Source organism: Lepisma saccharinum, chromosome 23 (genome assembly GCF_977018435.1).
Source record: "Lepisma saccharinum chromosome 23, izLepSacc3.1, whole genome shotgun sequence".
NCBI lineage: Eukaryota > Metazoa > Arthropoda > Insecta > Zygentoma > Lepismatidae > Lepisma > Lepisma saccharinum.
In genome coordinates, this window is record NC_139251.1 from 6,523,798 (window position 1) to 6,595,886 (window position 72,089).

Here is a 72,089-nt window from a genome sequence, read left to right on the forward strand (position 1 = left end):
GTTCAAAGACAAAAATGGTAATCTGGGATCGTTTTAAGCGGACTTTCCATCTTGCTTTTCCCGAGTTCTTTACTTCTTTCTTCTGAAAATTTTGATTTTCGGTGAGGGCGGGATCCCGATCAGCCACCCCCTGCGTACGTCAGTGTGTACAGATGAAAAATTCAAATCGCGATGTATCATTTTCTTAATTGGATTCAGAATCGATTTGCTCTCAGAGCTTTTATCTGGCCTTTTTTTTACTCCTGTTTACATAAGAGATTTGGCCTCTTGGGTGGTCAAGTGCTGGTCTCCCAATCTTGCCGTCAAAGATTCTAGTTCAGGCCTGGACATGGCTGTTTCAAATTCAAATTCAAATTTTATTTATTGAAGGACCAGGTTCAGCCTGTGGCTATTCTCCCATCTAACCCAGTTTATACATTTAACTGGTGTACAAAAAACAAAAAACAAAAAGAGAAAAATAGTTACAAAGATATGAACAAAGACAAAATAAGGAAAATAAAAATGAAGAAGACAGCAAAAAAGAAAACAAGAATAACAAACCTTTATACACAAGCACACACACACACGCACATACATACTAAACATGTCTTAGCAGGAGATTCACGCAAGGATATTGAGATTGATGTTCATAATTATGCTAGTTTTGTAAGGTAAGATAGAACAATGCATAGGGAAATATTACAATTTTAAGATTTGTGATGGATTGGCGAAGCTCATATGTACTGTAGGGTGTATTGTGTAGTGCTATTCGTGGGAGCTTCAACAGGGATATTGCTCATCTAACAGTAGAGTCTTTAGCTCATTCTTAAATTTGTTAGGATTGGGGAGGTAGGTTATGGGGGGGAGTGCATTCCATGTTTTTGCAGCTGAAAGTGTAAAAGACGATTTGAAAATTTCCTTGAAAGTGTTAATAAATTTCAACTATTCACCACTCCCCAAGGTCGTGCTTAGCCAAAACAAGTAGAAGGCTAACTTAAAGAAAAATAAAATCGTACCAGATTTCTAAAATGTACGGCAATTTACGTTACCCGGATCACTCTGCCAAACAAAGTAGAACCATTTCAATTCTATCTTTTTTTGTCTTTTCACCACTTATTTATAGCTTTACCCACGATGCGAATTAAGCTCTTTGCTTTGGGGGTGATGGGAGGGGTGCCAAATCAGTGGTGTATCTGTGATTTCAATTTGGGAGGTACTTTTTTTTTCGATTATGGAAATTTGTATACATGTTATCGGTCAGTAAACTGAACATTGCCTTGCGGCTCTAAGTAGGCCTACCTTAGAACATGGGCTCTAGACAAGATCATGAAATCTTATGATAACATTTACACTTAATTTACAAACACTTACTAAATTAACATTCTAAGATAACAAAAACTCGTACACAAGAACAACAATCGAACTACTAACACACAACACTTAACCAAATTTCTATTCTAAGTTCAAACTTAACGTCCATCTAACCTATCTACATGTTTCTTGTGTAAAATATCAGCACTAACTATGCCATGAACAATTAGGTAGAAAACAGCCTGCTGTTATATCTCAGCTCGGTGAGATTGGCCAGATGTAGAACGGTTATTTTTAAATTCACAAGGCTGCATATCTTTCTTCAGGGAAATTTTTGATGACTGGATCAATAATGGACGCGAATGATTTTTCAATTGTGTTTGTTGCACAGTTGACAAATGGTATACTAATGCTTTCCATTCCATTTTTTTTGAAGGGGATAAAAACATCCCTGGCAAGGACAAAAATAATTTTCTTTTGCTGGGAATATTTTTAAGGGGGGCTGAATTCGTGGCATCACCCCATTAGTTCCCACCCTGGGTTTACAGGTTCACTGCATGACTTTAGTTCCAATGTGAGTACACAAGAAGTACGCACAACAAAATATCAAAGTTGTTAAAGAACAAACTTACCAATGCTTTTGGGTGCATATTGTTCTCCTCAGACACTCAAAACAGCTTAAGCACCAACTGTGGAACTCCCTATAAATGCATCAGAATATATATGTCACAGTTCAGGAAGGAGAAATGCTCTTTTATACAGATTTCATTCTCGAAGCCAGTTAACATCGTAAAATACGGTTTCCACGCGTGCAATGAAAATTACCTGCTATAATAACCATTGCTCAGTAATGAAATTCTCAACACGCGTAGGAAGCCGACTTTACATGTGAATCGCTTACATTTGTTTCGCATGCTTAATGCGACTTGTTGAAACTATCGCACGATACTGCATGAATGACACATGAGATTCAGGCAGTGAGAACGTACACACTGCCTGCTGTAACACGTGGTGAAGTCGAAACAAAACTGAAAGTAAAACATTGTAATTTAACGCGTTATCGCCCAGATTGAAAAGAAAAAGGAAACGAAGGCAGTAACGCTAATGATAAGGTAAAGTTTCCCGTGTGTATAGCACCATGCCATGAAGGCACACTTAAGAGATGTGGGAGTAGGGCGCTACACATTCTCGATTTCGGCCATTTTGGAGGCTCCGGCGGCCTTTATCCCCCAGGGGTGATCGTTGATTTGAGGCTGGGTGAGCCCCAGAGCCGCTTGATGCGGGGAAAAGACCGGGAAAATGTCGAACATATATCACCAACCCCAGGAATCGAACCCGGGTCTCAAACGCCCTACCGTCGAGACCATCGCAAGAATTCCTAAAGGAAAAAAATACTAAAAATAAAACAAATCCCTACACGTAGTTTACAATGTGATCCTTATGTGTTTCTCAGACAGTAGAAAACAATTTAGGAGAGCTAACTAGTGTCATGTAATGTATATTTTGTTATCCAGGGTGTCACTCTATATTTTCGATTTGCGAGAAACAGGTAATGATTTAAATCAGATCATTTTGTGTTTTAGTCACTGATTTAAATCACTTCAAAGAAATAATTTATAGAATAATGTACATAAGTAATTTGTAGATATCAGAATCACTTTTGGTGAAAGTACATTAATCTTGTAATCACTTAATAGTGTTTATTGTGCTCTAAGAAAGGAAAAGAAAGTAAACATAATATATGTACTGATGGGGTGAAGCTTATATGAAAGGAAAATGTAATATAATGTAAACTCAGAACACACTTAAATTTCTCTTGAATTTAAATAGTCAAAATTAGCAATATTTTTTTGTAGCATAATATACAAAGTAGCAATCATGTTGAACCGTAAATAGTGTCATTATCATTAAGCTCTAAATAAACATGACATCTGATATTTTGCAAACTATCGTAAAAAGCGCCAAAATTCAGATACAAAAACTATAATAAATATTTTTAGCAACGGCGGCGATTGGGTTCCAAAACTGAGGGTAGGGGCAAGAACAGTTTACTTTCGCTTGATACATAAGGTTTAGCATAGTGCGGGAGCAAAAGTGGCATAAAGGGGGGGGGGGGGCAACTGCACCCTCTTGCTCCCCACCTAATCGCCACCACTGATTTTAAGTTAACAATTATATAGCACAGACTGTCTTATTTTCACTGGAGGAAATGTTACTGGAATTATTATAGTTCATTAACACACTCAACAAACTTTCGATGTGGCCTTTAGCCACGTCTTGTAAGCTCCCATTCGTGACCTTCGGCCACGTTGTGGACACAATCACGTTTTAGATGAGGTTCCTTAATGATCTTAATGACTTTGAAAATAATTTTATGTGTGTACTCTAATATTGTAGAAATATTCAACACATTATTGTCTATTTTCATAATAATGAACTGGGTAAATATTGTCCGTTTCAAAATAGTTAGATATTTCATGCAAACGAACTGAATAGTGACACTATATTGGAAAAGCAGTATTTACGTTTTTAGTCATTTTCACATTTTTTAAACGTAATGTAAAGGTAATTGTTTTCCGTCATTTCGTTCGCTCGTCGACGTTGTTCGCTTATTTGGAAAGTTTTGGACGTAACTTGTGTGTGTACGGGCTCTAATATGGTACAAATATACAAAATATTCAAAATTGTCTAAGTTGGATCTTTTGCATAAACAAATTCAATAGCGACTAATTTACGTCTTTTGACATTTTCATATTTTCTTAACGTAATTGGATAATAACTGTTTTCCATCATTCCCCTTAAATTCCTACCTTGCCTCAGTAATAAATTCTGATGCTTGTATTTTGAAATTTGAAAAGTCTAGCATAATTCCCTTACAGTAGTTTTCGGGGTGAAAATAAACTTTCTTTAAGTTCCCTAGCAACGTCCGTTTCCATAGATAACAACAAGCACGGCAAGCTCTAAACAATAGTTTGTTCTCATGCCTCGAAACATTTAGTTGAAACAAGCACAATGTAGATATTTTCGCATTGAGTATAACAATATACATAATTGTATCTGGGGTGAATCTTCTTCTTCTCTAGTTGTCACCCTTTTTTGAGACACCTTTTCAAAACCAGGAATTCATTAATCTGTGTGTAATCTGTGAGAAATATAATGTAGCTAGACAATTATGAAATAAAGCAAACAATGTGTACTGCAAAATATGCCCGTGGCAACGGTTGCTAATGACGTGAAAAAGGACATTTTCACATTTAAAAAAGGGCAAGGTGAGCGATTTCTGAATTTTCTCGGCTTTTTGGGACAATTTCATGGGTGGTCGTAATCGGTCATTTTTCGCCTCCGGGGCTTCCTTCATGGAGAACATTTATGTCAGTGAGTGAGTGAGTTGTGGGATTGGGGCTATATATATATATATATTTAAAAAAGAAAAATGCATATTTTATGGACCCGCATGAGCATCTATGGGGCATTTGATTACAGGTGGTGTGCGACGCGGATTTTCTCGGAGTACACAAGCTGTTTCAAGTAACACCTTAGAAAAATACCAGAGGAGTGATGTCGGGAGATCTTGGTGGCCATTCAACGGGAGCGCGCTGGCCAACAAACAGAACTTTCAGTGTCAATAACTTTGTATCGTTACAGCTATCGCAAAACTAATTACAGCATTGCATTTTTTTGGAAAATGCTAATGTGGTTTGATACACCACACGAGTTCCTTGCCATTTGAAAATTTGACCTCGATCAAAAATGACGGACATGTCCTGAACCCTCACACATGGGTGTACCCAGGTGAAGTTGGATATTACCGAATCCGTTTCAGAGAAAAAAGGGTATCCTGGGACTTTTGAACCACCCTGTGTGTATATATATATATATATGTGTGGGGGGGGGGGTGTAAGTGAATTATTTCATGCGTTACTCCTCAATGTCATTCCCGCAGTCGCCTACTTGCGGATGGGATATCCGGAATTTTAGTAACGTGTTCCGTGAGCATAATGTTCAGTCCAATCAAAGTTTACTGTATTTTTTTTATTGCGGACACACAAGTGAAAGAAAAATTAAAACTTTATTGTTTTCACTGTTCAATTTTTTTTTTCAGAGCTGATTGTTAGCAGGATCGGAGTCAACAGTATAAGGTAAGTAGTTAAAGGTAAGACTTCTTGTACATATTGATAACGATAAATGCACTTATTTCTTGTAAACAATTTCGAAAGATAACATGACATAAACAGGGAGGCATCCTAAGAAAAGTTGAGCATTTCTGTGACATGATGATAATGCCTATTCCATAGCCCACAATGTTATATAATTCTACCTCTAGTACTCTCAGAACAATGAACAAGGCCTCCCCGGTGGTGTTCTGGTTATGTCTTGCAATCAAGCGGTCTCGCGTTCGACCGGTCCTAATCAACAGTTTAACCCTCCGGAGGGTGCGTTGGGGAACTTTGTTAACCCCCACAACCGTGTTTCCTTGTGGTCTTTAGATATTACTGGTGCCACCCTACCGTCCGCTCTGCTATTCTTCCCTTCGAGTTTCTGCTACCGTTCTTCCGTCCACCTTTGTCTACATACCAGAGCACTGTTTCTATTTGTTTGCATTCTTGGTATAACTGAGTATCCCCACGCAACTTCTCATGTAAGTAAAATTTAATTTTTGTTACTATTTTCTTGGTTGCTTTTGTCATTATTATTAGTTTTTTCAACTGACCGCTATTATAGCAATGAAGTTTGATTTTTATTTAATATTTCTATCTATTCATTATGCCATTTATCGAATAAACAACAATTTATTATCGCATGAGTGAATTGAAATAAAAACTAAACATTTGTAAACTCAAAGACACAAATAAAATATTGGGTGTAAGGGGTGCTCCTTCCACGTAGTGCACCCAATAGTCAACCTCACTTCCACGTAGTACATCCTGGACTGCAGACTAACGAGGCTCTGGCGACTGGCCCCATGGCCAGTATAATTTTGTTTGTGTTGTCCTGTGTTTTGTCCTTACTTGTGCAGAGTGCTCCTTTACAGCCTCAGCTTTTAACGAAAGTCAGAAGATTTTAATATTTTATGATTTTAGTTCTGCAACGTTACAAAGTTTGTAACGATAAGGGGCTGGACCCTGTATAATGTGAAGGGTGCAAAATAGCCTTAGTGCTGCCGCACCCACAATTTTGAATTCAAAATTCAAATTACAAATAAAATATACAAGAACATGTCTAAATAAAGGTATTCAATTATAAATTTAAAACAGCCGTTGTTTTTAACGAAAAACGGCTTGGGTAAGAAAGTCCCCCACGCACCCGCTCATGTTAAAACAAATTATGCCCCCTGGGTTAAGCTGGGTCCAGTGCCGATTAGCCTTTCTGGTTTTGTATTTGAGTACCAACCTGTGCGTGACTGTTATTTCTGAGTGTCTCTTCATCAATATCATCTCCTCAAGCTTAGCACAAAAGTAGCAGAAAGCGAAGTGAAATAAATCAAATAAATATACTGGGTTAATCACAAAGCAGGAGCAGGTTTGAAAATATTATTTCCAACAAACAATACATGCCAGGAACGTAATCCACTTATAACACCATTAAATTAAGCCTTCTTTCCATGATATGAAAATCTCAATATGCTGACCAAGGCAGAAATTTATTTTATTATAAAACATAAACTAAACGTAAAGTTTCAACCTTGTAGCAAGGTCTTCTTCAGACTATGTACCAAGTACAAATGTAACAAGGTACAAGAACAGGACGATATATATATACACAAAAATACTCCCCTCCAGACTATTAGAAATTTACATTCTAGCAGGTGGCTTTCCCTTGTCAACTTTACTTTCACCTGAAAGTGAATGTGATTGGACTCTTTATCTCACGCTCTTTTTCCTTCATTCTTCTTCCTTCTTCTCTCCTCTTTCTCTCTTGTCTTTTCCACTCTTTCTAACACCTTCTTCCATTCTTTGTCTATTATCAGTCCCCTATTCCAGTTATTTATGTCTTCTTCACCTTTCTTCTCTATTTCCTTGGCCTCTTTCCATTATCTCACTAGCATTCTCTTCTCCCTTCCTTCTGCTTAGCCTCATCCCACTCTATGTCATGTCCTATTTCTCTCGTGTGTTTAAATATCGCATTTCTCTCTCTCTTAAGTCGTACATCATCCCTATGTTGTTTCAACCTGTCTTTCAGCCTCTTTTTCGTTTCTCCTATGTACACACTCTGACATTCCACTTCGTAGCTAATCCCTTCCTCTTCCTCTTCTCTGTTTTCCTTTTTCTTGTTTACATTCTTCGCTATTCTTAACATGTTTCTCCCTCTCTTCCTGTAGGTTTTAATGCCCGCTTTTCTAAGCACCTTGCATATCTTTTATGCAGTCTTCCCCATACTCCTTATTCCAAACCTCCTCTCTTTTTCTTTCTCTTCCAAATCTCCTCTGCCACTTTTCTTCCTTCTTCTGTTTATGTCCAGTCTATCCTCCTTCTCATAGCCATATTTTTCCAGCTGTTTCCATAGGCTATTTATTTTGCCATCTTTTTCACATTATTTTGTGCATATTTTCTTGATTCTGTCCTCCATATTCTTTATAAAATTTGTTTTTGTTACCTCAGTTACATCAATTCTTTTGTGGAAAAGAATGGCTATGAGGAGGAGGAGTGTACATAGGAGAAACGAAAAACAGGCTGAAAGACAAGTTGAAAGAACATAGGGATGATGTACGACTTAAAAGAGAGAGAAATGCAATATTTAAACACACGAGAGAAACAGGACATGATATAGAGTGGGATGAGGCTAAGCAGATAGAAAGGGAGAAGAGAATGCTAGTGAGAAAATGGAAAGAGGCCAAGGAAATAGAGAAGAAAGGTGAAGAAGACACAGTGAACTGGAATGGGGGACTGATGATAAACAAAGAATGGAAGAAGGTGTTAGAAAGAGTGGAAAGGACAAGAGAGAAAGAGGAGAGAAGAAGAATGAAGGAAATAGAGCGTGAGATACAGAGTCCAACCACATTCTCTTTCAGGTGAAAGTAAAGTTGACAAGGGAAATCCACCTGCTAGAATGTTCCACTACAACTTTCTAATAGTCTGGAGGGGAGTATTTTTGTGTATATATATCGTCCTGTTCTTGTACCTTGTTACATTTGTACTTGGTACATAGTCTGAAGAAGACCTTGCTACAAGGTTGAAACGTTACGTTTAGTTTATGTTTTATAATAAAATAAATTTCTGCCTTGGTCAGCATATTCAGTTTTTCTTTAAGTAGTCCACATTTTATTGGATAGACTAAGGTTCAAGTTTTCTTGTAGGACAATGGGTTTCGTTCGTGAACTAACAATGACGTTTCGTGTGCTACAATTTGCGAAGTGTGAATCCATTGTGCAAGTGCAACGCAAAATTCGAACCTTGTGTCAGGGTCGTCAGGGTGCAATGCCTGCATTTACTGCAACTTGTACGGCTGCATTGCCACAACACCCGTAAGCCTAGATCTGTTTCAGATCTTGAAGAGTAGCAGGGATAATGTTATTTGAGGAATGATCAGATATTCTAGGGCTCTCGGACACGCTTGACATTTTCGTCGGACGTCCGTGGGGGACCAGTAGTTCCCCCTTTGCATATGCAACCACCTTCCACGAATTTCTTATGCCACACGTAAATTTACTTATGACGTTGTTGAATCTACGGCGGAATTCACGTTGTACTTGCATAATAGATTCACACTTCACAAATTGTAACATACAAAAAGACATTTCATGTGGCATCGTCATTTACCTGCAACGAGAAAAAAAGCGTCATTGTTAGTGCATAAACGAAACCAATTGTCCTACAACAAAACTTTGAACCTTAATCTATCCAATGATGTGCGGATTACGTATCTGCCGTTGCAAATGGCATTTTGAAATCTGCTCCTTCTTATTCACTAACCGTCTCACCCTTACCATAGCAATCAGCCAACAATTCCTGGAAAGAGCCAGTTATAAAAATACGAATGTAAATTAACACTAAACTGATATCGAATGATTCGATTGTTGACATGAACAAACAAATGGAGGAAGCGTTCTGGAGAATTGTGTAGAATTAATTGGATTTTTTAAATGTCGGTACATGAAATTATATGTTTGTAGTTATATTCTGTTTCTGAGACTTGATAAACCAATTCGTAAGTTTTGATTGTTTGAGTTCCATGGAAAAATTGTTACGTTAGTGTTTGATGACTAGAGAACGGATTTAAAGGGAAATATTTTACTCCAAAAAGAGACAGAAAAGGGAAAATTATTGCACAAAAATTAAAAAGGACTACAGTTTATATTTGCACTCCACTAAACATATTATTTTAAATGAAAGCACAATATATACCATACATGTATAAAAATGGATACATTAAATTTCGTATGAAGTAAAGTAAAAAATGCATGAAATTTAATGTATCCCTTTTTATATATAAATGGTATATATTGTGTTTTCATTTAAAATAACATTTTTAATGGAGTGCAAAAATAAGCTGTAGTACTTTTTTTTATAGTAAAGTGCCTACAGCGAATAATCTTGCTATCCTTTTCGATGAAATCTTCCTTGAAACAGCTTACCGCATTTCATAGCTGGCTGCCACTTGTACAGTCACGGACATGTACCTGGCTTCGCCATTTCACTGACACTCTATACTGTCGTCACTGTCACGCAGTAAAGTTTAAACAATTTTAAAAAACTTCACAATAAAAGTCTAAATCTAGCATATCGCTGCAACGTACTCCCAAGTCCCAACACTCATGGAGTAGGTAGAAGGCGCTTGTTCTTTCTTTGCTCTGAGATGCACTATTGAATGTTTTGTTTAGGGAAGATACAGCGGTACAAAATATTTGATATCTTGTCAATAAAGGGACCAAGGAAGATATTTTTAAAAATGAAAAAAATGCAATGTAGGCTGAAAAACGGATAAAGGGAAGTCAAAACCATGTAATCTTGTTGGTGAAAGATTGTAACGACCCTGCGTGGTCGCTATATTCTCTTTTTAATTTCGGATAAAAGAGTTAAGCGGAATGTCCCTGCGAGGCATACACGTTTAGTTTAAATGTATTCTGTAAATGTTAACGGATCCACCTCTAAGGTTATTAGTTTCACTTATTATTAGACCATGCGTGGTCGCTGTATTCTGTAAACGTTATAAATTATTGTCATTTACACTGTTCGACTCTTTGTTTAGTATTGCAGAGTCCTGCGTGGCTCACTATTAATTGTATTGTCTGAATGCACACAGTTTTAGTTTATTATGACACGTACATCTCGTGATTTTCCAACTAGTGATTTTTTAATGTCGTAACCTTGATAGTTCTCAGTACGAAGTTTGCAATAGGTAAAAAAATGAGTTAGCAACGCGTACTTGTAGTTAAACTTTTCACCACCCATGCGCCACCGCAAGTACAAAGCAAGCGCAGCGAGGCCAGGAGCTCAGTTGGCTCCCTGAAGTCAACGGGAAAACTTCCAGGGTTAATCGGCCTCCCAGCCTGAGGACTAGAAGCCATCCCAGAAGGAAAGGAGGAAGAAGAAGAGCCTAGCAGCAACCTACCTACTTGATCCGATCGCTTCGGCTGATAGGTGCTCAGGGACTACCTGCCCGGCTTGTCTGGGAGTACCCGGACCTTCCTTTCTAACCTGCCGTCCCTGGATAGGAGACACCGGCTGGGTCGCCAATTCCCCGCTAACGCAGAGGGGTGTCGCGGCATCCTTAAATCCTTTTACCCAACGTCCGCTATTCGGGGGTACCAATTGGTTTCGGCCAATTCCCGGCTGTGGTTGGGGGTACTACGTGCAACCTACTCTCTTTTACAGGGGAACCCGTGATGTCAGCGGCGACCAAGGCCCTAAATAAAATTAGGTCCCCATACTCCCCCTGGCGCCTCACTGCGAGGAATGATCCCTGCTCCCCTTTATCTCTTAGAGACCAAAAGTGGTGCACGTAAATACAGGTGAGTGGTACCGGTCAATGCACGTAAGGGTTACAGTTAAAGACACGTGTGTAAGTGTGCTAACGGACATCCTTGTGTTATAATTATCATAAACAATATATATATATATATATATATATATATATATATATATATAATGTATATGTGTATCATATATATATATATATAAACCTGGTTCAACCTTTCTTTACACCCAGCAAGCCCTGAGATAATTCTTAGTCCTTGTTCTACGACTAATAAGTAGTTAGCACGTATGAGTAAACATTTGCCACCCACCTAATTGCAGGGTTTAGTGTGTTGAACGCCGCCAGTGCCTGTACTCCTGTGCTGTGTTGCTGCGGGCGTGGGTGAACGTTGCAAGATATTTATCAACATTGTCCATGATCCTATTGAAAAATAAAAAAAGGAATGAAAAAAGGAATACCCTTTAAAATCCTGTCTCTATTGATCACTGTTTCTATCTATTGAATTTTGCTTTTCCACCTTTATTAGTTTGTGAGAAATCAATATGTATTGACCAGGGACGGCGCCAGAAATTTTCAACTTGTGGTCAGAAGCTATATATTGAAAACTTAGGGTGGGCACTGAAAATGTAAAACCTTATATAAGTTTTGCATGTACCCCCCAATATGTTTTTATATACGAGGTGTGCTAAAACAATTTCAACACAGGCCTCCTCGATGGCGCAGAGGTATCGTCGTCACCTTCTAATCAAGGGGTACCGGGTTCGATATCCGATGGAGGCTCATAGTGGTTCGGATCACACTTTAAACTGTAGGTCCAGTCCCAATTAGCCTTCCTGTGCATAAAGTGGACTTAAAACACCAAATCAATCAACAACGGTTGGGTGCTACACTCAGTTCCTGTTATAACTTTTTGGCCAAGTTATGTCAGACAGTTGATTATATTTCTATATTTTTGCCACATTTCAAGTATCCATTTCTTATCATTTAAAAAAATGATGTAGCGTCCCGGCGAAGGCCAGGAATTTCAGCCCTCAAGCCCATAATCCTGATCAAATTTTGATCATAGTCTGTAAAGTATTGCAGCTTCCACCAAGCCTCCTGAGCTACAGGCTGCTTAAGCATACGAGGGAGCATTAGATCCCAGTTCTTGTTTCAAGAGCTTCGGAAATTCCTTTCGCTTTCCAATGATAAACTTAAGGAAGTTGAATGAAAAGCTTAAATTAATTCCATTCAAAATATTTCTACTCTGAATTAGTAAACTTATTCAATAGATCAGTGTTTCGCCAAAGACAGCAAAGCTTTTTATGGAATGAAAATGCGTGAACGTTTCTATAATATTCATAAGTAAATTATGCATGGAGTGAACGCCTTAACACACGTATTTATTGAACCATTCACATTAACCCCAATTGTATATATTTATTAAATTTAATTGGGTGGGCAATCGGCTGGGCACAGAAATTTTTGGGTTGTCAAATGCCCACCTGCGCCCAACCCTCTCGCCGTTCGTGGTATTGACTGCTTAAACTGTTGACTATCGAACACTCTCAGTTCTCCCAACTCCACAAGTTTCTTATTAAGAACTGAAATGCATGCCGAAATTTGCAGCATTAAAAATGTATCCAATGTTGACTTCAATTGTTTCATCCTGATAGATAGCCAATCAAATTAATTTGTCACCTTAAATTACCATTTGCTAAGTCTTAGAATGTGTAGAAATTTAGATCATCATCTTTAAATTTCTGGATATTGATACTTGACGGAATGACAGTCAGACAGATGGATAAAGTTAGTTTATGAGCTTGGTCAGCTGAAGAATGGTGTCTGTCCTTTAATCCACAAGGTTGCAGACTTTTCGGCAGGGAAATCTTTCATGGCTGGACCAATAATGAACAAAAGGATAGTTCAATTGTGTTTGTTACATACTTAAGAAATTGTATAATACATGCTTTCAATTCCATTTTCTTTGTGGGGGATAAAAACATCCCTGGGAGGGATAAAAATAATTTTAATTTATTCGGGGATAAAATTTGTATGGGGGAGGGGGATCCTCGGTATCCCTCCGTTAATACGGACACTGGAGATAACATCTACTTGTTTTCTTTCTTCTAAGCTAGTTGCTACGTCATGATTTATGAGAGATAGATTAGTAACAGTGGATTTGCAGGGACAAAGCCATATTGGTTTGGAGATATTACTGGGATATGTTTTGACAATAATATATGATAAATTATATAGTGAAAACGTGTGCAAAACCTTTTACAACATAGGGCGGAATGCCGTCAGGGCCACAGGACTTTAATTTTTTATTGCCCTTCATCTTCAATGCTGACGTCGATCAGTACAAATATTTTATCTCCGTCTATGTTGCCGTACTCTTCAATTAAAGTGCAACCGTAAATCTCGGACTGGTCTTGTGTATTGAAAGGAAATGCTGAACGAAAGAATGTGCAATAGCCTCGTCATCGTACAATGTAATATGATTGTACAGGACATGGACATGTCTTTCCTTCCTCGTTATGGACGAAAGCCCAGAAGTGTTGAAAATTGAGTTTCAAATAATTTTCTGTTTCCGATAAATAATTCCTGTAAGGTATTTCAATTTGCCTTTTCGTTATTTTGAGAGAGTTTCAAACTGTACGAGATTGAAGTCAATATGAACTACGTCATTCGTCAGTTGTGCTATTATTGTGCTTTTGCAGTACTCATAGTGTTGTCAATATCTCAATTTTTATTTTTTCAATTCCTCCATATTTTGTGTAAGCTTTAATGTTATTTGTCGATTTCGGTATTATTATATTTTTTAGCACTTGCATTATTTCTACGTATTTTTATTGACACGTCTTTAATATTTAATGTAATATGTAGGAAACTGCATGGGCATTTTCCTGTAATGTCATGATTAAAAATTGAATAAGAGAATGGTACGTACCATCGTCGCGTTTAGAGTTTTTCATAGATCGTAAACAACAATTTCTATCTTTATATTTTGTTCATCAAATTACTTTAATTACAATAATTATTGTCTTCATTTTGTTAATGTTTAATATTCTAGGAAATGGCTAACTGGAAATCAGTTGTTGTGGTTCTTCTCGTGTGTTGCAGCGCAGTCCTAGCGAGGAAGTCCTTCAAAGGACGTGGTGGTAAGTTTCATTTGTCACTCTAGCTATGCAGAATTGCTACCCCATACACACAGACGATCCATCTTCAATAATAGCTCCAGTATTGCTATGAGATACCACCACCATACCTTTTCTCCACTTAACCGATAGTAGCGGAAGTAAAAAATTATCCGCACTTTCACCATAACTTTCTTTAGGTTCGTGACATTGCCTTCAACTCTCGCGTGCTGAAAGGTGGTTCTCTTGTGGCTACGTGGTCGAGGTTTTATCTTAACCTTTCCATTCTTCTTTCATTTATAAGAGAGTAAACATGGCCGCTTCACTGTCAGTGTGCACCAAGGAAAAACAGAGATGAGTGATCCGAAGCTTGTCGTAAATGATTTCACTCACAGAACTGTGACAAACAATGGCGTGCCCAGAATTTTCGAAAGGGGAGGGGGTTGCAAACACTTTTCTTAGTAGTCGGTCCTCATTTTGCCATCTTATCCTGCCTTTGACGTCCTTTTTGTTTAGGAATACCGGGCCAAAGGAGGAGGGGATATAACCCCCATCAAACTGCACCCTTGGGCACGCCACTGATGACTAATTAGCAGGAAATATGCTAGCGCAACGACTGTGGCTCGTCGGTTTTTCAGAATCACGATCGCCTCTTGAGCTTGATGAATCTTCTCGTCAGTGGAGGAGGTTAAAAGCGTCCTGCTACCTCTTCGTACTTCCCGCTTGTCCGCTCATTTTTTAACCTCTCGATCCACTCATACACACTTCTACTCTGTAGGGTACTGTCCCTGTATTGTACTGAAAGCCTGCGATGAATTTCAGCCCCTGACACACCTTCAGACCAGAGAAACGGATCACTGATCTCTGTGCTTCCTTGGTGCACACTGTCAGCAGAGCGGCCCTGTTTACTTTGTAACAAAAGAAAGAAAATGAAGCGATTAGAATGAAACCTCAGTCACGTAACCACAATAGTACCACCTTTCAACACGTGAGCGCTGAAGACAGTGTGACCAATCTAAAGAAAGTTATGTTGAGAGTGCGGATTATTTTTTACTTCCTCTCGTGTGATAGAGGATGTTCATAGTTATATACTTGTGCAAGATTCGCCCCGCTCAAGCTCCGGTCAAATTTTCTTTCCAATGGACCATATTAATGTGACGTTATGCGTCCAAACAAAGCTAACACGCGTTTTTTCTCCTATCGAAATCAATTGGATTTTCAATCAAGAGGTGTAGCTTTAATTGTTGTGGCAGTATAAAGATGAACCGAAATGTGAGTGCACAATTTCACTGCATCTCCTCCAATTGGGGAATTTTTCTCTGAGCACGAACTTCCAAAGCGATTCTTCTTCAACGCGACTCTTGAGAAAGATGTCATTTTTTAGTGTTGATATCTCATCCTGAAGGGACGGCTGACTCATTGTGTAGTTTTCACTGATAACAGCTGAAATTTCTTTAATGTTTTGAATGGGAATGACAAGTATTCTACAACTATGCTAATTATGTTGAGGTCACGGAATCTGTTTTCGAACTCTTTGCATAACCGAACCGATTCCACTCACATATTTATCTATACGAGCAACAAAGTCTGGATATTTTTCCAGATGGTCCTTCATGTTAGGAAAGTGATCAAAAATATTATTTGTTAAATCAGTCAGCATTAGCTCGAATTTGTTTTTGTATGATGAAACTACACTCATCACTTCAGCAATGCATTTCTTCTTGCCTTGTACTGCAAAGTGCAAAAAGGAAAAAAATAGTGATAAATATTCAAAATCTGAAATATGCATTAAAATGGATTAATCCATTATACATTATAGAAGTTGAATTCAAATAACGTATATTCTATTCGTATAATTACAAAAGATAACTGCGATCGACCAAAAAACGTCCCGCGATCGACCGGTCGATCGTGATCGATGCGTTGGACATGCCTGCTCTACCTTATTCTCTGTAAGTTATGTGTTATATATAGACGTATTCTCCGAAATCTCATCTTCACATTGATGTACGATATGCATCATAATTTTGTTTCATAACTGCTGTCACAATAATTAAAGCTACTCCTTCCGATAAAATCCCATTGATCTGGATAGGAGAAAAACACGTTTTCTCGTTGTCGAGACTCAAATCCTGGTTTGTCGTCTGGTGTGACGTCACCATTAATATTATCCATTGATAGTGACCGGACATGAGAGGAACGTGACATGAGCGTTACTTGAGGGCTAACGTGAGTCAAGCCTAATTTTGGGATAGAAACTATTCGTATTTTATAGTTTATCTCTGAAGAATACCAACGGCCAATCCTTCTGAGTGGCGGATTAATGAAAACACTTCTTCATTACAGGGAAAGCGATGTCATGTGCATGGATGAAGTGCCGTGGTGCAACGGGTTGCTCTGTGAAGTTCGTTTCTATCAACGGACAGAGCCTAAGACATGCAGTGTGTACAGATAAGCAGAGTAAGCCTTTTTCTCTAATTTAGCATGTAGGCAGGCAGAAATGGTTTTTCGGTGAAACATGTTTTTTGGTCCATAGATTATTTCTTAGCATTTTCTTGTAGCCCGGTGTTATTTGTATTTTGACGGGTGAGATCCAGTCATCATTCAGCATTTTTTTTTACCGCCGTCATTTCTAAAGTCGCAAATATGATTTTCTGATGTCACCTTGTAGTAACATAGGTTATTATATCTTGGGATATTGTCACTGAATTGATTTTAGTAAAATAAGTGTAAGAAAGATATACAATGCTAGACGTACTGATTTGTTTCAAAAAGTAGTTGGTATATCTTCAATTCGTGAAGTTTGCTATGTCACTGCATTTCATTCATGAAGGTGAAGTTGAAAGTATGGTAAGAGTAGGTGGCTTGTTTGAATCAATATAAAAAGTTTCCTCGACTTTCGAATTGTTGTATGAATTGAAATAGGCCTATATTATTTATAATTCAACTTCTTTTGCATGGAGGTTGAGACCTGTTTTCGGGGTGTTTCAGTCCCCCCCGTAGAGACGTTCCAGTATACTATGCGGGTATAGTATATATGCGTTGTTTTGTATTGGATTATGTGTCAGAGGTGTAGCTAAGGGGAGCATGGGAGCGGATATCCCAGGAGCCGAGGCAATGGGATCACGGAAGAAAAAAGCAAAAATAAAACAAGTTCGATAAGAGTAACGTAATGGTCATGGTGCTCCGTTAAAGTACTGTAGACTTCGAATAATATGATCATTGTTGAAAAAAAAAAAACAATGTAGAAATTTCCTTGCTCTCATCGCTCGCATTGTTACCATTTCTGTCAGCCACGCTTTAGACGGAAGCATTTTCCTTAGGAGTTTTATGGCATGACCAAAATGCTAAGTGAAAAAAAATATGACATTTCATACGTCATGGCATATTTCATGCCATTTATCAAGGATAGAATTTTTCGTAGCATAACCAACCAGCTGCGACCTCTCGGTGACGAGTGGAGATATAATGGCTGCCGCGTGAGATGTAAACAATGTATCACTTCACATTTTTAAAAGCCGATAGCGATTAAACCGAGAGGAATAACGTTTCGTATAGAACGGTATTAGGTACAAAACAAAGGCGCTGCATAAGTACATACTTTATATCGCGTACAGTACACGCATGGAATAATATTTTTGTTTTCTTTCTATTGTGAAATCCGTGCACTCACCATAAGATGGTGTAACCAGACGTGCCTTTCGTGCTGTATGCATTATAAACATTGTAATCGCAAAAACTAACCGAAGTGTTACATGAAATGCGTCCGTGCAAAGTACTAACTATCTGCTATATGATTTTTGGAAGCATTTACGTAGCATTTATACCAGAAAAAAATGCTTCCGTCTAAAGAGGGCCTAAGAGTTACTGTACTACCACACAGTAATTGTTATTCTTAGCAATGAGACTAAAATAGGATATGGTGAGGAAATGCAGTGATTAACTGAATTGCTTTATTTTACTTCCCTTTTCTGCCTCTTTTCGCTAACGGCGAAGATGAGGATGAAATTGATGCAATGACAATCACACACATATGGAGTGGACACAACACACACCTCACACACAGTGGCGGAAATTAGGGGGGTCCGAGGGGGGCCGTTGCCCCCCAGTTCTCGTTTTTGCCCCCGCACTATGCTAAATCTTATCTACGAAGGCAAATGTAATGTCTTTGCCCCCCGCCACTGCTACATACAAAGGATTATGCTGGCTGTGTATCAGGACGCCAGGTACTCGTTAGTCCTAAAACTGAATACCAAATGTTTGTTGTTTGTATCGATATTAATATACCAAGACATAAAAGTATTCAGAGCATCTGGAAATAATACAAGTTATGAAATATTGAACATCTCTCATATGTCCATCTCTCACGCAAACCTGACACACAAGCATATACACTATATAGCCAAAAGTCACCGGACACCCAGTGCTGTTCATTCCAAAAACACCAGTCAGGTAACTAATAAGATGTCGGACCTCCCTTCGCTATTATCACAGCATTTACTCTTTGGGGCAGGCTTTCCACTAATTTCTGATATATTACTGATGGATTTTTTTTTTCATTCGTCGTATAGCCTCGTGAATGGTTCATCGGTGGTTTTCGGTCAGTTGATCTGGCACGCAACCGACGCTCCAATTCATCCCAAAGATGTTCTATGGGGTTCCAATCGGTGCTTTGAGTGGGCCAGCTAAGCACATCTACCTGATGGTCCTCAAACCACGATGCAATGGACCCAGCTTTATGGGCAGGGGCATTATCGTGCTGATAGAGAAGAAAGCCCATTCCCAACTGTTGCCATAGTATGGGCAGCATGCAACTGTATAAAATGTTCTCATAAACACCACTGTTCATGTTACTATTGACAAAAACTAATGGCCCAAAGCGGGAACAACAGCCCAGACCATGAGAAGTTCATTTGGGTATCCGGTGACGTTTGGCTATATAGTGTATACACGAATACTGAAGTACATAAGGTCGTGCGGTGACATTTGGAGTTGGACATGCGATTGATTGAATATGATTCAATTTCACAGTTACCATTCTACAGATGCAAGTTAGAACCTGAAATATAAAGTATTTTAAAGCACTGAAGAACTTATATTATTGTTGTATTATATAATATTCGGTTGAAGGTTAAATATTCCCTTTAGAAATCGTTGAGACAGGCCAATTTACGCATAGAATATTGTATTACACGTGGAGGTTAATATTCCCTCAGCTAGGAAAGATTACGTGATGCAACCCCTTCCAGTCTATTCCAAAGGCTAACAACTTTGCCTCGGAGGTCGGCTACAGATCCTTATAATTCATTGATTGGTTGAATCGTAATTTTAAGTCCACTTTATGCACAGTAAGGCCAATGAGGGGCTGGACCTACAGTTTAAAGTGGGATCAGAACCATTATGTACCTCCACCGGGTATCGAACCTGGTACTCCTTGATTACAAGGCGGCGACGATACCATCGCTCCATTGGGAGGCCGCAGATCTTAGTAGCTGCATAATTAGAACAATTGCCAATTTCTACACATATGAAGTCTATGGACGTACGGAAGGGAGGTAAGGAGGGTTCACGTCCCCCCCCCTTTTCCCTGGAAAATGAAGGTCCAGCTAAAAAGAAGATATTTCACACATAATTTCATTTCAGCCAGAGTAATTTATGTTAATTATTATAGGGGTGTTGAAGGAACATGATAATTTCAGCCTGAAGCAGGTTTTTTTGAGGAGGCATCACTATTATCATGGGGGAAAATACGCCTCAATTGCCCCGTGGAAAATAAATACCTTGCTTGCCCCTCCATGAAAAAAATCCTGCGGGCGTTCATGGTGAAGTCTCATATTAATAATTGTATTGTGTGTGCGTTATTTGATATTTTGTGAATGTGATCACAAGTGATATTTCAATGTTTTAAGTGATTTTGTCTGGTCGTGGAAGACGAATTTCTACAAAGACCAAATAAAATTGCTTTTTCGTGATAGACGGAGAAATTGACCAGAGTATTGCAAATTTTAAATAAATCATATTTTTAATAGTCTCATTATCAGTGAAAAGTGATCGTAATTTTGCTTGCCAATAAATACATATAATGAGTAATTGAACTGGGTGATAAAACTTCTTTTGGACACAAGATTGAGCTCTATCCCAGCCGACACTTTAGTGATTAAAACTTCGTTTTAGTTATTCTTGAATTGGAGTAGTAAGTGTCACGTGCTACAACCCCCAACGTTGAAGTTTCTAACCTTCATCACGGCACGATTAACTGTAGAGGTAGAATACGACACAAATTAATTGACATGGGTTGATTGATTGATTTGCTTTATTTTACTTTGCTTTATGTGCCACTTTTGACTAATTTGAGAAGATAAGGATGAGTGATGATATGATGACATGATGAAATTTATGAATGGACACTCACAAACATCCATGCCCAGGCCGGGATTCGAACCTGGGACCCCTGGCGTTGTAGCGCGAATGTGCTAACCACTACCGTCATGGGGGTTGGTTATTTGACCAGATAACATTGGATTAGTTCGTGTTCTCGGTAATTAGCTTAAAAATTGACACATTAATTACCTTTAGTTAAATTACTTTACTTCGCATCAGAAAATGTCTTCTGCTAGTCCTCTCAATCGTCTCTCTCTCTCTCTCTCTCTCTCTTACGTCCTTGTATAACTTTACATATATTCTGACTTAAAATATGGAAAACCAACAAAGCCGATTGTTTTCATAACAAATATGTTCACCATCAGTTACTTTTTTAATTATCACCGAGCTTATTACAAGACTAACAAAACTTTTATATTTCTTTGTAGAAAATGTAATGAAACAAGGTTACAAGAAGGGCTGAGGATCAAGAGAATGGAGGGAGTGGACGACTGTGAATCAAATACCAAAACATATAGATTCCTTGTTCAATTTGTGCATAAAAAATAAATCCATTGCTAGCTGATACATTTCTTTATTTCCTTTGTGTTACGTAATATGAGAATAACTTTTTATATAGCAAACACTATAGTACACGAGAATATCGTAAGAAGCACTCAGGGTAGAAATGTGAGATTGAGGAGAAAAATTTTATTTACACGAATAATGCTGTGTAAACAATGCTGCAAATATTCCGAGTAACGTTTTACCTCCTACTTCGATTTATACGATACATCGTTTGTAGCACGTGCATAAAAGTTCTTTGAAACTCAACGAGGTTCACATAACTGGTATTGTATAATGTGTAGTGGGTTTTGTTATGCAGGGCATCATTTATTCTGTACTACCGGATTAATTTCCTGGGGGAACATGTACCAAAAAGCATTACATTACTTAGATTACAAAAAAGAGCTGTCAGAATTCTGGCAAATGCCCCAACAGATTCACCATGCAAATCATTATTTAATGAACTACAGGTATTGCCAGTTCCATGCATATACCTGTAAGAAATCCTAACAATCATGAACATTTGTCAAAATGTATGCATAGTAAATAGGGACTACCACACGTACAGTGTCTCTCAAAAGTTTTAGGACAACGACATTTTAAACTAGGCAACCCAATTTACACAAGCCGTTGGTGGGTTGCGTGCAGAGTTAGGCTCAATTTCAGGGTTGCCACATGCACAATAGATATTTATAAAATACGCGAAAGAAATATAAACAATTATTATTGTATAAAATTATTAAAAATATCACTATTATATCGCAAACGACAAAATTCTTTCTGAAAGAAAAGAAATAGGTTTTCTAGTATTTCATCGCTGATGAGTCTACAGTAAGGAAAAGAGGTGAGAGGAAACGAAGGAGAGGAGAAAGAGAAAGCGAAAGGAGAAGAGGAAAAGTAGAGGAGAGAAGAAAGAGAGGAAAGACGAGGAGAGGAGATGTAGTGAGGAGAATGGAAAAAGATTCGAGGAGAGATGAGGAAAAAAGAACAAAGAAGAGAAAAGAGGAGGAAAACGAGAGGAGAGGAGAGGAGAGGAGGAGACGAGAAGAGGGAAGTGGAGAGTAGAGTAAAGGAGAGAAAAAGAGAAGAACGAAAAAAGAGAGTGCAGTGGAGTCGGAAATCTAAGACAGGAAAGGAGATAAGAGGAGTGGAGAAGAGTGGGATGGAGATAAGATGCGAGAAAAGTAGGGAAGGCGATATGAGTTAAAAGCAGAACAGAAAGAGGGGAGAGAAGAAGGAGAAGGAACTGGAGAGAAGAGGTAGTTGCAGAAAATATCGTCTGAGCGTCAAGAATGGATGCATTGGTCAAATTATCGACATGAAACATTCAATAACATTTTGATATGTATTGGAGAATATATTAGATCGGTGCGAAATGCCTTTTGGCTGAGTTCAGAGCAAATTAAAATCTTCCATGTAAGATCTTTGATTTTACCTGCGATTACACCACTAAAAAAATGAACGTAATTTTTAATATTTATAAGAATTATTCTCTACTTCTCGGTTCGTTGAAATTGAGAATTTGTAATTCAATATTTCCCCTCCCCCCATCGTTAATTCCAAACTGAATCATTCCGTTTCACACAGCGTGGACAATGAACACAATGGGATATGTCTAAAACTTACGAAACTTTTCTGCCAACGGAAGGGTTCGAACCTACGACCATCAAACTGACAAACCTGAACGGTAGCCACTACCCTTCAAGCTTTCGTTCATTAAACCAGGTAGAAGAACCGCTACACCACGCCTTTACCTTCGAATGAAGCAACAATTTTCTTTAAGTATTCTGTCCCTTTAATATTGTAAATGTCGTTTGGTATATGTGTAGTTGAACGTTGACTTTAATTTTGATTTCCTTTCTTGTAGTATAACCGATATCTTCGAGAAATAATTTTCGAAGTGATTAAAGCGAGAATATTGGTAGTTGTGAAAATGCCAGTTATTTCTTCTAACTTATTATTGTGATTAGACATTACTAATGGAAAATATCTAGAGGCTTGAACATTACAGGACGATGTTCTTTTCCTGTGATACTGTAACAGACAAGATGCTTGTTTACTGATGCAAGTCTTGTCCAGAACAGTCTTATGAAATGTATTTGCTGTTGCGTAAGGTAACACGAAATAATTACACCGTGTGCGAACTACCAAATCTGTGCAACGTTATACGTAAACAGGCGGAAAATTTTATTCATAAAATCATATCACATTTGACAGTATTAGTCAAGAGAGACTCGTGGGACACTGTGTTAAGGTGCTGGACTAAATCCTTCTAATTTTTCTTCCTCGAAGAACAACAATTTCTAAGGAAGAGCAACAGTGATGATCTTTCTTATTTCTTTTAAATGCTTACACTTTCCTTTAATTGGGTTAAAAATAAATAAGAATATTGCTTGTATTTCTGTCATTGACGTAGACCAGAGAGAGAGACAGACAGACAGACAGATATTACAAAATAGTTCAAATAGTGCGAGCGCCATTAAAAAGTCATGATAATTCTATGTTGCGTACTTAGAATTATTCATACAATAAAGAACATGTCTAATTATGAGTTAACAAAAAAAATAATAATAAAGAGACATTTTCGCATCACGATTGCAGTTCGAAAAAGTCGGGACAGGGATTGAAAGTAACGCACTGTCCTGACTAAATCGGTGAATCGGACGTCTGCTAGCCTTGCATCAATGATTATAAAACTAAAACCACCCAGTATTGCAGCTTGAAGACTTTTGCGCAAGAAACAGATTCATTTATGCAAGAGCAAAATTGAAATTTTTACACATTTCAAAAATCGACGATGTTATTTTCGTATTTATTTATTTATTTATAGGTTCACATTTAAATATTTTAGGGTTCGAGGGGGTAGCATGGCCCACATGGCCACTCCCCTGGGTACTGACCTTACGTAGACAGTGGAAGAGAAATTTTGGAGAATCTTTCTATTAAATTTAGTATTTACATTCACCTTATGCTCAGATAGATTAAACCGTTTATTGACAAATCGTGAACTTTTCGTTTAATAGATAATATTTGGTTTTAAACGACGGGAGAACATTGGTCGAATTTCCTTTCTTGCTCTTTTGAGAGAATATATACTTCTACAATAGCAATCGCGTTCGGAAACCGTGAAAAAAATGACTTGGTTTTCAAAGGCAGACAAGCTTGGTAGTCTAGCTTGCTCGCGATCAAAGTGACTCACTCACGCTATTCAAGGCCGCTTCTTATCGCAAAAGTGCTTCGATGAACAGTGTCTGCACCCAGCACGTTACAAGTGACCAGAGTCGAATTTTAAAGAGAATCTGAAGAATGGTAGATTTCATCAGAGGCGGCTAGGTAGGCACCAGCTCAACATGCAATAGTTTAAGTGATAATTCCTGACAAACAAAAAACCGTATTGAATAATTATTGGGATAGTAATACGTGTATCCGCTCCTTTTTAACAATGTAAGCTCGAAGACAATCTGTATTCCATTTATTTATATTGGCAACTTGGTCAACCGGAGGTTATTTTATCGCCTTCGATGATCGAATTGTCTGATCGATTATTTTTTGTTTACCCAGGAACATGCCCCATAGGAGATTTCCGAGACCGGGTTACGCTACTCACTCGTAGCTCCCCAATTTCTTCACGATGGTGGGTTTCTACCGGTCCCATACACAGGCCGAGAACCTAGAGAGTGAGCATAGGCGGACTCGAATCCATGCCGTCCTGCAGTCCGAGTCCAAAGCGCAGCTCCTTTGACCGCACGGTCACGGAGGAGGACTTTTCTTATCTTACCTTTGGCTAATCGCGACGATGAGGATGAATTATGAATAGAAAAATAAAGAAGGTCACGCACAAAGTAGAGGATGATCTTCAACCTCTTGGGATGACGAGTTCAAGCCCTAAATATGAGGATTTCAACCTTAGACGACCTCAATTTCAAAATTATAAACAAAATGCCTACTTACACTAAACTTCTCATCAAGGCTAAAATAGTTTGTAACTGTGAAACTACCCCTGAATACAAATTGACATTTTTTTTCCATGTGAGTAAAAATTCAATGTGTGGCATACAGACATAGATGATACCTTTTGAGAAACAATTAACTGTACCCTGTCCCAGCATCTCTGGAGCAAAGACGCGCATAGCGGAAGAGAAGTGGGGAGAGGGGATCGAGTGGACAGAGCGAATCAGTGCACGCTGCTGGGAAGGCTGGTAACTGCAGTGGTTTTCCTCCCTCCACGCAATCCCATTCCTCTCACGTGTTCATCGCTGCTCAGATACTTTTTTTCGTTCACCTGCTCCAGAGATAAGTGGGACAGAGTGTAGTTCGCATACATGTAGCAAGTAAAGAAACTTATCCCAGAATGAAAATTCCATAGTTTTAAAACGTTTGTTTAAGCAATGAATGACTGGAAACGGATCACACATAATTCCCTTGCCAAAATCTAGTGGTCGAAAATTAATTTCAAGACATTTCATATCTATTCACCATATTCCAAGTTATAAGGAACTATTTCGTAGATGTTCATGAAACCGTTATAAAATTACAAATAAAATATATTCACAAACTTAACATAACCCTACAGCTCTACAGCACCTTGGCGGGCCTTGGCTTACCTACCGACTGCTGGTCTCCCTCCCACACTGTTCCGCCGTCACCTGTTATAGCGTGGAGGTCTTAGACCAGTATTGGGGTGACGGGTGATCAGCCCGACGAACCCCCAGCCGTTGTTGTAGGTCTTCTTGACCGGGTTACGCTCACTCACTCACAAACTTAGATATACTAATACGAAGAAAGAAATTCAGAGTTAAATTTCAAATGCATGTGTATAAAGTAATTCTAGAAGTACAGAGCTATATCTGAGTATATAACTTCTTTTTTGCAGATAACGTTACAATATTAAGGCGACAGAATAATTAGGAACTGTAGCTCCAAGAAAACAAAGGGCGTAGTGTATTGGTTAGAGTTCTTGAAAGCATTGCGGTCCCACGTTCGATCCTCCATACTAGATGTTCCTTAAAAAAGAATCCCTTCCATTAAACAAGAGCATGGTAACATTATTTGTAATAGCAGTGTGAAGTAGCTACATTGTTCTGCATATGAAATTTATAAAAAAAAATAAACAAATAAATGAATTGACACACGTTCAACGGGATATTTATATATATAAGATCGTGAATTATGATACTCTAACGATAATTGTGTACTGCTTCAAAGACATTGACAAATATTAATGAAATATCTATTTATATGTGTGGCAATTCAGGACAGCTAATTTTACCCCTTTTCCCACTTGAGTTCAATGCAAGGATACCTCCGCAAATATCGAATGCAAAGTTCTCACCATGTGCAATTCTCCATTAAATGTTTTCGCCGAGTCTTACTACTTTCGTTTTCTTTGTTACAAACAATACTTGTTTGCACGTTACATGCAGGAGAGTTATCTACATTTCACATTGGTCAGCTCCTTTTACCTTGCTTAAGGAGCGAAAGCTTGTAGGGTAGTGGCTACCGTTCAGGATTGTCAATCTGATGGTCGTAGGTTCAAACCCTTCCGGTGGCAGAAAATTTTCGTAAGTTTTAGACATATCCCATTGTGTTCATTGTCCACGCCGTGTGAAACGGAATGAATCAGTTTGGAATTAACGATGGGGGGAGGGGAAATATTGAATTACAAAATCTCAATTTCAACGAACCGAGAAGTAGAAAATAATTCTTATAAATATTAAAAAATACGTTCATTTTTTTAGTGGTGTAATCGCAGGTAAAATCAAAGATCTTACATGGAAGATTTTAATTTGCTCTGAACTCAGCCAAAAGGCATTTCGCACCGATCTAATATATTCTCCAATACATATCAAAATGTTATTGAATGTTTCATGTCGATAATTTGACCAATGCATCCATTCTTGACGCTCAGACGATATTTTCTGCAACTACCTCTTCTCTCCAGTTCCTTCTCCTTCTTCTCTCCCCTCTTTCTGTTCTGCTTTTATCTCATATCGCCTTCCCTACTTTTCTCGCATCTTATCTCCATCCCACTCTTCTCCACTCCTCTTATCTCCTTTCCTGTCTTAGATTTCCGACTCCACTGCACTCTCTTTTTTCGTTCTTCTCTTTTTCTCTCCTTTACTCTACTCTCCACTTCCCTCTTCTCGTCTCCTCCTCTCCTCTCCTCTCCTCTCGTTTTCCTCCTCTTTTCTCTTCTTTGTTCTTTTTTCCTCATCTCTCCTCGAATCTTTTTCCATTCTCCTCACTACATCTCCTCTCCTCGTCTATCCTCTCTTTCTTCTCTCCTCTACTTTTCCTCTTCTCCTTTCGCTTTCTCTTTCTCCTCTCCTTCGTTTCCTCTCACCTCTTTTCCTTACTGTAGACTCATCAGCGATGAAATACTAGAAAACCTATTTCTTTTCTTTCAGAAAGAATTTTGTCGTTTGCGATATAATAGTGATATTTTTAATAATTTTATACAATAATAATTGTTTATATTTCTTTCGCGTATTTTATAAATATCTATTGTGCATGTGGCAACCCTGAAATTGAGCCTAACTCTGCACCCAACCCACCAACGGCTTGTGTAAATTGGGTTGCCTAGTTTAAAATGTCGTTGTCCTAAAACTTTTGAGAGACACTGTACAACACAAGGGGAAAGAACGACTTACATATGGAATTACACAATACCACATTTTACCAAAAAGGGGTAATATATAATGGAATACGCCTATTTAACATGCTACCAAATGCATTCAAAGACATAAATTAATTAACAGTATACAAGTTAAATCTAAAAAGATTCCTAAGGGAACATTGTTTTTACGCAGTGCAAGAGTACATCGACACCGTAAGTGGCAAGAACAACAACAATAATATCAAATGAAACTGCATGCGCTATTATTAGTACTTATAGTGTATTTTCCTTTGTAACTTTGACTGCAGTTTGATTCAATTTATTTAGATATAAATATACGTGACAACTTGATATAATGAACTGCAATAATTACCGTGGAATTTCTCTACTCTCAACAACATATAAAATATTATCTAACATGTAGCAGTTGCATTCTCACCCGTGTGCTGGAGGTCATCTTGGGTTTACTTAAACATATTCCAGCGCACTTAATCGCGATTATTTCCCCTGTATGAAACGCTTCATACAGACAAAATGCCGCCAGTGCCCTCATGCCAAGTAAACAAACGTCTTACAGGACTCCCACAAGGAAAGCTCCAGGTGTTTCGGGTTGTCGTCCTTTAAACGGCTGGCTATTTATTTTGCGGGTCCATTCCCACATTCCCATTCCCTAATAATTGTAAATACATCTTGTCCTGCATGGACTTTGAAACTTGTTTTATGGTGGCTGCCCTTGTTGTCGATAGTAGCGCTGACGTCCTCTATGAGCACATAATTTTGAGATATGGTTGCCCTTCTGTCCTTTACACTAATCGCGGAGGAGCCATTACATCTTCTATATTTAAAGAACTCAGCACTAAACTTGGAATCCAGTTAAAATTTGTTGCAGCTTATCACCACAACACTACTGGCCTCCAGAAACGAGGTCATGTGATTATTCAAAATATAATTAAACATTTTGTAAACCGGACACACAACAATTGGCTGCCATATTTGCAACCGTCAGTGTTTACATACAATGTTACAAGAGGGGACTCACAACGGTTTAGTCAATTTTATCTTATGCGTGGTTTCGAAGCCCGTCTGTCTGAGAAAGTATGCTTCACGCGGCCCATTGAGACAACAGCGCGAATTCTGACAAAATGCAAAGACTAGCCAAAGCCAGGGAAATGGCTCAATTAAATTGGCGCAAACTGTTTGAAAGTCGGAAGAAGTATTATTACAAACGCCATCAAGCAATTAAGTTAAAAAACGGTGGGAACGCAGATCTCATTTCAGTCTCCAAGCAAGTTATCGGTACAAACACAGATCCATAAACTCCCAGGGAGAATCCTGCTGACTACATATGAATTTCGCAGCAAGGGAATTCTCGTAGCCTCGCCCGAGGGTTTAAAAATAACCTCTCTACAGGGTGCTTAAACACGTGACTATCGTCGTCGTTTTTTTTTCACATTTTTATAACACCTTAAGAATGAAAATAGTTACTAATTGCAAATCAATTTATTGTTCCCTTAAGTATTGCATATCATAAAGTGTAATTGTAATTATATTTGAGTTTTCACTCGTAATGTAGCCTAGTTGAAATGTTCTGTCTCGCTCAGGTCCCTTTAAGTACTGTGGCTAATCGAGACGGACTGTGACAAATGCTATATTCTGTTTTCCCGGCCCGACGTCGTTGTGTTCAATTAAGGGTCCAACATAAGGCGACCATGAAAAGTAGTAATATTTTTTTATCTTTTCTTTGACATGTAAGGCAAGATAATCAGGAGAGTGGACGTAGACATTTACAGCTTTTTATCATGAATCAAGTATGATTCTTTCCGCGGCGAGCGACATGCTAAGTGGATTGAACTATACGGCGGATTAGCAAGAACTATGAGTTTTCTGATCTCTCTCTTCTGGTTGACGAAAATGCTTGAAATGTGGGAACCCTTTCTGTCCTCAGAGTTACGTTCGATTATTGTGTAAACTACCACAAGGAAAACCGAGAAATGTCCTTAAACTTTCATATTTTTTTATAGTCACGATTAACCCAGATTGGTTTAAATTTCGAATTTTAATTTTCAACTAGAAGGGACAAAATTCTTTTGTAACGTCATCTATATGTTTTCAAGTAAATAATGTCTCCTTTTAAGCTATTTCTGAACGCGGCGAGGCAAATACACTGCGATTATTTTAGATTAAAATTTAAATGTCATACAATGTAGCAATAATAAGTAAAGTCAACCGCGACGTTGTCACAAAACGGCACCACGGCCAATAGCGACGACATTGTACAGGCTTACAGATTCTGGCCCCCACCCCCAAAATCTTAATGATACTATGAACTGTAGCACCTCAAGGCAAGAACATAAGTACGGAGTGGTCATGGACTGCCGTCGCACAAAAATGAACCAAGTCAATCGCGACGGCCGTGTCACCGGCCTCCTCTTTAATGGCGGCCTTTATAAGCGACTTCATAGGATTCACACCCAGGACGCTTATAGCACGCCTTACGCAATTAAATATTATACTGCTTGCTGCAGTTTAATGGTAGCAAATCCGGGAACTTTTCTAACGATGGAAGCGGACCCGGCGCCCACCCAGCGTCGAATGGCATGGGTACCTGGGGGAAACCCTGGGGGGTAAAGGCGGTCAGGGGCGTGATGCTGATCACATTACCCCCACTCACGACCGGATCAAGAAAGTGTGGGGCGTTACCCCCACACCCCCTATACGCCTTCATGGCGTAGTGCTATACACAGGGGAACACTTTACTTTTTTACTTTCTTTACTTATTTATTTATATATCTTTTCCTTTTTTCTGTTTTATGCTACAAAGCAGGGGTATGCCTTTGTACATCTTCCTCCACCACCGAGAGTTAAAGTTGCTTGACCATATTTTCATTGCTTTCACCAAGCCTTTTTATTTTGTATCTTTTATCAATTTTGTCTTTTACGTCGTAGGATAAATATTATTTTACTATATACGATATTTTACTGGTCCAGAAATGATTTTCTTAGCCTGACCAACACTAACAATAGCGACGTGTAATTTGGGTTAATTCATTTGTACCGTTGCTAGTTTATTACGACTATTCTGACATGTCATATTTAGTGGATTTAATTGGTTCCATGTTGTGATACCACGAGTTGCATATATATACATATTTATCCATCAATAGTTACTCACAAATATTTTCTATTTCATTTGTCCGTCCTTATAGTACAGTAATTATACGGCAAAGAGTGCATATACGCCGAATGTAGTCACTTTATTTCTATTTTATACACTATATTATACTTGGGAAATGTCAGGAGCTACATAATTTGTTCAGGATATATTTAATCTTAAAGAAGTTATCTATTTCATTTTACTAGTTATACAAGTTATATGACAGCAAAGTGAACTCAGCACCATTTTGCTGGTCCCTTAGTCTATTTCATGTGCTATATCATTTATTAGAAATTTTACTTATTCATATTTGCTTTCATGATTTTATTTATTTATTTATTTATTTATTTCGTCTTCTTTTACATGGCGAAGTTAAGGCTGTGGAGCCTTTTCTTCCACTTGACCATGTTTACAAAAAAATTGAATATGAAATAATTAAAATTTTGAAAAAAAAGGAAGAAAAAAAATATATAAAAAATTACAGAGAAATAAAAAATACAAAGAGAAATTACATATAAGAAAGGTAATCTAACCTATAGATACGGACACACACACTCACACACACACATACATATCTTTGCCCTTACACACGTACAAGCAAATACATAACACTACACTTACTTAAGCACAGTCCAATATTACACATACTTAAAACACAGTCCAATACGGTATACTTTGACGATAATTCATCTTAACTATTACTCTAATTCATTTTAGTGCCTTACGTCCTTCTATCATTCTCTGCACCCGCCATATTAATAGGGAAATCAAACATTTAATTTTCATTGTATAATATGTGTAACTTTAACAATTTTTTGAACGTCACAATTGAGGAAGAGACATGAATTTCAGGTGGCAACTTGTTCCAAAGGCATGCTGAGGTAACAGTAAAAGAATTTGCATAAAAGTTGGATTTGTGGAGTGGAATGGACAGCAGAGACCTTTCGCGCGATCTGGTGTTGTGGCTGTGAAAGTCGGAAAGATGTTGAAATCGGTTATAGAGATATTGCGGGTCTTTTATTTGGAGGATTTTGTACAGTAAAATTAACTTATGAAAATTACGTTTATCGCTTAATTTAAGACACTCAACCTTCGCAAAGTACGATGTCAAATGGTCTGAATATTTTAGGTCGAAAACGAAACGAATGCAGGCATTTTGAATTCGCTGCAGTCGTTTAGCTTGCTCGTGATTGACATCCAAGAAAGCAATGTCGCAATAGTCAACAATGGGAAATACAAGAGACTGGACCAGTTTAATTTTTATGCGTTCAGGGAGGAAGTTTTTGAGCCGATAGAGTGAATGCAATGCACCGAAAGCTCTTCTAGATACAGAGTTAACTTGCTCTGCCCAGGTGAGATGTTGGTTGAGTATCACACCCAGATTCTTAACAGTAGTGGAGAAGGGCAGATGAATGTCATTTATGTTGAGTCTAGGGAGGCTAGATTTATCTATTTTGCTCAAAATTCTAGGGGAACCTACAAGAATACACTGGGTTTTAGTCGGGTTTAGATGTAAGCCATGGTGTGCAGACCAAGTACTTATTTGTTTAAGGTCATTGTTCACAATTTCTATTGCATGCAGTATTTCTTGCGGGGGGAAAGAGAAATATAACTGAAAATCGTCGGCATAGATATGGTATTTACAGCCGTTAAGCACCGTCGGGAGGTCGTTTATATACAGAGCAAATAAGAGGGGGCCGAGTACAGTGCCTTGAGGGACACCACATGGAATGTTTTTCCACGACGATTTTCCATATAGGTCAACGACACATTGTCGACGTTCTTGTAGATAGGAGCAGAACCAATTAACCTCGGAGTCGGAAAAATTGAAAATCGATGATAATTTAGCGAGTAGAATTTCATGATCAATTGTCTGAAAAGCTTTTGAAAAGTCTAGAAGTACCAGAATCGTAAGTTGTTTATTGTCCATGGCTAGCCTCATGTCATCGGTTACGTTGACAAGAGCCGTGCAAGTGCTGTGGTTACTTCGAAAGCCAGACTGAAGAGGATCTATTAAATTATTTCGCGTTAGAAAGTCCCGGGTTTGATCGCTAACGAGATGCTCTAGGGCTTTAGACAAGGCTGGGAGGATGCTGATTGGTCGGTAATCGTTGACGTTTATTATGTTGTTTGTTTTAGGTATAGGGCGTACCAGGGCGAGTTTCCAAGACGAGGGAAATGCGCCGGTAATTAAAGAAAAATTAAAAATATGAGTGATGGGAGCAAGTACGTGGTAGAGAATTTTTTTAATCATGAGGATAGAAATTTCATCTACTCCTACGGCCGATGACTTTATCTTCTGTAACGATTTTCTGACCTGTTCCGGCGAAAAATAAGAAAAACAAAATTTTGGAGCAGTTGTGGAGCGTGTTTCAATGTTACGAATCGTTTCGTGTTTCACATTATCATCGACGATCGGAAGATCACAAAAGTGATCGTTCAATACTTCCGGTGGAAATTTATTCACGGATTCGTGGTTTCTCCGTTTCCCAACTCCCAGTATTTTCAATTTTTTCCAGAGGACGTCAGGTTTGCTTTCGTATGTTAGTAGTTCAGACGCGAATCGACGCTTTGATTTTCGTACTTCCTGGGTGCAACGGTTCCTCAGAATTCTGTAATTTTCAAAGATGGATGTGTTATAATCACCGACCTTGATCGCCTTCCTATATTTGGTGTACGCTTTGTCACGCATCGCCATAAGCCGGTGCAACTCGTCCGTCAGCCAGGGAGCAGGGGGACGCGAAACACGCTTCTTCCTGACTGGAGCATGTTTATTGTACAATTGGAGGATAAAGGTATTTAACAATAAGACTTGCTCATCCACTGTAGGTAACGTACTGATTAAATGCCATGGTACAAATGTCGATTATTTTATAATTTATTAAATTATCTTTAAATAATTTATTCTGACTGAGAGAGCAATGCATTTTCCCCATGGTCCTCCCTATAACTTCCTTCATCCTGTTCGGAAATCTACAAGTTGTAGAGGAATTACAACAAGTGTTCCATCGATTTGCCAACACAAGGAATGCAATCACCTTCCGCAATGGATCTGAAGCACCTATTTATAGATATCAGCTTTACGCTTTCGGTGGTTCCCTAGTCTAAGGGATACAGCAATCTAGGATTTTCCCCCTCCATTGCTCTGAAGCTGTTCTAGAATCCACTTCCAAGGACAAAGAACGACCCAGCCCTGTGGTTGTCTCCGCTCCTGTGTCATATTACTTCTAATCAATTGGGGCACCAGCGTTGCAGCAAACATCCCCTACCCTCACGTGCCGTCCAAGGAAAGGACCATATACTATACGTCAGGAGAAGATACGCAGTTGTATGGCATCACAGAGCAACCACCCCACCCAAGCTCTACCCTAAATTACGAAGAAACATGAGCACTATTTCATGAGTTTCCTCCCCTTTGGCTCTGTACTATCAGGACATGTACCTCATGGCGAACCGAAACTTTCCCTGTACAGCCGACGTCACAATTGTATTGTACACCCGCCTGCTGCAAATATGCAACCCGCAAAGCAAGAATCTGTCCAGTTTCGCCTGATTCACGACTATGTGCAGTTTTTCCCTCCATGGAGTGACCGGGGCGTCGAGAAGTTTTGTTCTAATTAATGGAACAGTTAGAAATATCCAGATACATGGATTCTTAGATGCATCTCGATATGCTTATGGCGCATGTTTGTATGTGCATTCAGCTAACCACAAAGGTGAAACAGCAGTAAATCTACTTTGTGCTAAATCACGAGCAGCGCCAGTCAAGAAGTTGACATTACCTCGTCTTCAATTATGTGCAGCATTACTCCTAGCAAGATTAGTTCACAAGGTATTACCAGTTTTACGTCTGAAGGTAGACAATATACATCTCTGGCCAGATTCACAAATGGTATTGGCATGGTTAGCAGCACCATCCGCCAGATGGAAAACCTTTGTAGCCAACCGGGTAGCAGAGATTCAAGACATTACGCAAATTAACGATTGGAAACATGGTCCTTCAGCAGATCATTCGGCAGATATAATTTGTAGAGGTACTGAACCCACTTCAATATAACATAACCATTTAGGATGGCATGGGCCACATTGGTTAACAGATACACAAGAACATTGGCCATTCACGCAGCAGCCGAGGAAGGTAGAAATTCCGGAGGGAACGTAAGCATAACAGATGTATCAATTTTCCAGAATTCACTTGAGCCAACAATCGAACGGTTCTCCAAATTATCGAAATTTACATGGGTTATAGCTTTATGTCAGCGTTTCATACATAACTGCAGAAAGTCCAACACCAAGGTACAGGAAAGTCTTTCAACAAAGAAAATTCAATCAGCATTGCTTACATGCATCAAGACTGTTCAGCTATAAAGCTACAAGCCTGAAATTCAAGATCTTCGACGGCACCAACAAGTGTCAGCCAACAGCACATTGAAGAGCCTGCACCCATTTTTGGACAGCAACCACCTTCTTCGCGTTGGAGGAATACTCTAGAATAGCAATTTGACTTATGAAACAAAACATCAAATTATTCTACATTCGAAAGATCACGTGAGACAGCTCATAATAGAAGCGGAACACTTGAGACAGCTGCATGCATTCGTCACTCCGTCCACAATACTGGATTGTACGAGCAAGGCGTACAATCAAGCAAGTAATTCACAATTGCCTCGTATGTTACAAGTCACACCGTCTAGACCATTGCTGAATTCTGGTGTAGACTATTGTGGACCTTTTCTATTGAAATCGCATTCGTCAGCCAGCAAGTTTCATCGCAAATCATACTTGGCTTTATTCATTTCTCTAGCGACCAAGGCCATGCATTTAAAGCTCGTCTCCGATCTCACCACAGACGAATTTATTGCAGCCCTGAGAAGATTTACATCTCGTAGAGATAAATGTGCCAATCTGTACAATGACAATGACAAAAATTTCATCGGGGCAAGGAACGAACTGAAAGAGGAAAATAGCTTATTTTCCTCACTGGAATTCGCACAGAATATTCATGAGTACGCGAGTGCTGATTCGTTCCAGTGACATTTCATTCCACCTAACTTACCACATTTCGGAGGAATATGGAAGAATGGAATACGCTGCATGAAATATAATTTAGTGAGGGTAGTAGGAAATTCAACACTGAATTTTGAGGAATTTGCAACTTTGCTCATCCAAATTGAGCATGCCTAAATTCAAGGCCTCTGACTGTTTTATCCGACGATCCAGAAGAATTAAGTGCTCCCACTCTTGAACATTTTCTTATTGGTTCAGCCCTTACTCCCTTTCGCGAGCCAGACCTCACTGACCTCGTAGGAAATCGACTGTCCAGATCGCAGAGAGACTCCAAAGCTTTCATCAAAACATTTGGCAGCGATGATCCAAGGAGTATTTAAACGGTCTTCGGCAACGTTCCAAGTAGACCAGCGTGCAAGAAAACTTCAAACCAGGTTTGATAGTTGTCATCAAAGACGAACATATAACTCCCCTATCATGGAAATTGGGAAGGGTCACCAGCGTCCGACCAGAAAGAGACGGCTTGGTGCGAGTGGCCACAGTGCATAGAGCTTCAGGGATCTTCAAGAGTTCGATTCACAGACTAGTTCCACTCCTTCAGTGCAATAAGAACGTAGATAAGTGAATTTAGTTGGTGAAATGTTGTTCGACCAAGAGGAGGAAATATGTCTCAGATCATAATTAATATGTTTGATATTGTTAACAATAGATGTCAGGCGCTTTGAGTTTTGTTTCCCAAGGGAGTGACGCTGAGACAGTTCGCGAGACAATATGGCCGAGTGTGTGCGGTGATTTCAATATTCCGTCCCCCGCATTGCATTGCAGAAAGTTTGTACATACGTTTAGTCTTTTGTTTTCATAAATACAGCTTTGTTTATTATCATTAAGTGTCATTTTGCAATCATCCGAGTCGAATCACCCTTTCGAATATAATATGGTCCTCCACTCCAGAGGCATGGGTTCATGCTTACGCGACACACAGTAAGTAATATTTTCTTTGGCGTGCATCATACAAAATAAGCAGACCCAGCTCGGTCCTACAGACAATCACATTTTGGTACATCAGGGCCATCACAGTACACATTTTGATCCAGCAGGACCGCATATAAAAAAACAAGTGTACCTATTACTGTGAAGAGGGCTTCCGTGAAGTCTAATTGTTAGCGCTCTAGATTTTGGTGTGAGAGCTCCCGGGTTCGAAAAAATAAATACCAACAAGGAGAGTAAATTTACAGTAATGCGAACGCACAGGATAAAATATTTTTGTGGCGCATTATAAGTTTAAAATATACTCGAAAATACTTTGACATATGATTGTGGGTTATCTGAGATCGAAATTTTCAAGCGTAAAGTGGCTCTAGGAATCACTAAGCCTCAATAAAATGGAAACGAAGAGTATAGACACTTGGAGAGTTGTGCCGATCACATCACATCAAAAACATGCAAGAACAAGAATATATGGAAGCCTACTCATATATTTAGGAAATGTTACCCACCCTTACAGTAAGAAAATACCGAGGAAACTCTAAAATAAACAAACTTTCCTACGAAACAAACAAAAAATAGCATAGTAGAAATCAGTAAACCCCAAAAAACAATATTATTAATAATAATAATAATAATAGAAATAATAATATATCTGTGGCTTAACATTTAGCAAAAAGTTCTTCTTCCTTAGTGATTAGAGATATTATTGAAATAAAAAACAAAACTCTGAGTTAAAACTAGTAAATATAAGATACAAAACGCAATAAACAGAAAAATTAATAAAAGAAGTTGAAAAAATATCTTTGTGAGTTGAAAATGCAATAAAAAATGTTGGCTGAATAGATGAAATTGTGTTATTAGAGTAAAAGTAGAGTAAAAGTTAAAAACTTGTAAATAATCACTTAAAAGTTGAAAAAATCCCTTTATGAGTCCAAAATATATTAAAAACTCTTGTCTGATTGGTATAAATTGTGTTATTTGGGTAAAAATAAGCTTAAACTTGTAAAATAAGCAGATAAAAATAGAAAAACACACTTTGTGTGTCCAAATTGCAATAGAAACTCTTGCTTGAATCGTATAATTTGCGTTTTCTGGGTAAAGGTACGTGAACAATTGCGAAATAAAGGACATAGAGTAAAAAATCTGTTCAATTTTACGTAAATCCTACTGTTTATAAAGCAATAATCAAAGGGTCCGTGGTTCGAAACCCCATAATAAAAGCAAATAGAGGATCGCATCTAGGCCTGATTCCCCCAGACAAATCCCTTACGCTTTAGGTCAAATAGCGTATAGCTACATTATGAAGGAGGAAAAAACCTCTAAGTTACTTGCGCAAAACAAAATTGGAACCTCAAAAATCAATAAAAACGTGTTAAAATATTGGCGGCACACGATATCCATTACGAATTATCAACCTATCAGTTCCGGTAGGGGACCGCTGGGAGAACCTAACAATGATCCCTTTCTTCCTTTCTGCCAGGGAGCAAACCCTCGCGGCTCAAGGTGGCGGTGGGGAAAATATTCTTCTTTTCTGGTGCAAATTCGTACGCTAGGTGTCTCTGCACTAGACGTGTTCATGCCTTTTTTTAAGAGCAATTGTTATAATAACATGTATTCTGCCCATATACTTCGTTTTCATATGATCTAAATCGTTCAAATTCTTCTCCTTTAAAGTGTACATAGGGTAAGGCGATATATTGTTATAATACCTTCTACCCAGATCCCTTCGTGGCCAGTTGAATCCGGATAAATCCAGATCCTTAATTATACCAAATATGATCCAACACCGATGCCAAAATGGCGGCTCATGACGTCATCGGCGACTGCAAACCTCGCGTAAATAGCCAAAACGGGTCCTGAAAACGCATTAACTTCAAGTTCCCACGAGTGCATGAATCATACATGACTCATATCCGGGCGTAACATATATAAGGAAAGGATAATTGGGGTTAGAAAAGGCTGAAACCGGGTTCCATAATAGTATATATTGTACACTAATAGAAAACCAAGCTCTCTCGATGGCATAAATCATCCATGACTCATATCTGGGTGTAACGTATACATAAAATACAACAATAGCGTTAGGTTAGGGTAAACGGGTTACATATTAGTAACTATTGTGCACTAATGGAAAACCATTAACTCGAAGCTCCCACGTGCGCATGAGTCATCCATGACTCATCTTCCTCCCCCTCCCCTATACTCTCCGCTTGATTATTTAACAATAGCGTCCCACTCTTAATTAATTAACATAAAAAAACATTGATCTTATTTAAAAATGACAGATACTCGATTAAAACGACGCCAACGCCATCTCGTTCCAAGTCTACTTGTAAATATTATGTACTATCATAGAAAGAGCAAATAAGGAGACGTTTTTGGCACCAAATGGACCAACATCATGATCATTCCATTTGCTTTATTCAATATGAAGCGCAAGAATTAAATTTTAAAAAAAAGTTACCACTGAAGTAGACGATGACGTCTGCTGTAACACCAGTTCAACTCTTTCCCTCAGAATCTCTCAGGTGAAGGAAAGGAGAATGAAAATAACAATGTATGTTTACCCTCTAACACTTGACACCAGTTCTGCCAGTTTTTTCAGAAGCATATCCACCATTATTATTAATTTCCTACTTGGACGTTTATATGTGTTAGACGCTCAGGAACGGAGGTACAGTCGTCTAAAGTGTTACAAAAAAATAAATTAATAAAAATAGTCGCCAAATCATACGGTATTCACTGTTAGTGAAAACCTCAAGTTTCCATAATCAATTCATGGAAGTCGAAACACTCTGTTTTACTAAATGTGAGGTCAGCGTTACAAACTTCGAAGTCAGAGAGCCCAGGTTTGAACCTTGGTCAAGGCATGGTTGGAAAACAGTGCTGACAGTCGCATGAATTTTGCATATCAGTTTATTATGTCTTTCATCACAGTGATTTGCATTAATTATTACAAGGGACTGATAATTGACAGTAAGACTGTTGCAGGTCATCGCAATAATTCGATAATTTCAAACTAAAGCGGTCTTCTTTGGAGGGAGTTGCTTTCATCACGGGAAAAAAACTTCTGTTAACGCGATGTATGTGTGACATGTCATTGTGTTTGTCCACGACAGTGGTATGTCCTATAATCGTTTTCATTTGTTCACCATCCCAACAGTGGTTTATACAAATTTTTCCATGTCCGGGGTGTAAAGTCGTTTTTAGGGGAGAATAAGGGTATATTTAGTGCCAAAATTTTAATTAATAATAATGGTGGATATGCTTCTGAAAAAACTGGCAGAACTGGTGTCAAGTGTTAGAGGGTAAACATACATTGTTATATATTGTATAGTTTGTTAAAACTGCGAAGTAATCGTAATGTAGCCTACGCATAACCGTAAAGTAATTTGTATAAAATGAAAATATTAGTTGAATTAATATTTTTTTTTAAATTGTTGTGGGTTTTGGGGAAAAAACTTAAGGGTGTGGATTAATCACTGCATCCCCATCGTCGGGATTAACAAAATAGTGTGCTGAATCGTCATTTTTAAATAAGATCAATGGTTTTGGCTATTTACGCGAGGTTTGCAGTCGCCGATGACGTCATGAGCCGCCATTTTGGCATCGGTGTTGGATCATTATCCTTTCCTTATATATGTTACGCCCGGATATGAGTCATGTATGATTCATGCACTCGTGGGAACTTGAAGTTAATGCGTTTTCAGGACCCGTTTTCAGGTCAATTTCGTTTATTTACACACAATTGCTTTAATTAACTATACTAGTTTTCTATGCATTCTGCGTAAACAAACAACTCTCGGAATCTCGAAGTAGGACATTCATCGATAATGTCAAGGAAATAGCGCAGCACTCGATAAAATATCGATTCTTTCCATAGATATTGCTTAGTTTCGCCAAGTTTACCACTTTCCTTGTAGCCGTGCGCTGTAGGCATATTCTGAAATCCCAAGCGGTTCAGCATAGGGGATAGAATGCACGCCAGTGATTGGTGCTGCCAGGTGGTGACGTCACGAAAAAAGTGTGCTGAAAAGTGACGTGCAATGTACAAATTAAAAATAGACCACTTTAACGTAGGACTTAGAACTTGTGATATTTTTATTATTTTATCATGACGTCTGCTGTAACACCAGTTCAACTCTTTCCCTCAGAATCTCTCAGGTGAAGGAAAGGAGAATGAAAATAACAATTTCCTAGCTTTTTTATCTTAAATAAAATCGCGAGAATTGAAGAAATTTAAATAAATAAGTATCTTACAAAACTGTGCCTTGGCATAACACAACTTTTCTCGAATATGTTTCATTTTCCCTTTCTACTTAACTTGTATATTAAGATTTACACTTCTTTACGATCACGAACTTATATAAATGAATGACAATTCCTAAAGGTATGCGGATTCCAAAGTATTAAACGTAACAATAATATAATAATAATTATTATTAGTATTATTATGGAATAAAATTGTTTTATTATTATGAGCGTCTGACACATATAAATGTAAAATTATTGTTAAATCCTTGAGGGGGGCTTACTCAATCCAGCAGATGAGTGAATATCCAGCACAAGTTTCTTTTTGTTTTTTTACGTTTCATACAGTGTGTACTGAAATGCTGAGGGTGGAGTTTGGAGGACATCACTGATGGGATGGTTAATGTTGTAGCGTTAATACACAATGCACAATTATTATACTTCGTCATTAAACTTTAGACACCTTCAGGAAAAAGCTTTAAAAGTTAGATGGAAATTTTAGTCATAAAGTTTTTGTTGTTTAACTTCAAAATTACATTTTTGGAATTTTGAAAAGTGTGGAAGCAGTTATTATTTTTAAAAACTTAGCCTGGTGCATGGATTGTAACCTCAATCGCGAACGTAATGGAGATCCTAGGTTTGAACTCCTATCAAGGAGGATTTTCGACTTTATCGGACAGGAAATTTAAAAGCAGGAAAGGGAATTTTGGGACAATCATAAGGGAATCTTCAGTCTATATTCCTTGTGATGCAGGAACAACACTGGAAAGATGACAGCAGAAGTGAAAATGGAGGGGTCGCGGGTTGGCTATGATTCTGAGAATAAATCCTGTTTCACTCAACTTTCAGAATTCCAAATGTTTGAAAATTCTAGCTCGATCGTTTCAACATTGTCTCCTTGTATTTTTGTGATGCTTCGGAAAAAAAATTGAAAATTTGTTACAGATTTTGGTTTCTGAACTTCCATTAATCCAACATGTCAGAAGTTTCGGGGGGGTTGAACCCTAGAAACCCCCCTCTAAATACGGCCATGCATTTTCTTAAGGTAGGCGTTCGTAGCAGGAACGTCTACGTTTTCTTAACCTGTTCAAACCCCTGAAGATAAGCGAGTTTGCGAGTTTCGTACGAACTGTTTCTCTTTACTCAACTTTATGCACAAACATCCCTGCTGAAAATTGTCTACTGTTTTCAGCAGTTCGATGGATGGTTTGGAATATTTAATGTGTTCACATTTTCAAACAGATGTAAATAAAATTTGTTAATAAGGAGGAATGAAATGTTATATTTGCAACCATCATCTTATGGTAAGCACACTACATACACATTAAATATAATACTAAAGAAATGATTTACACTTTAGTGTCTCTCCTATACTGTTTTCAGTAGATGAACAGATGTTTTGAAAAATCTACTGTGTTTAGATTTTCTAGCAGATATGAAAACAAATCGTTTATCATGAGGAATGAAAATATATATTTACAGCTAATATGTTAAAGAAATGGTAGGTGAGTTGTCCATAACAGTTTTCATTTGGTCTGTTCTACACAATGTGAAATTTAAATAAAAATGTAAAAAAGTGGAGGACAACTTCAACGGAATTCCATTCTTTAAAGCAACATATGATGTGGAATGATAAAATGAAAAGAGCAATGAACTATTTGCCTACTATTATTTTTGCTCATGGCTGTACATTAGGCCTACTGTAGGTGTTTGGTAGAAAACCATTCAGTTTCAGTAGATTTCCAAGAAGAGAGTAGAGTACAATTGATAACAGTTGTAAATAGAAATTCCCAGCAAAGTAGAATCTGAACATTGGAATCACTAGCGAAAATTAAGTTCAAGGTTCACGGATTACAAATGTCAATAATTATTAGAATACACTTTTGACTGTTTTTTTGCTCAAAAATTGTTCATGCCTTGAACTTGGCCCAACTTCTAATTGATGATTAAAATATTGTCATGTTACATGCTACATTTGTACAAATGAATATGATTTCTGACTGAATGCACATACTACGGAAATATAAAAGATTGGCAAACATGTTACTTCTTTTTTCTTTAAAAACGATTTTCATGTCCCATGTTCTACTGTATGGAATTCTCAGCACAGAATCAGTCATTCATTGCCAAGAAGATGGACTAGTACTGCCACCACCTGGCAAAAAAAGCATACATTTGCATTATCTATGAGCAGCTAGTGCCAGCAACTTGGAGTATGCTAAAAGTATCAAACCCTGACGTACCTAACCTACTCCCAGCTGCATCTGAGAACAGAAATAAATCAAATATAACCAGCCTATATTTTTCAGATGTTTATTTCTACTATCAGATGCATATGCGAGTAGGTTTGGTGCTTTTAGCATGTAACACCAAGCTTCTATAGCTGTTGTTAGCTGCTCATGTATTATTTATGTATAAAACAACCACTCACATCACATTTGCTTACACCTCCAATTTACAGAAATTTCATTAAATGAGAATGTCAAGAAATTCTTAGAAGTTACACACATCACAATTTGATACACTCCAGAATATACCTTGCATTCTTGTACATAACAAAAAAAGAAATGTTGACATTTGTAACCAATTTGGATTAGAAATCAAACAGTAATGAAAGAACCAACCATATGGGATTATAGATTTAAAATAAAAATGCTCTGTTCACAAATTCTTTACCTATGTGTTTATGTATTTATTGCATTGCTCTTCTGCCACTTTTGGCTAATCATGAAGATGGAAATGAGGAATGACATGTTTCAATTGACGAAATGACACTCACAATAACATCCACGTCCTGGCAAGAATTTGAAACCTTAACTCCTGGCATCATAGGATAACCTCTTTACCTATTTACACTAGAATACTTTGGTGCAACAAATTAATCTTTAAAAAAGTCAGGTTCTAATGCAATTTCCTCTCGTGTATTAACTATTTTGAAAGTTATGTTGTTTTACAATAATTGCTATCACAAATTTTTAACCGTTAAAAAATAGGTAGTGTTACAAAATTAAAAATGAATGTGCTGAGGGGTTGCCAACAGAGGAAATATAGTGGTTCTTGTTTATAATAGTGATAACCCTAATATTTTGCATGCATCGAAAGATGTTTTGTGCTGGGTGATACAAGATTTGAACTGAGAAGGTTTATGTACAATACACTTCCCAAACACAAATCCCATGCCGTGCCTTGCATTAATGCTCCCTAGTCTGGATCACAGGGAAGCCAGAATGAACTTGGAACCTGAGAAAAAAATATAGCTTGCACATGGTAATTAACACATAATCGTCACAACACACTCTAAATGTTTACATGTGTTTGTGTCAGTACACTGTAATGTTTTGTTTTAGCAGATGATACGTGCTCTACCTACACTATGCCCTAAGTATACAATGTGTAAATAAAACCTGCTGTAAAGTACAATTTTTATCCAAATCTAATTTTTACATGACATATGTTTCAACAATTTGTATCAATGCATGATCATTATAAAAAATTATTTCATAATAAATGCATAATTATTGTGCTGTGAATTTTCTTTATAAATTAAGTAAATGCTTAATAAATTTATGTAAATTTATATTTCACACAAATCTTGAGCACTGCACAAAGAAGAAAAATAGCTCTCATGAGACTTCATTGAAGCCCATGTTAACAATTGAGAAGGTTGATTTGATTTGATTTGATTTTCTATATTTTACTTCGCTTTTTGTGCCACTTTTAGCTAATTTGCGAAGATGGGAATGAGGGATTATATGATGAAATTGATAAATGGACACTCAGAAACATCCATGCCCAGGCCAGGATTCGAACCCGGGATCCCTAGCGTCGTAGCGTGATGTGCTAACCACTTCGCCACAGGTGCTGGCAATTGAGAATAATAATAATAATAATAATAATTATAAATTTTATTGTCACTAGGCCAAGTACAGCAATAGACAAAGTCAGTAGTTAAGATATGCACATAATAGTGTGAAACCTATAGGCTATGCAAAGCCAATTAAATTATGTACCAAAACTAAATCATATTTCTACTAGACATTCAAAAAACTCATTAATATCATAAAATGGGTGTAAAACTAACCAGTTGTACAATTTGTTTTTAAAACCCTATAACGATTCATTATGCAAGAATGGAATTTTGTTGAAAACTTTTTGGCCAATTACTTCATAACTATTTAATGACTAAGACAATCTATGATGAGATAAGTAAAGTTCTCTGTTATACCTTGTATTGTAATTATGTACATTTTGTTTATATTTCAATTCAGGCAACCTATTTTTAGTATAAATCAAAACAGAGTAAATATATAAATTTTTTAGTCATTATTTTGTAATGAATAAACAAAGGTCAATGTTCTTTATAAGAGGAACCTGAAATCTCCCTGATGGCTTTCTTTTGCAATAACAAAACGTCATTGACCTGACAGGAATTCCCCCAAAGAATTATTCCATAAAGTATAATGTTATAAAAAAATGAAAAATAAGAAGTTCTAATATAGTCAAGAGGTACACAATATTTTAGACACCGTAGCAAATAAATAACTCTAGACATCTTACTACTAATATATTTAGTATGCGGTTACCACGTTTATTTGTTATCAATTTGTATTCCTAAAAACTTAACACTAATGTTGTTATCTAAAGGTGGCTTATCTCTTAAAATAAACATTAATTGCTGTGTTTTATTTTGATTTAATAAAAAGCCATTTGCTCTAAACCAATATGATGCTTCTGATAGTGTGTCTTCTACCATAGTTCCAAGATCGGTAATATCCTTGCTAGTGTTGAAAAAAGTGATATCATCTGCATATAATGTTGTATGTGTTTTAACATATGATGGCAGATCATTTATCATTATAAGGAACGAAAAGGGGTCAAGAACAGATCCTTGTGGGACTCCAATTTTAACCTGTTTAAAATTAGATTTCTCCTTACCAACACAAACTATCTCCCTACAGTTCTCTAAATAAGACTTCATAAGATTGAGACAGACAAATACTACCTATACAATATTTAGCCAGTTTATCTAGTAATAATGAATGATTTACACAATCAAAAGCATTACTCAGATCACAGAAAGTGGCCTGAGCAAAGCTTTTGTTCTCAAAAACCTCAAAAATAATTTTAACCAGAGATACTATAGCATCAATTGTTGATTTCTTCTTCCTAAAACCAAACTGTGATTCGTTTAAAAAAGAGTTTGTCTCAAAATATCTAGACATCTGGGAATATATAATACTTTCAAAAATTTTGCCAAATACGGGCACAAGAGAGATGGCCTATAGCTTGAAGAACAGATTTTATCACCCATTTCATAAACTGGTATATCTCTAGACCGTTTAAGTTCATCAGGAAAGTACCCTTCAGATAAACATAAATTTAGGAAGTATGTTAATGGGTAGACAATGGAGTCAATTATTTTCTTAACAAGGTTACAAGAAATATTATATATATCTACACTATCTGATGGTTTAATTACATCCATCACAGCCCCAGGAGAAATTTCAGAGAAGGTAAATATATCTGGCAATGGTAGCGGTGTAAGACTATTTTGCACAAGCATGTCCGAGGGAGCCGTATTAGGTCTAACTATTGACCAACTTATTTCATTTACAGATTCAATGAAATAATCATTTAAGTCATCTGGAGAAATAGTTGAATTGTGATGTCTATTCTTTGAGACTTTAGTTATTGAGTTTATCATGGTCCATGCTCCATTTGTTATCGGAACCCTCAATAGACTGTATGTTGTAAGATTTCTTCGCTTCTGAAATTGCATTTTTATATTAATTTCTTTGTCTAACATAAGCTAACCTTACCCCATTAGTTTTAAGCCTGTCATATACATCTAGTAATAACATTGCATGATTTTTCATTCTTACAAGTTGAGAAGTATACCAAGAATTGTTTTTTCTTGTGGTTTTGCTCTTGCCACATTTATTAGTTACTTTACATTTTCTTACTGGAATACAATTTTTAAAATTATTTAAAAATACTGTAAAAGATATTTTAAAAAACTAACGTAGCTGGTATTTTCTTATCATAAATATTAAGCATACCATAACATTAACACCAATCAACATAGAGAATAGGTCATCCTCCGTAGCCGAGCGGGTTAAGGCGTTCACTCGTCTTGAGATCGTTCGCTGCGGGACGGCGTAGGTTCGAATCCGGCTCTGGTGGGAATTTATTCGGGCTACGTATAGGGCCGGTGGCAACCCACCATCGTGACGAAATTGGGGAGCTCCGAATGAGAGAGCGGTAACCCGGTCGAGAAGACCTACAACGGCTGAGGGTTCGTCGGGCTGACCACCCGTCACCCCAATACTGGTCAGAGACCTCCACGCTATAACAAGTGACGGAGGAACAGTGTGGGAGGGAGACCAGCAGTCGGTAGGTAACCCAAGGCTCTCAAGGGCTGTCGCGCTGTGGGTTATTAACATAGAGAAGAGAGTTCCTGAAGTTCTCAATTTTTTCACAACTTATGGGTCTTGTTACGACTATTTTTGGGGAATTAGATAAATTGCTCAATAAATCTAACCTAATAATATAGTTAAATATAAAGGCCTTGTGATCTGAAAATGGAAACATTACTATTTGACTTGAGTTTTGTGTAATAGCAGCATTAGTAGAAACATTATCCAAACAGGCTAGGTCTCTGGTAGGTTCTCTATTAACAATTTAAGATTGAACTGCTTAAGTACAATCCTCAATGCATACACACTACGCTTCTCTCTTGTTATATCAAAATCTGAATTGACATCACCACCTAAGGCTATATCATAATCTTTCCAGCAGGGTTTATTCAAAAATAGTAAAAGTCTTTGAAAGTGTTCAAGGAACACTGTATAACTACCATCTGGTGATCTATACAATGAAACTATTATTATCTTAAGACTATTAATAACTATACCAGTAGCTTCAAAATGTAGTTCATTGCATAGAAAACTTAAGTCTAGTTTGTTTACAGAATCTTTTAGTGATTTACTTACAAAAATTTCCACTCCACCTCTTATGTGTAATATTCTGCAATAATTATTAGCCAAGATGAATTCATCAAAACTGAGGAATGTTATTTCAAGCTCATTATACCAGTGTTCACTCAAATACAACACAGTTGCAAAATTGTTATCAGTTGCAAAACTATTCAAAACAAGTTCTTTGGATTTTAAACCTTGGATATTAAGAAGATAAACTAATTTCAAATAAATAACTTTTTTACTTTCTTTGTGACTTACTCCTAAAATATCTAAATCTCTAAAAAAAAAAATCTGAAGAATTTTGAAGAGGAATGAGAGACAACTCATTAGTTTCTTTGTCAGCTAGTGTATTATTAACTACCTCAATCATCTTATTTGCTAAGTAAATTTTACCTACTTTATTAAAATGGAGGCCATGTGACGTATGAAACCGTCGCCCTAACCTACTTATATCTACAAAAGTAACGTTTTTTAAATTTCTTATGAAGATTTGGCATTTGTTCATTTGTCGATTTTACCTCCTTGTTGACACATGACCAGTCCAATAAATCGTGACGCTGAGGGATTCCAAAAACTATAATGTTTGGATTCCACTGTTCACAGAACTTCCTCTTCAGTGACTTCAAAAGATAATCTGCCTCATTCCTTCCAACATCATTGGTTCCTGCGATGAAAACTACGAATTTTTCAGTCCGGTCTTCGTGGCTTTCAGAGGTTACATTCACAAATTTAGCCCCAGGTTTTATAATGCTGGTCACTTTGTGGCTATTTCTGGATATCTCTTCCGCTACACCTCTTCCTTGGCTATCCGCATATATGTAAATTTCTGCAGTGTTCCTTTTACATGTTCTAGGAGAGGACAGTCTAGTTTTGTTTGGTTGATTAGATTAAGTAGTAGGTTTAGATTGTTCATTTTTTGTTGTAGGCTTAGCTTTCCGCTCATTCATTCATCCCACATCACTTTCAGAAGCTAGATCAGCCAAAACGTCAAATCTGTTTTTTAATATAGGGAAATTGTCATCATTTACAGTTAGATGAATTTTTAAAATTGGTTGGTGAATGGAATGGCATGGATAAATAACAATACTAAGAAACATCATCACAACGATTGTACATAACTCGCAAAAATATATAGGCTGCTATGATAAATGGTGTGTGTATTGTGAACACTTTGGATGCATGAGTTTGTATGGTTTAGCAACCTTAAGTAGCCTATCAAGAGTTTTCATTTCTTTTCAGAAATGTGTTCACTATTTGTACTGTTCAGTTCTCTTTGTCCTGTTCCAGCCTGCATCGCTTATGGGATGATAAGAAAAGGATGCATAAGATTCAAAATGAGTGTTGTTATTATTTATGGTTTGTAGAAGATGAAATTGCTGTTTTAAATCGCAGGAAATCCTAGGTAACAGTTCCGAATGTTTCATGATTTTTCGCAAATTTTATAGGAGTATTAGGAAGTGTTTACAAAACTGGAAATGCTTGTGGGAGTAGGTTCGAAACTTGGAGAAACTAATTAGCACAGTTTAAAAGTTGCACAAAGTATTAATTACAAGATAAATTATGTTTTGAAATGTATTGTGCACGAACAGGAATGCCTGCAAGGAGGTGCTAACAAATTATTCCTACCTAACTTAATCTGCTCGTGGAAGTGTATTTTCATATAAATCAGTGTAAGATATGGGTAATTATTATTATTACTAACTTGGATTACAGGAGGTTGAGAGAAACAATCCTTTTGTTGGAAAAATGAGGTTCCACAATTTTGATCAATTCTTGGCACCTCCTATTCAGTGCCAAATTACTATGAAGATATTTCCGAAACAGAAAAAGGATTTCCGATATCTCTAAGATGTGTTTTAAGTACACGCAAATGCCCACTGTCTTTTCCTTCTGCTTTTCGAAGACGTCAAAACACAGATTATGCGCCATTTTGGTATCTCTATTTTCTTTTTTGAAGTTGGATGTCATACACAAACACAGAATATGACGAATGTACTTCGCTGTAGCCGCTCTAGGAGGGTTAAAAAGGGTCCTACAAAAACTGTCCACAACTGTGGCCCGATATGTAGTCGACTGTAGCCTTTAGACCGCTGTAGACAGTTTCAAGAATCGCAAATTCAGGAAATGATTTTAAATTTGACCACAAGCCTGACGTGGCTACATACACTATGTAACATTTTTATTCGTACACACGGATTTTCAAAGGAAATGCTTTAATATCTGAAAGGAAATACACTCTTTTGAAATTGTTTCTTTACAATTCAATAACTAATTTCATTAGGAACATAAAGTCTTACCAAAATTCTGTATAACCAATGAAAATAATAAATGAAATGAAACTGAAAGAGAAACACGCCATTTTTTGTACAACTTTTCTATTCGTACACTTAAAAATATAAAAGAAAGAAGTATATTCAGAGCAAATTGACTGACAGTTCTAATACTTTGATGCGTATCCTTTGGCTTTAATTACTGCTTGACACCTGTTCTTCATAGAATTAACCACTTTCCGACATGTTTCAGAGCTTATTTTATTCCACTCGGCTTGCACAACAGTTTTCAACTCTTGTTTAGACTTGACGCATGTTTTATGGACTCGCCTCTTCAAAATTGCCCATAAATGCTCAATGGGATTTAAGTCTGGACTTTGAGCTAGTGTTTGTAGTAGTTTGGGCACATTTCATATTAGCCAATTCATGTTAACTCGCGCCTTATGCTTACTGTCATTGTCTTGTTGGAATCTGTAGATAGGCGGCATGTCCATTTTTTGGGCACTCTGCTTTACATTGTTCTTCAATATGTCCAAATAGACATATGCATCCATGATACCATCAATAAACTGGATGATACCAACACCTTTGGACGACATACAGCCCCAAATCATTAACGACCCACCACCGTGTTTAACTGTTGGAAATGTGTTAATGTGATCATTGTCTTCATTTGATTTTCTCCAGACCCTATTTATCCCATCTGACCCGTATATATTCATCTTGGACTCGTCTGACCATATGACACTATCCCAAAATTCCTGGTCCTTGTGGATGTGCTCTTTCGCGAATGAAAGTCTATTCCTGCAATTCACCTTATTTACATACGGCCTCTTTCATGGTATTCTGACATGATATCCATGCTTCCACAAGGCACGTCGGACAGTTTGATCGGACATCATCTTATCAGCAACATTTTCTACTAACGGTCGTAACTGAGGAACACTTAGTCGGGGGTTTTATCGCATTCTTTTTAAAATAAAGCGTTCATCACGTTTATTCAACCGTCTCTCTTTCGATTTTCTCGGCACATTCTGTGTTGAACCTTCCTCTCTAAATTTGTTTACTATGTATTGAACCGTGGAGTGTGATTTATTGACTGTTTGTCAGAATTTTTCTTAACGAATAACCTCTAAGCGCCAAATTTATAATAACATTCTTCAGATCGGAACTAAGTTCCTTCACCTTGCCCATTTCGAACACGCTGATAGATAGACGATAGGCCTAGGGGAACCTATCCTAAAATGACATACCTTGAGTTTCTCGTTACTGCTGCAAGGGGCAGTACTTTTCAGTCTCTGATTGTGTACTGTAGTAGACAACAAAGAACCTGTGTGAGTGGTGGTGCCATTGTGTAAAGGATTTCGGAACAGGAGCGTAATCCTTAAATACGGAGTTGTAAAAGTTTGAGGTGATCATTGTTTGATGCCAGATTTCTACAATTATAATACGCGGGCCAACATTTGTATAAATAAGGTAAGGAAATAGTTATATTGTACATACTATAACCCCATTGTAAAATCTTGCAAGTATTCATAAACGCGAGCATTTACACACCTGTTTGAGCTTATGACAGAGGGTAAAATGACATACTCTTAACTAGGATAAGATGACATAGTATGTCATTTTACCAGAGTAAATATTTTTGTGGACCTACACATTTAATAGGAATTCTATTATTGCTAAGGCGTAAAATATATAAGTGTTGAAAGTTGTTCAATGTGTAAATAATACCAGTAATGGCTACAGTTAATTAAATAAATCACTATTGTAACTGAATTATTGTAGACATTATGGAAAGCAGACTGAAAATGTTTTATTTTGTTATTATTTTAGGCTACAGAAATAATGGTTGGACAGTACGTAAGAAAAAACTGACAGACAGTCATGGCATAAGGACACTATGCAACGTGCTATAAATGCAATAAACAATGGAGAAATGGGTTGGCAACGTGCATCCAAGACATTCTGCGTTCCCCAGGCTACGCTGTGGATGAGAGTGCAGGGGAAAAACAAGCAGGTGGTTGGAGTTGATAAAGGATTGGGTCGTTACCAAACAACTTTTCCGCCGGTGGGAAAGTGGGACCCAGCCAGGAATTGATAAACCTGAAACTGCGGCCGAATCATCATCATTTCCAGCTTTTACTCCGGTAACCGAAATTGCACAATCTTTTCTTCTGCCATCTGCAATGCCATCACCTTGTGGTACCACATCTGTAACTGCAACTTCATTACCCTCATTGCTCAGACCAATCGACATATCACCATTACCCTCTACATACCAGGCCAGGTCCTCCAGAAAAAGGAAGCATGAGGGACCACAAGTCTTAACAGGTAGCCCTTATCTCGCCTAAGTGAAGACAAAAGTTGCAGAGAAGAAACTATTAGAATGAAGACGGGCAGCTCGACAAGCCAAGATTAAACTTCAGTTTGATGTTTGATGATAATGAAGATGATGATTCTGAGCTACATTATAGTGATGACGATGCACCATGCATCTATTGCAATGACTTATTCAGTCATTCGCAGTGGCGTCTCATCCCTTGGGGCTTCCGGGGCTTAGCCCCTAAAGAAAAAGAGACGTATTCACGTAACTATCAATCACCATAACGCATAACTATCATACAGTCTTTTAAAAGGCGATTTTTACCCACGTAAATTCATCGTTTGTTGCAATGGATACGACAGCGCTCCTAGCGGCATTGATGTCAATTATCGCTTTCCGGCGCACGTCGCAAAGGAAGGCGTGGCCTACACCCACCTATGCTACAGTGAAGGTCACGTGCTAGCAGAGAGAGGAGGGAAGAGTGCAATGGATTTGAGTTCTGATTCGGGGCTAGTTCCATTGCATCGCGTTCGATCTCGCGTGATGTTCTGTAGTGTTTTGGTGGCTTTCATTCGCTATGTTTGAGTGAGTTTGGCAGGGTTGATGTTCGAACACAAATTGATGAAGGACATAGGCTGTCAATTACAAGACACAATGAATTCGTCCGGAAAAATAGGCATATATTAAATACAATTATCGATTGCTTAAAATTCTGTGGTCGACATGAACTTGTTCTACGAGGACATAATGAAAGAGAACAATCTTTAAACAGAGGCATCTTCCCAGATTTATTATCCCTTCATAGAAGAGGTAACTTCGTGTTCTTTATTGTAGTGAAGAGTTCAAAAACATAAACTCTATCAGTAGATTGCATTCATTTTTTATTTAAAATTATTTAGAGGGTACCTTTTCAGAAACAGCAAAAATGACAAACATAGTTTTAATAACTCCAGTGGCAACAGCTGAATCTGAACGATGTTTCAGCACATTGAAGCGTATTAAAACCTGCTTAAGAAATGCAATGGGACAAGATAGACCAAATGCCTTGGCACTTGCTTAGAATAGAGATAGAATACATTTGAAACATAGAGGGCTTCAACGAAAAAGTAATAACAAAATTTGCTGAGCAGAAGAACAGGAGTCAACGTTCGTATAAAGGTATGTTTCACAACTATACCTGTTTCTTTTGTAATCATGTGAATTGTCATTATATTTTCAATTCTTTAAAAAATTAAGTCCAGTTTTGTAGTTTAGAAGAAGATAAATACCCGTTTTTTTGTAATGCATGTAATTTGTCATTACATTTTAAATTCTTTCAAAAAAGTAAGTCCAGTTTTGAAGTCTAGAAGAAAAAAATTACTTATTTTTTGTAATTCATGTGAATTGTCATTATATTTTAAATTCTTTAAAAAATAAGCCCCGGCCAAATTTGAGGACACGAGATGCCACTGGTCATTCGAAACCTAAAGAAACATGGCTGAAGTGCATACAAAGTTCAATGTGGGCGCACAATGAGTGTGCTGGTGTAACAAAGACATCAAGGACATTTACTTGCGATTTATGCAAGTAAAAAGTTTCAATTACGTGTTATATGAATGGGTATGTAAGATTCAATTACGTGTTATATGAATGGGTATGTAAGATTCAATTACGTGTTATAAATGGGTATCTCATTTATACCTCAGGTAATGGGTTGGCCGCGGTGGCTCAGTCGGTAACGCGTCTGACTACCATGCTAAAGGTCCTGGGTTCGATCCCCGGCCGGTTCAAATCCGGGAACTTTTCTAACGGTGAAAGCGGCCCCGGCGCCCACCCAGCGTCGAATAACATGGGTACCTGGGGGAAACCCTGGGGGGTAAAGGCGGTCAGGGGCGTGATGCTGATCACATCACCCCCACTCACGACCGGATCAAGAAAGTGTGGGGCGTTACCCCCACATCCCCTATACGCCTTCATGGTGTGGTGCTATACACAGGGGAGCACTTTACCTTTACCTTTACCTCAGGTAAAATGACACACTGTTGCATTTTTAAAAAAACCTTTATAAAGAGCATATAACATATCATATATTACTTTCAACTGTACAATATAAAAGGTAATGCTTTGAGTTCTTAATATGTAAAAAATAAACAAAGAGTTGCAATTAATACACTTGCTAGAGCATTTTTTCCTTACCATATGTCATTTTAGGACAAGTTCCCCTACAACAATATCTACGTTAGCATTCCGCTTGACGGGGAGCGCGCCTGCATGTTCAAACTTGTTACCATAGAATAGTTAGGTTATAGAAGTAGAAGCTACATTTAAACCTCGCTACGCTTGGAAATTGCAGTTCCGTCGGTGGCCAATAGATGACGCGGCCGTCTTCTTTTGCTGCTCGCAGTAAATAAGGGGGGGGGGATTCATTGACCCAATGGAGTTTCCTTCACCACAGAAAGGACGGGGGTGGGTTGTGAAACAGGTTTTCTGAAAACGAGAGGGGAATATATTTCGTTTTCTGATTTCACGCAGTTCGTAAATTTACGGAGTGAGGACTTTGCCAGGCAGCTACCCTACCAGGGTGCGAAATCATTGAAGATTGATGTCTTTTTGGGGGGGGCAAGAAGATTGTGGTCTACACAGACATACACAAACTATACATATATATTATGTATGTGCATAAAAATTAGAGGAGAGTAGAGTTAAACAGGTTATATTTTTTACAAATTTTCTACCAAGCAACTGAGAAGAAAGAGCCTATATGATTAATATTTATAATGTTATTAAATATAAAAGTAAATTACTAAATATGTAAAAATATATTAGTATTAAATACATATAAAGGAATTTATTTAATTTTTTTTTTATGTATTAGATATTTCTCGATTGTGCAGTGAATACGTTTTCTCCTTGTAATCAAGGAGTCCCGGGTTCGATACCTGGTGGAGGCACATAGTGGTTCGGATCCCACTTAAAACTATCGTTTGATTGACTTGTTATTGATTTTTTAGTTTTGGTTATTATAGGTTTTCTACCTACCTGTGGGTGATCGCGGCAATAGGGTTGAAATAAAACATTACCTCTTATGCCTTTAGAATCGTTTGGATGGAAGGGGGAAGGGTGCGTGGTGTTCGCATTAACACAAGGTTAGTCGAGCAACTGTGCAGATTAAGGTTGACTAACAATGGCAGTGAGCCTCAAGTATCCAAAGTAAACATATATTGCTTATACTGCATTATACAGTGACGCAACTACAGGGAGGGGCAGGGGATCATTGAGAGCAATTACCCCTTCGATTTCAAATTTTATGCAAATAAAATTCCTTTTGTAAAATTTTCTTGCTTGCTTCGCTCGCATTATCTGCTTTTCTTGTTTTCGTCAAGTTCAGAGCTGTAGCTAAGGGCGGCGGGAGTCAGCCATTGGGGCCGAATGATCTAAAAAAAAGTTGCAAAAGAGAGAATGCCATGGCGTTCAGTGAAATTAATTGCGCACTATTAAATCAATATTGTTTTCAATTGCAAAAATTGGATCTAAAAAGTTTTGAGGTATCTATCTGCATCTTTTACGAACCTTCTCATCGGACTAAAATGTATGATATAAAGTAATCCCTTCACATTAACCTTCTAATACTAATAGTAACTAATGTATTCATTATCAAAGTGCTCATTTCTGTTTTGGGGGTTGAACTGAACCTCTAGATTTCCAGTGTTAACCCAGCATCACAAGATCAATTGGAATCTAGTAGACGGAAATATGGCGGACTCCAGCTTTGAAAGATGGGTAATAGGGCGGTGATGGGACTTCATTCACTGAAAATTTGTCACTCAATGAAAGTCGATCGGAAAGACTGAATTCCGAAAACGATTTAAATTTTAATAACAGTGGGTTTCCATATTATGAATAATAATTTCAACAATACCATTTATTTTCGATATATTCCATGAAACAAGACCTTTGTTTTTTAATAGATCGTCAGTGCTGGAGTTGTGGGTGTGGAAAAGGAGTGCAGACTGGTGCTTTTCCCCCACTTATGTAAATTTTCATTAACCATCTCCTCCTGCTAGGATAATTTGCATAAGCATCCCCCACTTCTTCATTGTCTCCACGCTGATCTACACAAAGATCCTCCTCGACCAAGCATACCAGCTTTAAGTGTTTCCACTTCGAGCACTGTAGATCATAAAATAAAAACACATTGGAAATAAGGAAATGTCCACAGAATTTCAATTTGGAAGAAAAATGAACTTCAAAAAATGCTCCCAAATAATGGTAACATTTAACCCATACGCTGTGAACCCTTAGGGCAAAGGGATAATTAGATTCCACATCCTACTGAGTTTTGGGACCACTTTGAAGTAACATGGAACAGGTGTAAACTATTTGAGAATTTTTTTCAGCTCTTATTTGAATAAAAAAAAGCCATCTTGGAAATATTTGATGTGAAGTTACATTCAAGTACCACACGTAAAATTAAAATTAGTGATAAAAAGTTCATGATTTATCAAATTTAATTCTTTACATTGTGCAGCAACAAAGCAGCGAGTGGTTGAGTAACTGAATCTTTCTATACTGGATTCATAACTGTAGACATTTTATGCATACGCTCACCACAAACGGAGTAGCTACAAAGTTATGAGTAGACGTCGGATTTTAGGTTTTTAACCTTTTTTCCTTTACAGGTATGCAAGAAATAATAAGTTATGTCAGCGTTTCGTTAAAAAACTCAACAACTGATTAAGTTTTATAGTGCCTAAAAACCTATTTTGCTTTTTAGAACCTATTTTAGGTTTATTTGTCTAAATCAAACCTTTTTTTAGGTTTTTATGTATTATTAAAGGTTTTAAAGACTTTTCATTGTCGCACAGAGGCATTTGCTTTGTTTGGTCACGAGAAAATTCAATTACGACCGTGTTTGAAACATACTCTCTGTCGATTTCCCTTCTTCCAAGTCCATGGTGATTTTTCAAAGCTGTAAACAGAGCAAAATTTCTGGTTCCACTGTTACCTGTGCAATACAAAGTTCTCTGATCTGTGTGGTCTTGCTCACTTTCGCGTCACTTCCATGTTGTTTCATCTCTTATCGTCTGATGTCTACATACAAGCAATTTTGGTATATTGAGTGTGTTTCTTGTTCATCTACACAATATGGCATCAGCCAGGAGAATGCAAGCTCAAGACAGGCACACAACTTTGGAAGTAGTAAATACTGTATAGTTTAATGAACAGGGCTAAATTTAAATTAACACACAATTATTGTTTTCGAATATCTTAGCATGCTGTGGAGCAAATTGTGGTTTTGCATTCCAGGAAAGACAAGCGAATACCACTACTCACTCGTGCATGCACTGATCGAAGTGTTGGTTTGTACAATAGGGTGGACGTTGGAACGAGCCTTGGAAATCGGTCGGGAAGTTGTTTATGTTATTGTTTCACATAGTTTGTAGGTAGTAACACGTGGTCTGAGAAACAGAAAAGCCACACATATAATTCTCTCGAGGCAGTTTGTTGCAAGAACCTTGCTTGCAGGCCACGGACAATAATCTTCATGGGTAAAAAAGTGTAGCTTTCCTGGCAAAGTGTTCTCGAATTGCGAGCCAGCTTAAATCGGCGTTGGCGTCCAATGTTTCGAGCGCATACATTTCTCCCATCATAAGGCAGAGAGCATCCTGCTTAGAGCAATGTACGCGCTCCAAACGTTGGATGCTAACGCCGATATAACCTGGCTCGCAAGCACAGAACACTGTTCGAATCTCCACAGGCATATTATAAGAATGTATCATACCCAAATGACACATCTGGCATAATACCTAACGTGTAATATTTTGGAAAATAGGGGCTGATAGCGTGCGTGAGAACCAGAGGGACTTAACTCCAATTTATTAAATTTATAGGGGAGGAAATAATGTATTCTTAGGAATATGACTCTTAAACGTGACTCCGCCTTACAGATAAGAATTAGAAGTGGAAAATGTCGATTTACTCCAAATACTCTTCAGAATATTTTTTTTTAACAAAACTGAAAAATTATTAAAATACAAAGTGGTCCAAAATGCTTCAAAGTAATTGAAAATATGAGGCGTTGCGGATATAAAGGGCGAACTCAACAAAGTGCATTGTGAGGAAAATGCGTTTCAAGTTGCCAGGCACAGTGCGAACTCCATAAAAAAATTTGAAAATCACGCATGAAACATTCCGATCTACTTTTACCAACTTTTTGTCGAGCTCGACCTGTGCCTGACAACTTGAAACGCATTTCCCTCACAATGTACGTTTGTTGAGTTCGCCCTTCGTATCCGCAATGCCTCATATCGTCTCTAGGAAAAACCGAGAAAAGGAATACGCTCATTCAAACTAAAAACCTCGATATGCATACTAAATAGAAGGCATTGTCACCACATACTTGAAATTAGTTTGAGAAAATCTACTGTAAAATAAGAGGAATTCCTATCCCTGTTCTCGTGTTGGTATTTCCTGGCAAATAAAAGGCTGTCGCGGTCTATTGCCGCGATATACATTGACGAAACAATGCTTTATACTCCGAAGTCGATACCAAAGGTTCATGGACGTCTGCAGGATTTTTTTTCCAGGGAGGGGCAAGCAAGGTAGTTTTTTCCAGGGGGGGCAAACAAGGTGCATGTCCTTTCATAACAGTGTTGTCTCCTCAAAAAAAAACATTGCTTTAATTTGAAATTATCACGTTCATGCAATAATTAACATATATTATTTCAGCTGGAATGAAATTGTGTGATATATATAATTTTTAGTTGACTTTCATTTTCCGGGTCGGTCGTGCCCCCCCCCTCCCCTGCCTCTCTTTCGGACGTCCATGCAAAGGTTCTATTTTTATTTCGCGTCTACCACTTTCGGTTAATCGCGATGATAAAGGATGTGATAGGTGATGGAAGTGGTATAAAGACAATGACCCATCCATATTTTCTAGTCCAGGTTCTAATCCGACATTAGACTTCGCAGTGTATTAAGCTAACCAATCCGGCTTCTTCGTGTTTGTCTGCTCATCAAATGATTAATTAGTTATTCAAATTACATAGGTAGCAAAACTATATAAAATAACGGAACAGAGAAACATCCACTTGACGTCTTGTAGTACTATCATCAACCTACATGCTCACAAATTCACACAGGAAACTCCTTGTGACATAGTATTACGGAATGGCGTTGGGGAATAAATGTTGAGTTGGTGTTTTTAAGTTCACTTTATGCACAGTAAGGCTAATCGGGACTGGACCTACAGTTTAAAGTGGGATCCGAACCACTTGTGCCTCCACCTCCACCCGGGACCCCTTGATTACAAGGCAATGACGCTACCACTGCTCCATGGGGGAGGCCCGCGTTGGGGAATAAAGATCGCCCATTTCCTGGTTCAGATCGAGACAACTCAGGTGCCTTATCGAAGCTGCTCTTGAGCACGCAGGTTTTCTAAACTACTTTGCCGTAATTCAGTTGTTGTATCTTGATTAATATGCTGTATTGTACAACCAACCGCAGATTAAATAGGAGGAAAATGATTTTTCCGACGGAAAATAAGTTGGCAATGCTGCGAACACCGATGCATTCTTGATAAGACGCTTGAGGAGCGTCGACCGAACTTTCCTGAAAAGCACAACTCCAATATGGAAGGTCATGCTACACTTGGATTGGCAACTTTCGGGAGCATGCTGTCTGTCTACACAATTCTACCCAAATGCCTGTTTGAAAATGAATCTTCTGCTCGCATTTTATTTTTCAAATGTAGTTCTGACATTTTAATCATTTTGCAATTATTTTTATTTGTTCTTATTTTGCTTTGCTTTTATGTCACTTTTATAATCGAAACTATGAAGATGGATGATAATTAGATTCAATTCGTGAAGAGACACCTGAAATAGATATTTACAGACCAGGACTCGAACCCGGAACCTAAAGCGGATGGGTTGGGAAGAAGACAGTCAATAACTCCCGCCTCGAACTGGCTTATAATTTTTGTAATTTCTGAGGAGTATTTTTTGTTGTGTTCATGCATAATACCTGCTTTCCGAAACTTAATTTATAAGTGACACACTTCGTTCGGTGGGGACAAGCCACGTATTGTTTGAGATGAGGGACACATCTCGTTCATATAATAGATACAATCATGGACTATACTTGAAATGGTTTCCCCGATGGCGCAGTGGTAGCGTCGTCGCCTTGTAATGAAGGGGTCCCGGGTTCAATACGCGGTGGAGGCTAAACACTACTTTCGGAGATCAGTTGGACATGGCAATTTTGATATACAAGTTGCATTTTCTCTACTTAGATTCATTATGTCCAAATTTTATCTTAATAAATAATCTCGCAACAACTCAAAATGTTTTAATTGACTCGAATTCAGAATGACTCATATACAGTTTGTTTATGAATGAACGGTGCGGTTTCAAAAGTTAATAATAAATCTATTTATTACCTTACACGTGCAAGACTTACACCGTAACCAGCAGCAACTGTCCAAGTTTATATAAATTTATTTATATTTGTATAAAAATAGAAATTGAGAGGATGCAATTGCCCCTCTGTGTCCCCTTGCAGGTGCTCTTGTTCGTCTGGAAGAAATAGTGCACGAAAGACGTGAAAACTAAATCCCTCTTCAGTATCCTCTTGTCTTGCTACTCTTAGATTCTGCAACCTTTCTTTCTATAGTTCAATGTTTGCCCCTCTTACCCCCTAATCTCCCCTGCCCCCTTTGGTTGCACCACTGCACCTTCTTCCGCCGTTGTTGCTTTGTGAACTTTCATCGGCTTGAAAATACTTAATTTTCTTCAAGAGCATAATATCTTTTAATAACTGGCGATAAGATTCCTCTACCCTAAATTTCTGGATTAAAGTATAATAATATAGGGGCATGGAAATCTGAAAAGGGAGCGAGGATGACCACATCTCCCCTTTAGAAAACGAATGTCAGCTAAAGGTATATATTTCACACGTATAATTTGATTCCAGTCATAGTAATTTACATTAATTATTATAATGGGCATGCAGGAATGCGATAATTTCGAATTCAAATGGTGTTTCTTGAGGAGCAACACTATTATCGGGTTAATATGCCCCATGGAAAAATGCCTTGCTTATCCTTGCGTCGAAAATATCGGCAGACGTCCATGTTTAGGGGGTGGGACATTTGCCCCTCCCCTTGCACCCCGTGCGCACGCCTATGGCTACTCATTTCTACACTAGTTGGAAGCTTTATTCAATTTCGAGCCAAAAATGTAATTTAATATCAAATCAGGGTTGTTAAACGTCCACGAACCCATAAATTCTAATGGGTTCTATTGGGTTCCGCAACAAGACCGGAACCTTTTTTATCGCACAGTTTAAATTCGGTCCAAGTTGCGTATTCTTTCATTTCAATATGGAACTTAGACAGTCTTTAAATTGATCCGGAAAGAAGGTCCCTGTGGCGTATTTCAATTGATCCGGAGAAAAGGTTCCTGGAACGAATTGAAATATTTTAAACATAAAAAGGTTCTTTACGGTCCACATCCATTGATGCTTGCTAATATTGAATTGATTTAAAATTCCTGACCCTTTAACAACCCTGGTTGAAATTCATTTTTTTACAAACAACCATATTTTTAACGGCTATTTCACATTAATCCCATACGATATACTGAGTTATTTTTTGCAATGTTCCAATGAAAGGTAAGAGATTTTGGCTATTCCTTTTTCTTCCTTGATGTTAAATAGATTATATTCGTCACGCGCCTATAACGTTACTAGCTAACATTTGTGAATTGTTCTTTCCTTGTAACGTTAACATCTACCATACTGAATTTATTTACGTTCTTTATGCAGATGGTATGTACCCAACTGCATTTTGTTCCGTTCTGCTACAGTGGTTTACATTTTGTTTGTAACGACCCTGCGTGGTCATCACATTTAGCTATCCTGCGTGATAGCCATATTCTTTAATATATAATTATTAATGCTGGAGAAATGCCCTGCGAGGCTTACGCTTTTGATTTATCTTTTATCAAATTTTGAGTGCATTGTTGTTAAGCATGAAACATATATTGTTGTGGCACACACGTTTTGGTTAAAGAAAGTATGCTAAACGGCCCTGCGTGGTTTACGCATTCAGTTATCTTTTGTGCAGTAATTGTTGTTTAGTATGTAACGTGCATTGTCGAACCTCTTTGTCTTGTAATTTTTTTAATGTAACATGTTTAGTTTATCACACAAGTGTTAAGTTCATATTGCCACATGCTAGTGGTTTTTACAATGCTAAACTCGATATTTTATAACGCATAAGTTGCATCTCGTGATTTGAAGGGAGTTTGCAACGCTGCAGCCGGCTTAGTTCCGATCTTCTCCACCCGCCTCAGTGCTGCCACCCAACAGTATATAAACAAGGCAGCGAGGCCCGGAGTTCCTTTGTCCGAAGAGACCTGGAGTGGAAACCTCACGGTGCCCAACGAAGCTCCAGACCATCGAACGTCGAGATCGCCGCGGCATAGACACGCGTTCGCGCGATGTCAGTGAGGAACTTCAACCTACCCGACTCGGTCCAGGGAAATAATGGAAGACGTTCAACAACCCAATCATCCGATAGGCCAACGAGCTCAACCATTCAGGGGGGACAACTCGTGTTCCCAATTTCTCCCTCTGATAGGCTATCGAGGCAACCAATGATAGATACAGAACGCTTTAGCGATTCTGAAATGCACAATATCGACAACCGGGAACCTCAGGGCACTGCATCGGAGTTCGGTTACACATCAGATTCTGTTGTAAATGAAGAGAGAAGAGTATCCGCTCACAGGGGAGCCATCTCCAAATCGCAAGGAGGGAAAATGCGCCCACCACGACGAGTAGATTCCAGATCTTCCGAAAAGTTATTTATGAAGCCAACGGATAGAAGAGAACGTTATATGCAATCCACACAAAAGAAGACCGTTGATCCCGATGGGTTTCAACTCGTACCTTCAAGAAAGAAAGTTCCTGCCAGTACTGCGACTGCGGATCCACCATCAATAATTGAAACATCAAATATATATGATGCCTACACATCAGACCAACCGGAATTACCACCTGAAAATATGCAGATTCAAACAGAGGGAAAAACGAAATACCTTCCGTTTCCACACCAAAACCTACCAGAGAGCCGTTGATCTATGTCTATCATCAACCGGCACCTCATAATTTTGTCATGAAAACTATCGAAACTACCAAGATTAACCCAAGGGTGCGTTACACAATGGATAGTATACGTTTCCAATGTACTTCATCAAATGATTTCAACAAATTGAAAACATATCTGCAAACAAACAGAGAAAGATTCGCCATAGCTCCGAATCGTCAAAATCGTCCACTTCGGGTTGTCATTCGACATCTTCCTATAGATCTAGATACGAAGTTCATCATGTCGGAGCTCATTGATTATGGATTTGAAGCTATGAATGTTCACCAAATGAGCCAGCGTAACCCAAAAGGTCAAGGAAGGAAGAACATACCACTATTCCTGATTACTCTAAAGAGATCGCCAGCAGCATCAACGATCTATGATTTGGAAAGTATGAACATCTATAGGATTGAGGTCGTAGAATATCTGCCCCCAACAGTCATACAATTCCATGAATGCCAACGTCTAGGCCACACCCAGCAACAATGTTTTACCATACCACGCTGTGTTAAATGTGGTAAACCACATGAAGCATATAAATGTCAGAAGAAGAGGGATGATCCCCACATGTGCGAACTGTGGGGGAGAACATCCCGCAAACTTTAGAGGCTGTCGGATCTTCACTGAAATAGATCAACAACAGAGAAACCCTCAGATGATAACTGCCAGTCAACCTGTCAGAACCTCCATTACAGCTCCAGCTCCAGCTTCAACATCTATCAGGCCCACTGAAGCAGCACGTTATACATCTTATGCCTACAGAGCTGACCCACAGTCTCGAATGGGACAACGTCACCAACCTACAACAAATACTGGGCAAGCTGGCCAAGGTCTGCAAATACTCCTGGATCTGGTTAATACATGGAACTTTACCAAGATATGGCAACATGTATCCCGAGGACTACAAAAAATCTCCCAAGCAACCTCGGGAACGTCTATAATACCAATCATAATACAAATACTGATGGAAATGCAATCTGATGGCTGTTGTTAGTCGACATAATTTGCTTCAACATATCAATTTGCTGATATACAATGCCGATGGCATAGCAAATCAGACACCTGAACTCACTCATCTACTTTGCAATAAAATATAGATATTGCACTAATTAACGAGACTCACCTCAAACCACATATGAAATGGACCATCTCTCGTTATAGAATTTTTCGTGAAGACCGACTCCAACAAAGAAAAGGCGGACTTCTCATATTAACAAGACAAGGAATCAACGCGGCAAGAATAGCACTACCCACATTTACGTCAATTGAGGCAATTGCAATTAAGGTGCATACTACTTCAGAAGATCTGATATTAGTTGCAGCGTATCGGTCTCCAGCTACAGTGCTGGATTATCAAGACGTACTACAATTGGACACACTGGAATCCAACGTTATTGTTGGAGGCGATCTTAATGCCAAGCATCCTATATGGCATTCCAGAATATCTAACCCGTCTGGAAATATTCTACTGCAAGCGCTGCCAGATACTGAATTTTCTATATCTGCTCCACTGGACCCTACTTTCTACCCTAGGGGTAGAGGAACACCTGATGTCTTAGACGTAGTTTTGAACAAAGGAGTAGGTATTAGTTGTGCACCACATGTTGAAGACGCTCTTACCTCGGATCATCTCCCTGTTATCGCAGCTATTGCCCAGGGCATCTACTATCATAGGTTCCAGGCACTACAGGAACCCAAAACAGATTGGAACGCTTTTCGCCGGCAATCACATATGAGACTGAACCTCCATCGATCAATGAATACGGCTGAGGAGATCGATGAAGTAGTAAACAACTTTACAGAGGTTATTAAAACATCTTGGAGCCGAACAACGATTACCATATCTACTTTACCTACGCCAAACACTTCTGCAGTACTGGAAATTTTACTTTGTTTGACACGATGGGTCCGACGTCGCTGGTATAGAACTCAATCACCCCACCATCTTTACGAATGGAGGTTGCTTGCCAAATAATTACATAATTTCCTAGTAAGAGAGCGGACCTCCCAATGGGATGAACGTCTACGAAAACTGGAACTACAAGATAGGCAATTTTGAAAGTTAGCGCGCACTCTCAATGCAAGAGATAAGCCAACATTGAATTCCTTAAATTCTCCAGAAGGACCTATAGTCAATCCTCAGGAAATAGCGGAAACTCTTGCAGACCAATTCCAAACGCATTTCAAACTTCATGCAGAACTTACTGATCAACAAACAGAGCAAGAGGTTCAAAATATATACGACCAACTTCTACAACTTCCGTCGACTCTTGATGCTCCACACGTAACACCTGGTGAAGTCCAAAGGCTGACAAAAAAGCTAAAACCTAAAGCAGCACCTGGTCTAGATGGTATTCCACCTGCGGCACTTAAGAATCTCACAAGAAAGGGGTTTGTGTATCTTGCCAAACTTTTTACTAACATTATACGACTGGGCTATTTTCCAACACAATGGAAAATGGCAAAGATAATAGCTATTCCAAAAATGGGAAAGAATCCGCACGAGAAGACAAACTATAGGCCTATAAGTCTATTATCTCATGTTAGTAAGCTTTTCGAAAGGGTGTTGTGCCAGCGTCTCACAGTTATTATAGACGAACATCAGCTAATACCAAACCACCAATTTGGCTTTCGGAAAAATCACGGTACTACCGAACAACTTGTCAGAGTCGTTGACTATATTGCTGTTCCTAACAACAGAAAGCATCGTGTCGCTGGTCTATTTCTAGACGTGCAGCAAGCATTTGATAGAGTATGGCACGGTGGACTTATGCTCAAATTACAACACCTTCCGCTACCTCAGTGCTACTTAAAAATTATGATGAATTATCTGCAAAACAGAAAGTTCATAGTAACTGTGCAAGGGCAGAAATCTACTTCCAGATCTATTGAAGCAGGGGTGCCTCAAGGTTCTGTCCTTTCCCCTACTTTATACTCATTATATAAGGCAGATATTCCATATCCGAAAGAAGGAATATTAGCAACATATGCAGATGATACTGTATTGTTAGTACATGCAAAATTACTGTCCACTTACGAAAAACGAATTAACAAGTATGTGCCAGAATTATTAAAATGGAAAATAAAAATAAATCCAACAAAAAGCAACACCATAGTTTTTGCATCGAGTGGAGCTAGGGATAAAATCAAACTTCAAATATTTCAGACGCCAGTCCCTACGGTCAATAAGGTAAAGTACCTAGGATTAAGCCTTGATACAAGACTGACTTGTGGCCCACAACTAGATGAGGTGGCAAGAAGGGCAAAACAAAGAACAAGATACCTCATGCCTGTACTAAGATCACCAGCGTTGACAATTGAAACAAGACTCCATCTGTATCAAATGATGATTAGACCTATATTATTATATGCCGGCCCTACATGGTTACAGGCCGCTAAAACACATTTGCAGAAATTGAAATATGTACAAAACAGCACTCAGATAAATTGGACATTACCCGTTAGCGACACGTATACAACAACTCCACGAAGACATGGACCAGCCCAGGATTAAAGATTTACTACATATTGCCCGGGATAACCTGTGGAGGCGGATTACGATGCACCCAAACCCATTAGTGCAAGCTATAGGTCAAATAAAACCCAGAGTAGAGAGGGTTTCACTTCCCCGTCCATGACTGTTTATATAAACCAGATAAATGAAATGACAATCAAGTTAATGTAATGATTGTGATTGTGAATGTTCATATATATGTAGCAGTGAGTAGATTTTGGGGATTTTCTTGGAACATTGTAAATTGTACTAACGCGACAGTTGCGTTAGTTTTTGTAAAATATTGATGTAAAGAAAAGTAATTATTGTAACAGTATTGTAAATTATTGTCGATTCCAGTTAATGTTAAATAAACAATATGCTGGGATACACAAATCCTGACGTCAAATCCTAAAAAAAAAACTAAAAAAAAAACAATACCGGAGCTCAGTCGACTGCCAGATGCCGACTGCGAAAGACCTGGTTCCCAGATCTAGTCTGGAAGTTTCCCCCACCGGGATCCAATAGCTTCCTTGAGAAGGAAGGAGGAGGATAAGAAAAGCAGATTTCCTAGCTACCTGGTCTGCTCCATAAGAGCTTGGTGTGCTACCCTTGGGTCGTGGCGCCCCAAGCTCAAGTCTCCTGGGTGCTTCCAGACCTTCCCTTTGTACCTTGCCGTCCCTTGCTACTAACTGGACATACCAAGGGACCGAACCGTTCCCTTGTCATAGCTGGATTGACTTTGCGGCGTTCTTTCATACCAACACCTTTGTGAAACCGCGGGCCCCTTGGCCCGTCTCTCGCTATTGATTGGACGCTTTCGCATGTTGTCTCCAGACGACGTGGCACGTGACGACTACCAAGGTTCCTATTGGTTACCTGTACTAGTTGGTTCCCCCCTAAATTAGATAAGAATACTAATACTGCCCAGGTACCTCACTGAGGAGGATTTAAGATCGTATGTGCTAAACAGGTTATTTACATGCATGTATAAATATAAATAAACATTTACTAGTTGACCTTTGACCTTTCCATACTAAATCCATACGAATCTCACAGTCAATGGGCATAGTTCCATAGTTGCTGTCTCCTAGTCGGTCTGAGGTCTCTTTGGGGCAACGAAACCGTGCATATGTAAAAAAGACGCCATAGAGAGATCGTTTCCAGTTCTTCAGGCAGCGAGTCGACTTTATCGGAAAAGAGAAAAGAAAGAAAAAATAGAACCAATGCTACGCGTGGTGGGATGACTCCCAGGATGGCTGACCTGAATTCCATGCGGAAATTCGACGGAAATATTATAGCCACTTCGGCTGAGATTTATCTGAAGGAATTAGATACCAACCTTGAGATCCTTCAGATCCCACATAGATACAGGCTGGAGATTATTCCTCGTTTGCTAACGGCCATGGCTTATCATTCGTTCTACTCTCATAAGAATGATTTCCACACATATTCAGATTTCCGTAGGGCGTTTAAGAGGCGTTTTGCTTCTTCAGAGGCAAAATAAAGGGAGTTGGCATCTGTTAGGGCCAAATGGTACAACAAAAACAATGACAATAGTTTGGAAGAATATGTTTGTTCTGTATACTCTGCTTACAGAAACCTGAGTAGCCACTACACAGAGCAGCAGGTGGTAAACCTCATAATCGGCCAATTGCCTTATAGGGTGAAGCAATTGTGTATGGCCCACGCTCCCGTAACTGTTGATTTGCTTGCAGATTTTGTTAAGAGATACGAGCAAGCGGAAGAGCAGGATGCTTGGCGAACTGCGTGGAGGAAGGAGAATCCTACTCACCAGAACCACCGAGATACTCCAAGCATGTAGGTAAACAGAAACCCGAGGGTTCGTATGGTCCAGAGTCAGAATAATTACCGTGAAAATCGCTCTGCAGATCCATATAGAAACGGCAATCGTTATCGTCAACAAACCCAAAATAGACAGAGACGTGAGTATGCTGCTGCCAGATACGAACCTTGTAAGAGACCACGAACTGAGAACCGTTTATCTTCACCGGAGCACAGTGAACCTTTGAGGGAAGGTCGTAGCTCTCCACGATTGCAAGTGGCGAGCAGTGGCTTACAAACAGATGCTGCAGTGTCGTACCCTAGTAACGAGCAGCAACAGAACGTCGAGCTGACCAAAAAATTTTGCTGGGAGAATGGAGCAAATCTCGACCAGGTGCAGTATTTTACCCCACGCCTGGCATAGAAACGTCCCCTTCTGATGTCGGGCGGTCTCGGATAGAACTGGGGCCTGCAGAAAATATTTCCCAGTCTGTAAATAATGACGAGAAGCTAGTGTTTGTTATTAATCATGAAGAGAGTGAGTTTCTTTACAATTTGTGTCAGACTAGTCAGTCTAAAAACTTTGGAAATTTCCGAACTTAAAAGAAGACAAACTTTCATTCTAACCTCAGTCACTTGTGGGATCTGCTTAGAAGTAGTAGTGTTACTGGCATGGTGGACTTCGGTTCTTACTTTTGCTTTTAACAGATAGATACATTTTGAATAATTGTGAAATCAAAGTTATCGGTTATTTTACTTTGCTACCGAATGACAAAGTTATAATGGAATTGTGTTAGCTCCATTACAGAACAACTACCTAATCTCATTCAATTCCAGTGTTCTATCTGGTAGATAGATATATCAGGCTTTGCAATGACATAAACTTTCCGTGCAATGGCGACAAAGGTCCAATAACTATAATGTCAATTTTTAAAGGTTTCCTGACAAAATGAAAAATGGACAGATCATTGACATTCTCAATGGACATGTTGAAAAAAAGACTAATTTTCAATTATTTTATTTCTTTTTTTAGCGTAGGTAAAAGGAAGCAACTAAAATGAGTAAATAAAAAATATTACGTTGCAGAGTGGTTAGCACAGCGCGCTACGACGCCAGGAGTCCCGGTTTCGAATCCCGACCTGCGCATGAGTGTTCTCTGTGAGTGTTCCTTCATCATTTCACCATTTTGTCGTTCATACTCATCTTCGCTTTCTGAACCGCCAGATTACCATTTCGGATTTACATCACGTGGCGTAGCGTTTCGTCCGAATTCCAGGAACAGGCAGCTTACTGATACTTGACCGAGTAGCGTTTCGTCCGAGGGCTACCATCCTAATAGTGTTTAATGAAGCAAACTGCTTGCTAAACACTCTTAAATGCTCCATCCAAGAAAATATTTTTTTGTTGTTGTAATATTTCTTTCCCTCTGGAACCTGCAAATCTCACCTTCACAGTTGTCAGATAGTAAGAAAGCGTTACCATCTGCCATGACTAAAATTTCTGGATCCAAGTTCACTTCTTCTCGACGATTTTATTTGATCTGATTTGTTGTTTTAAGTTTGTTGTTTGTTGTTGTTGTTTAAGGTAATCGGGACTGGACTTACAGTTTAAAGTGGGATCCGAACCACTTGTACCTCAAACGGGTATCGAACCCGGTACCCCTCTCTCGACGATTTGGCTGAGTCTGCACTCCCTGCCCCACACTCCGCTGTCTATGCAATGTAGTTTTAAAAGTTGGAAATTGAGGTATCCTAGTCACCAATTCCACCGCTGCCACCAGTTATTCAAGGTGTGACTCATCATCTTCCAGGCTCGGACGAAACGCAACTCAATAAACCGTCACGGACGAGCTGTAGCATTTTTCTCGGAATTTCGCTTTCGGATGAACTCCAACTCGGACGAAATGCTACTGAACCGTACAGCAGTCCCAATACCTGCTCCAAGTTGCACAGCTGCTTTCGGAGCCCTTGGTTTGGGAAGGTTATTGGGGTGAGGAAAGGGTCTTCATTTTTCATACTGAAGCTCGTCGATTTCGTTCTCCTATTTATCTTGGTTGAATTTTCTGAGATACGGAATCTACCTCATTTTCCTATTCATCACGTTTTATTGCGTCACCCACGGTACGTTTACATGTACTTAACATTTTCAATTCCCCTGTACCTGCGCGCTTTGGTTAGGTACGGTAAAAATAAATACCTGCCGTTCGTCAAATGTTGTATTTTTGTTTGTGTTACTCTTTCTTTTCGTACTTCAGTCAGGGAGCAATGCAGCTGATGTAGTCAGGAAGTAGCATGAATTGTTAATTCCCCGCACTGTATTTGACCTGTAAAAAAGCTATGTAAAGCCTCGTTTCTATTACCACAAATTTTCCGTGCAACATGACGCGCTGCATGTGCCAAGCATTTGTTGAAATGGTAACTGTCTGCAACATGCCGCGGCGCAAGTGCCGGGGACAAAATTGCCCCAAACGATTAAGACGCACAACATGCGCCGCGGACAATGGAAACAGCCTGCTGCAAGTTCCTGGGACACAGGCATACGCACTAGAGTAGAAACAGACGATGCGACTACAATCTGTGGTCCAACAAGATTTAATAACAATGCAAGATCACTTCCAGTCATTCTTACAAAGTTTTCGTATCCACTTTGAAGACGTAAGTCTCTTATCAACGAGTTTTTTTTTTTCGCTAGCAAACTTCTAATCCACCATCTAGGTCGTTTTCTCCTCTTTTTTTTAGAATTTCATGGTACGCGCCTGCCATAACCACAAAACCCTCCATAGCTGTATTGTTCATCTTTACACAAGTTAAATCACCACCAAATTATTTAAATACATGT

The 72,089-nt window shown here is 38.3% G+C and overlaps 1 protein-coding gene across 1 annotated transcript; it reads left to right on the forward strand.

Annotated features, from left to right (window-relative positions):
• Positions 1-5,659: 5,659 nt before the first annotated feature.
• On the forward strand, positions 5,660-21,270 carry LOC145977854 (uncharacterized). The gene is made up of 4 exons (XM_083110178.1): positions 5,660-5,929; positions 14,261-14,348; positions 16,671-16,784; positions 21,134-21,270. The coding sequence occupies exons 1-4, from the start codon at positions 5,660-5,662 to the stop codon at positions 21,166-21,168; spliced, it is 507 nt and encodes a 168-aa protein (XP_082966304.1). The 3' UTR covers positions 21,169-21,270.
• Positions 21,271-72,089: the final 50,819 nt, after the last annotated feature.

Coding starts and splice junctions, on each gene's coding strand:
- LOC145977854 (XM_083110178.1), top strand. CDS start 5,660: ATGTCTTGCAATCAAGCGGTCTCGCGTTCGACCGGTCCTAATCAACAG. Junction 5,930..14,260: donor ATCCCCACGCAACTTCTCAT/GTAAGTAAAATT, acceptor TTAATATTCTAG/GAAATGGCTAACTGGAAATC. Junction 14,349..16,670: donor GTCCTTCAAAGGACGTGGTG/GTAAGTTTCATT, acceptor TCTTCATTACAG/GGAAAGCGATGTCATGTGCA.